Source organism: Xenopus tropicalis, chromosome 1, assembly GCF_000004195.4.
Source record: "Xenopus tropicalis strain Nigerian chromosome 1, UCB_Xtro_10.0, whole genome shotgun sequence".
Lineage (NCBI taxonomy): Eukaryota > Metazoa > Chordata > Amphibia > Anura > Pipidae > Xenopus > Xenopus tropicalis.
Window position 1 is genome coordinate 113,067,655 of NC_030677.2, and position 64,558 is coordinate 113,132,212.

General features: G+C 38.6%; 1 protein-coding gene across 7 annotated transcripts; it reads left to right on the plus strand.

The window, feature by feature from the left end:
* Positions 1 to 7,124: 7,124 nt before the first annotated feature.
* hook3 (hook microtubule-tethering protein 3) lies at positions 7,125 to 59,340 on the plus strand. 7 transcript variants are annotated; one of them, XR_004219465.1, is made up of 25 exons: positions 7,125 to 7,772; positions 22,800 to 22,885; positions 23,451 to 23,523; positions 25,261 to 25,311; positions 27,409 to 27,541; positions 28,522 to 28,589; positions 29,163 to 29,225; positions 29,695 to 29,778; positions 30,199 to 30,261; positions 34,866 to 35,029; positions 36,919 to 37,059; positions 39,042 to 39,243; positions 39,330 to 39,440; positions 40,134 to 40,221; positions 41,578 to 41,647; positions 42,801 to 42,941; positions 43,031 to 43,118; positions 45,079 to 45,084; positions 45,612 to 45,646; positions 46,143 to 46,225; positions 46,832 to 46,932; positions 47,079 to 47,183; positions 49,721 to 49,792; positions 53,270 to 53,472; positions 55,968 to 59,340. XR_004219465.1 is itself a non-coding variant. In XM_031890242.1 (25 exons), the coding sequence occupies exons 1-25, from the start codon at positions 7,716 to 7,718 to the stop codon at positions 55,981 to 55,983; spliced, it is 2,238 nt and encodes a 745-aa protein (XP_031746102.1). In that variant the 5' UTR covers positions 7,125 to 7,715; the 3' UTR covers positions 55,984 to 59,340. The 7 variants fall into 7 exon arrangements, 6 of the variants coding, with proteins under 6 accessions (XP_031746102.1, XP_031746108.1, XP_031746105.1 ...); XM_031890242.1 differs by having other exon boundaries at positions 53,270 to 53,406; XM_031890248.1 differs by having other exon boundaries at positions 7,126 to 7,772; positions 53,270 to 53,349.
* Positions 59,341 to 64,558: the final 5,218 nt, after the last annotated feature.

The following is a 64,558-nucleotide window of genomic DNA, read 5'->3' on the forward strand; positions in this document are numbered from 1 at the left end:
CAGGCAGGGTAGGGCAGGCTGAGTATGGCACACACAGGCAGGGTAGGGCAGGCAGAGTATGGCACACACAGGCAGGGTAGGGCAGGCAGAGTATGGCACACACAGGCAGCATGTCTGGGAGAACTTTTTATGAAACTTTAAAATTAGCCTGCACCCCAAAAGACATGGAGTAATGGGTACTGCACGACTTCCTGAAAAGTCAACCAAATTGCCAAATTTGTATGTGTGTGTGTGTAATATATATATATATATATATATATATATATATATATATAATATATAAATGAAATGCAGCCAAGCATCCTTTGATAAATACTGTATATTCACAGGTAAATAGCTAGGACCACCATATGGGGTTTATCTTGACAACGTGTGGTGACTAGGCAATTTTATAATACAAACAATTAAATTAACACTTTTTTTAAATATATACACTTTCACATAATTTATATAAATAATAATTCATAAAACATGGGGTGAGAGAGGGTGCATTAATCAAACTTTTTTATGTTTATCAGTGGAAACAGCACTCTAGTGACAGTAAATGAAAAGCAATAATAGACACAGTAGAGAAGTCTAGGTCACAGATCATGGAGGCAGCATGATTCACAGGAAAATTAGCTACCGAGAAACACTGGGGCTTTCTATACAAAAGCTAAAGAGAATTGTGACTTGTGGCCACAAAACTGAAATTTGAGGTCATGAACTAGAGACATGGCCGTTATTCAGCATAGAGAAAACTGGAGAGGACAGACACAAAAGCTGTGTTGAGTGGTATATTGTTCTCCTGAATCAGTTCTAGGACTAATGCAGTATGATGCATTCACAACTCTTTATGAATAAAATTACTAAAAGTCCCTGTATGTTTAACTGGGTGGGGTTATTGTTTTCTCATATTTTTAATTTTCAAGGCAGAATGCTAGGCAGAGATAACTGCTATTAATTAATAATGGTAAATGGTGTGCTAAACTGTTACTTTGATAATATAAGAATGTTAATATGATGAAGGAAAATACCCTATTGTTCTATCTGAATGATTGCCCAGTGGGTCTAACAGAAGGACAGTGTACAAGGGATTATATAATATATGATCTATAAATAAAAAAAATAGTTCTGATGTAAGTATATATTTGTGCCTGTACAGTAACCATACTGTTGAACATAATAATTATTACCATTAACAACCAGTAGAGCCCTACATACGTATAACCAAAATTTTAGATTTAAACTTTTTACAGTTCTACAACAGTTCTTGTACTGTGCACTATGTGAACTGTGCTTATCTCTCCTTTTGCCTGGAGGAATGGTCAGGAATCCTCAGCTTGAGGATGGTAGATCCTGGAAGAGCAACAGCAAAAGAAAAAAGGAAAAAAAGTCTGCACTCTTCCTCCAAAGTCAAAAACAGTGTTTACTGGTTCTCTTTTGGAAGAGCACTGATTGCACTTATTTCAGTGCAAGATGCTCTTTACCTGTTGGTGTGCTGGCCTATTGGTGGGTACACTGAGAGGCATAGTCTTCCTGCTTAGGGGCACCTTGGTGCTACCAAGCCATGTCTTTGCACCCAGAAATGTAAAAAAGGGAAAAAGTTCAGTACATTTTTGGCATGTCACCTGCTGTGCCAGCAGAAACTCATTTATTGTGCTAGCTTCCCGCACTGGCTTATGACCAGTGCTGTACACTAAGGGGCAGATTCATCAAAGTATGAGTTTGAATCCCGAAATGGATACATTTTCACGAAAATGCTTACGAAAAAATCATAATAGTGGCGATAATATCGTATTGGCGATCCAAAAGTCACAAAATTTCTGTTTCCGAACGATCGTAAACAGCAGGAAAACCTGACTTTGATCCTTCTGTTCATGTTTTTGGAAGCCTCCCATAGGACTCCATGGCAATCTGCAGCTCCAACCTGGCCAAAGGAAAGTCACGATAACGAAGCTTTAATGAATCCGAAACTTTCGTACTCTTAGTGACAAATACGATTTTGTTGCGTAAAATTTGTCGCAAAGTATGAAAAAGTTGCACAAATTAATGAAAAAAAGGCAGAAAATCCGCACAGTACGAAAATGTAGAAAAAAAACCCAAAAAGATTTAAGCAGCACCAGTCAATTCCATTTGACAGAATAACTGTACAAAAATTGTTCATACCTTCATTTTTGCTTGAATCTTTATTTTTTGTATTGTTTTAATTCACATCATTGTTACATAATGTCATATTACATTTAATTAGTCACATTTTATCCCCAGCAGTTGTGTTTGCAGTTTTCCTTTTAGCAATGTTGACTGACAGCACAAGTTATAAAACAGCATCTTACTTTGCTAAAAGAGGCAGAATAAAACAATAAGCACTTTTTAATTGTTGTTTATTATTGTTCCATGATTCAACAGTCATATCTAGACATCCATGGGTTCCCAGTGCAAATATTGGGACAGGCACTTCACTACAATTACTAGACCTGAGAAAAATTTCTTGAACACTTTACTAGATTAAGGGCCTTTATGTACTTGTAAACAGTGCTTTATATATTTACGGTACAGTAATACTACTAAGAGGGGAACAAATATTGTAATAAAATTAAAAAATGAATTAAAAAAAAGTGTGTATATATATATATTTCTCAGCGGCTACCAATCATGATGAGGTACAATGATACACATGTAGACTTTTTAAAGGCGCAGTATACCCCCTTGTATTCAATTAATAGGGCTTGTGCTGAACATACTTTTCGCCTATTGTATTAATAATGATTTTTTAAATTTTCTTTGTTAATTAAACAAGGCAAACAGGAATACTGAAGCTACTCCATGCTTGGTCCTTGTGAGATATATAATTAGATTACCAGTATACAACAACCCCTTTTCTTTGTAGAAATGTCTAAAAAATGTCCAATTAAATCATTCTGCTTCCTCTTTAATTACACTCCTGGATCTGAAACATTTACCTACTTAGGTCAAGTTCTGCTTAGTAGTCTGAATACTTCAGTAAGCAGCCTAGACCAGTACTTATATTGCACTTGTATCGGACTGTTTGGGCTTTGTGTGCGCCGAATTCCTGGTCCAGAAAATCAGCAGTAAGCAGATAATTTTACTACTGAAGATACTTCTTGAAACATGACTTGTCTGCATTTGTTTGTGAACCAAGTAGATGAAGAAAACCTAGTTAAACAATTTAAGTGAATCCTTAGGATTATCACATCATTTGAAGGTGAAATCAGAGTCTGGTGTTTCAATGGGATGACAATCAGGTGTGAGTGAGAGACCCAGTTTATAACGTGGATCCTCAAAGCCTGATCACATATACAACACACTTGTGGCTGTGTGTCATGGCTCGCTCAAAGGAGGTGTCTGAGGACCTTAGCAAAACGAGTTGTTGATGCCCATAAAGCTGGGAAAGGTTAAAAGACTATCTCTAAAGAGTTTGGACTCTATCAATCAACAGTCAGACAGATTGTGCACAAATGGAGGAAATTCAAGGCCGTTACCCAAACCAGAGGAAGTCAACCATTAGAGATAACTCCAAATGCAAGGCATCTAAAAGTTCGAGAGGTTACAAAGAAACCTAGGGTAACTTCTAAGCAACTGAAGGCCTGTCTCACATTGGCAAATGTTGAGGTTCTTGAGTCCACCATCTGGAGAACACGGAGCAGCCATGGTGTGTTCGGCAGGATAGCAAGGAGAAAGCCACTGTCCTCCCCCAAAAATCTACAGTTTGCTAAAGATCATGTGGACAAACCAGAAGGATACTAGAAGAATGTTTTGTAGACGGATAAGCCAAAATAAAACTTTTTGGCTTAAATGAAGGCCAATTAATTTGGAGAAAGATAAACACTGCAATTCAGCATAACAACCTTATCCTATCTGTGAAACATGGTGGTTGAGTGTTCTGGTTTCTGGTTCTGCTTTGTTGCATCTAGGCCTAGATGGCTTTCAATCGTTGATGGAACAATTCATTTTAAACTACACCAGTGATTTCTAAAGGATTTCAAGACATCTGTGTGTAAAGCTGGGTCAGGCAGCAAGACAACGATCCCAAACACACAAGTCGTTCTACCAAACAATGGTTAAAGAAGAATAAAGTGAATATTCTGGAATAACCAAGTCAAAGTCCTGACCTAATCTAATTGAAATGTTGTGAAAAGACCTAAAGCGAACGGTTCATGTGAGGAAACCCACCAACATCCAAGAGCTGAAGCTGTTCTGTATAGAGAAATGGGCTAAAATTCCTTTGAGTCAATGTGCAGGACTGATCAATAGTTACTGCAACATTTAGTTGCAGTTATTGCTGCACAAGGGGGGGTCACACCAAATACTGAGAGCACGATTCACTTTTGCCACATGCAGATATGTTACTGGATCTTTTTTTTTTAAGTAAATACCTGACCAAATATAATCATTTTTATTTCACTTGTTTAACTCTTCATCTACTTTTAGGACTTAACATTCATAGGAAAATATAGAATATATTAAAGGGTTCACAAACTTTCAAGCATCGCTGTATATGGATTTAATTTTTTTTTTTGTTGCTATTAGTGAATATTTGTTTCATTCTCACCAACAAACTTTTAAAAAGTTTGCTTTGAGCTAAGGTAGATTATGACACAGTGCAATCTTGTGTTTTTGACATTTACCTTTGAGTTTCTTTCCAGGTGAGTAAAGGCAGCAATCTCCTGCACAGTAATTCCTATTCACAACAGGCCAGCAAAAAAGCCTCAAAACCCTCAGACTGACAGTAAAGAGCTGCTTGACTATTTATAAAGAAGATTCCCGCTAAAAAAAGAGATTTATAAAGGGAAGTGTCAAGACATCTGTCTGTGATGTGAATCTAAAGAGACTGGGTAAGGCAGCAAGACAACGATTCTAAACACACAAGTCGTTCTACCAAAGAATGTTTAACGAAAATTAAAGTGAATGTTCCGGAATGGCCAAGTCAAAGTTCTAACCTTAATCCAACTGAAATGTTGTGGAAAGATCTAAAGTGAGTGTTTCATGTGAGGAAACCTAAAAACATCCAAGAGCTGAAGCTGTTTTGTTGCTTTTATTATTAGCTAAAGAATCCTAAAAAAAGATACTTTCTTTGATCCTACAGGAAAAAATAACAAAATAATAAGTGCAAAATGAATGTGAGCTTGGGGAAAACAGACCTTACATACACTGGCCTGTTGTAATTAAATAACTCATAAAATAAGTCAATTCCTGTTAATGTGTGCAATGTTACCCTTTATAACACAGAATTACTTGAAGTTGAGGGACTGCTTGAACCAGTGTAGTATGATCCTCACCAGGAGCCTAAGTACCTCGCCACTGTCTTGACCCAAAGCTCAATTACTACTTTTGTCTTGAGAAAATTGCTGAAGTTATACAACTTATTGTTTGATATTGTTGAATTAATACGATTAATATTGCCGTTTGTATCCAGGTTCAGTCATGCAGAGCACGTTTACTATGGCCACTTAATAATTATAACATTTACTGAAATTTGCAGGCTATTCATGGGACATCCTGATCAGGTTAAGAATTGATTTCTGTGTCTGGAATGCACATCTGTTCTGGATCTTGTTACAGAAGCAATTTGTGTGCTATTAAGGAGGGCAAAGCAGTAGCCAACCTTCCTCTGGAAAATAACAAGAATTTTCTCTCACTGAGTATAATGCTTTCAGCATACCTTTCACTAGTTCTGTTTACACAGGCATTGTTTGCATGTATTAGTAGCAGTGCAAGGTGGGAATTTGAGCAAGGAGAGGTCTTAAGAGCAACTATGAAACCAGGATGCAATAATTCCTGCCTGACTCGACTCTCCCATCTGTAAGTAAGCAAACTTTACACTTGAGTCCACATACCTGAACTAGCAGTACAGGCACATAATGTGGCACTACACAGCAATTTTGGAAATATGTTGAGATTACTTGGTAACCGGAGTGCTTTTTTCAACTTAAAGGTGTCAAAATCCATTCAGAATAAAGGAACATCCACATTTGAGCAGACATTTTTCACTCCATGTACAAGAGAATTCTCAAAGTTTCCTATAAAGTTCTTAGTTGCTTTGTATTTGCCATCCCATGCAGACAAGGAAAGTTTTTTTTTTCAAAAATTTACACTGCCCCCTGAAAAATGTAAAATCAGCCTCTACTGTATTTGAATTCCTTTCGGTTCTATGGTTAGGCATCTTGAAACCATGTAGCAGATGTTAGTTCTTCTATAAAAAGAATTTTGGCACTTTACTGTATTAGGTGTTTTTTGTGTGGTCAATAATGTAAACAATTGCCAATATGTGTATAAACAGGAATAGACTGTACATATTCTGACTATATTTTAGGGAGCAACAATGCAGTCAAATATTTGGGAGTGTGTCAAATGTGCTAAATCGCACAGGTTCAGCTGTCAACTGCAACAAACACCTCTGTATGTAGTTAGCTTTTTTCCCCTAAGTACCTTAGGGTTTTAGGTTTATGGCATTGCCAGGATCTAACTGTTGGTGGCAGGTGTATCAGTGCACAAAAACACCGAAGCAATCATAACAATATCAAAATTAGTGTAATTACTTAACTGCACACTGCACTAGTAAATAAGCACTAATTCCTGCCATTAATCAAGCATTCCCTTTGTGCGCTAACCCAGAGCATATGTAGTACCCATGCAGGCGCAACTAACGTGAGATTAGTAAATGGCACAGGACTGGAGAAGCGCTTGTGTCACTGCCTAACTGCATGAGCCAAATACAGTAGCGGGAACTATTAAACACTTGGAGAAAATACTGCAATATGCCCTGCAATCGATGCCAGTGTTTCCACTTTAACAGTTTCATACAAAAGCTGTGGCAATCTCCGGCAGCAGGCAACCAATGGCCAGCAATATAAAGTTTAAAGCCCAAGGCGGCTAGCGGACTGGGTGACTAACTAGTCACTATCCTTTTAGGTGCTTGTTGCACGGACTTTGTTACAGATATTTTTCGTTCAATACGTACAAAAAAACGCTGCATTTACTCACAATATTACATAAGGCGCAAATCCCCAGAGAAAACAATCAACGCACCAAAGTGCCACAGATCGATATTTCCCCTTTGCAACATGTTCTGCATCAGTGCAATTGACTGCGCTTGCCCCGAATATAAACCCGCTAGCCGTAGTACATACTACTTGTCTGGCAGGCTCGGGGTCGCGCTTTGCAAAATATCCGGCGGATGCTGCGATTCTGCGCACAGAGCGTTGGGTGGCAGCTGCGGCTCAATGTATCACCCTTAGACAAGCACAGTGCGATCGGGGGAAGAGGAGGAGCAGTAGCGGCCGCCGCCGGACACCGACCACCCATTCCCCCCACAAGAGCCGGAGCTGTCGGGCCCAAAGTAACCCAAACTAGCCGCACGGCAGCCTCCCCCGGCGAACCCATCAGGATTAAAAGGGTGGGGGAGAAAGAGAACCATCAGGGTGGGGGTGAAACCGGCTGAACAGGGCGGAGAGCGCCAATAAAGGGAATCAATACTATCTGCTTGTGAGGGGTGTCATCATCGCTTTCTGCTAATTGCACGGCCGCACTGTCATTGTCTCACACCAGCTTTTCTCTCCCTCTGGGGCAACAGCGAACCCCCCCAAAAGAGCAGCGGACACAGCTGACAGTACGCACTATTACAGAAACGCTTCATTTCGGAGGGAGTCAGGATTCACCCTTCAGCAGAGTGTTGTGGAACAGGCGGAGGCGAGCGGATAGCGGGAGCTTAGGGGATGTTACACGCTGAGAGCATGGATCGGGTGGATCTGTGTGAGAGTCTGTTGACGTGGGTAAGTGTGGAAAGGATTTCCCATCCCCCCATTAGCAGCCTGGAGGGATAGGATTGGGCTGCTCCTGGCACAATCATAGCCTAAAAGCAACAACTCCCAAATGTCCTCTCAGCTGAACCTTCATATCGGACTGTTACACAAAGAAAGCTTTACCACCGATGCAAAATCTCCTCTTTTTATCCAATAAATAGTAGTAGTAACACTTAGGGAAAACTCGATTCTAATCATTCTTCTCCCCAACAGTGACATTAATGTTGTACATTTATGAGAGGATTACCTGCTTCCCTTCTATACAGGTTTTTGGCCTCATGACACTCTAATCCTCTAGCTGGATCATAGCACAACCCATTGGAATGTATGTATGTGGCACTACTTGTATATGCAGTGCTGTACATGTTTACAGTGCAGTATCAGGACAAACATTGCTATAAATATACAACTAAGATTAGGTTTCATGTGCTGAGTGAAACAGGCAGAAGCATTTCTGCCCACAGAGCTTACAATCTATGGTCTTGTTTTATCTATTAATGCAGTGTGATGCACATTCTTTGGCAGGTATTAGAGCTTGATGCAATGTCCATGCTGCACTTTTATTTGTGGCACAGATGAAATCCCATTCATCACGATGGTGTCTCAGGTCAGAAACATGCTTGCTATCATTCTTTAATTATCTTCAGCCAACAAAAGCATATTACTCCTTTAGTATCAATAACAATCATTACAGGGGCGTAAGGTTTTTTGTGTAAAACAAAAGTGTAATTTTACATTCTGAGACTTATTTCAGAATATCCATGTATTCATCAAAGTGGCCCTAGGTGTTTATGACTTAATGTTGATGCCAAGGCCACAGCTTTTCAGTTTTTTTTAATCCTACAGTTCCCCTGAATCAGTGTAAATTTATTTTTGGGAGCTGTAGTTTAACAGCTGTAGGGCTGCAAGTTGTATGTCCATAGCCGATTGCCCATATAAGTCAAATTTATAAGTAAAAAAAAAAAAGCCTAAGGCCCTGAAACACAAATGACCAAAGAAAACCAACTGATGCCCGCTGTTGATTTTGTTTCTGTTGAGATATTGTTACTATATCGTAAGGGGGGATCAACCACACATTGTCATTGGTTCTGGAATCCTGACAATGGTTAGTCACACTGAGTACTGGGTGTCACCAGTACATTTTACTGCATACAGAAATAAGCTTTGTTGGTTTGAATGAAAGAGCACATCTTTTACTTGCAGGCCAAGAGTCTGGCACTTGTTTGCCTTATTTAGATAAGAATACAATCCTAAATGACTTGTGTATTAGTTGTCAAGTGCTGCAATCGATGATGTAGGTTGTGTTGTCTTCACTTACTAATACACAATGGGTAATAAGGTTAAGGTGTTTACAGTTGTTGTGGTTATATCTTGGTTATTTGCAGCTTATTGTCACAGGCAGGAATATATGATCACATACATCTTTTTGTCACTGAATTTGTATTTACTGGTTCATGTATGTGGGATGTTTTGTGTGTAGTGCCACATATTCATCTTACTTATTGTCTCTTTTGTCTCAACCAGCAGCTGTCCTCATCTGTTCCTAATGCTCTTCTGTTACATCACCTATGTGTGAGTAAAACATATTATACACATACACGCACTGTCTGTGTATATATATCAGTGTGTGTGTGTGTGTATAATATGTTTTACCTTCATTGTGGTGGTCATTATAATCAGTGTGCTGCAACACTGGTGTGATTAGTGCAAGTAAAGGTACTTGTGAAAATACACTCAGAAGTTATATTTAAAGGAATACGGATTTCTCAAGTGTTCTTACCAATATTTGGTTCCTGGTGTATGCAGTCCTAAGGGCTATCACACCTTTCACCTGTGTTTTCTCCAATGTCGGGAAATGCAGATATGTCCCGCTGTTGACCTATGTGTGCAGTAACTGACATAAATGGCACTTTCCTGTCACTGCACTGTTTTTAGTTCCAAAACCTGTCACCCTTTTGCGTGCATCCATTAGGGCATTTTTCATTCAATAATATGAGGAGCAGTGACAGGTGGACAGGGGTATATTAACCACTGCTGTTGTACGCCAGAGGGCACCGACAGTCAGAATGTACCATTAATCTTAAGACTGCTGTCACCTGATATATGACCGCACGTGCTGCAACAAAGATAAACAAAGATACCCCCTGGAGCTTGTGGAGAACAGTGGCATGATTATTGAAAATGTGTTTCTATTCCTATTAATAGGAATCTGTTCCTATATGGGAATCTGTTCCCATATAAGTTGTCTGATTTTCTGTATATGCAGTTGTTAGAACAAATGCGAGGGAACTGGAGGATTGCATGAGGCCCAAGAAAGATGAGTCCCTGATGTATATATTTTAAAGGAACAGTAATGCCATAAGGTCAAAATATATTTTTATTTTACACTTTATGCTTGTATGTGTTTATCCAACACCTAAAAATAAACAATCTTCCTGTTTACCACCAAAACCATTGCATTCTACACAGTTTATCTTTAATCTGCTGTGTAAATATGTGGGGGTAAACGCAGGCTGAGAATCAGCCCCTATACTGCAATCAGCTTTTGGTGCCCGTACTCTGAGCCACTGCATTGGCCTGGGTGCAGGCACACAAAGTGGATTTCGGCACCGTGAGTATCCATTTTGGTGCCGAAATCCACTACGTGTGTCGAAGCAGAGGCTCTGGGTGTAGGCACATGGAAAGGCTGGTGCGTAGGGGCTGATTCTCAGCCTGCGGATAACTGCAGACCGAGGATCAGCCCTGTGTGGCCATAGCCTTTACTGTGTTAGTGCTTCTGAAGCAAACATACAGTTTTTTGCAAGGTAAAATACATTATATACAGTTTTACACAGAAGCCTTTCTTTTTGTTTGTGTTACTGTTCTTTTAAATACAATATGCGTTACTTTGAACCAGAAGGCCCAATATCTGAACATCAGTAAACCAATAATACCACCAGAATTGGCATTATCAGTTTACTGATGTGCAGATATTTCTTATATTGTGGATATTTAGTTTCCTGTGTCTTTTGGGACAAATAAGGGATCATCACTGTAGTCACTACTGCATCCTTTGTTTCCTTGCACCAGAACATCTAATTATGGCTTCATTAATAAATGGTCCTCCTCCTGGATAATGAAATATGATAGAAATCTCAAAGAAAGTTACCATATTCATTCATTGCAAAAATATTGAGGGGTTTCAAGTTATTTAAAATGTATTATTAACTGAATACAGCATTTGATTATCCCTTTTTGTTCTCTGGGACACTTAATATATTAGGTATCAGTTTTGCTTAGTTAATGCAACATCATTAAGACACTTGCACATGGGAAGAATAATTGCCCACAGTTACATTTTGGTTACTGCAGGCGTCTTATCTCCCCAGAATGCCTTTCCACTGGCAATAATGTGAATTGCTGGTGGTGAGGCATACGCATAACTTCATTTTCCAAAGTTGCTTGAAGTTTGACATGACTTTGGGGTTGGTTATTGGCTTACAGGTTTTTGCCTTTTTGGTGCTTTGAATAAGTAATATTGTATATAGTGTTAATAAAAGCTATAATTTGCTCTAAAACATTAGGAATATTGACACTTTATACTACATTTTAACAAAGTATTGTGTGCATTATATTATTTTAGAGATGTTTAATGATGCTTATATTGTTTTTTATTTTATTTTAATTTTGATATGCTGTAACCGGTGTATAGTTGTAGCTGTATTGCCAATAAAGCCTCTGGAATCTGTACCCTTACAAGAGTCAGAATCAGGAGTGCAGAGAATGTAAATAATAGGGCAAATACTGCTTTTGATAGCAATTACATTTACAAATAACATTTTAATTAATGTTTATTGTAAAGTTGCTTAGAATTCCTTTCACTTTTGGTGTAACATTTGGTGTAAATTATGAAAATGGTGTCCAACCAAAAACTGTTTTGTGGAATACATAAAAATGTATTCCTCAGCAACTTTTCTATGTACATTAATCACAAATAATTTGAAAACCACTGCAATATTTAATAATGATATGATATTAAATATAATTGAATGCATTTTCAGTGTATCCCTTTAGTTCTGACACAAGAAACAATGTAACAGAAAAGAAGCCACATGTGTAAAAGAAGAAGTGGCTGACAAATGTTTTTGGAGACTTTGTAATTAAGAACCAAAACTAGACACTACTGCTTGTGGTTACCAAACAAGTGGAATGCAGCCCCTTTAAACTTGGAAGATTCCATCAGGCTACCTCTTGCTGTTGATATGGTTCTTTTCCTGATGGGTCTGCACAGCCACCCAAATTTGGCCTACCACCTGCATAGTCGTTTGATCATACCTTAGCTTTAGTTGCTTGTAAGCTGACCTTACTGTGTTTTTTATTTCTGTTCAAAATTTGACAGCTTATTTTTAGAGGAAATACAAATTATACTGTGTCTGATGATGGTTATATGTTGATATGCATTCTCTTGGTTTTTCAAAAGTTCAGAAAAATGTTCAATGTCCCATCCAGGCCACAACATGAATAATAGAAGGTGAATTCCGATGGATTTGAGCCCAATAAGATGCAGAAGCTATATCTGTCTGTTTGAACTAATTGCCATATCGGCTTTTCTAAAAAGCAGCAATAATATTTCACTCCTAACAATCTGTTCCAGTGGCTTAACATTAACATAGATTTAGAACCACCCACCCCAACTAAACAATGGGCAAAGGTGTATGTGAGCATCATACTGTGATCATGATTTTATGCTAAATAAATGGGCACACATTTTCATGGGACATAAACATGGTAGGTGCGATAAGTTGTCTGGTAGACCAGTTAAAGGTTACAAAAAGTTTGCAGTGTCATTCCAGCCAAATCAATACATGTGTCTGAAGCTGACCATACACCGGCTGATGTTACTTGCTGATTTGGTCAAGAAAGGGGTTCCTCTCCTCTGAGATACCTGGTGGGATTGGCCAGATATTAATTGGGTGGACTGGGGAACCTCATAGGACCTGAAAAGGATTTTTTGCGAGAACATCAGATGAACAGATCTTAGGGGCAGATTTATCAAAATGTGAGAGCTTAATATATAAAAACTCACCATGTTCTATTCATTCCTATGGGATTTTTAGAAGCGTATTCCTCAAATGGTGAACCCTCACTTTTACCCATTGATAAATACGCTTCTAAAAATCCCATAGGAATGAATACAACGTGGGTGAGTTTTTATATATTAAGCTCTAAACTCACATTTTGCTAAATCTGCCCCATAGAGTATGTGGCCAAATTAAAAGGATATTGTCACCACACAGTTACTACCTTTTTATAATACTATGCTTTATTTTTTTTATTTCATCTTAAAGGCTCATGGCCATAGGGTGCTTCTCCAGCAGTTGAAAAATGCCAGTAGACAATACACTGTGTAGAGACAATACACTGTCACAAGCCTAAAGGTGGCCATACACGGGCCAATTTCAGCTGCCTATATACCCGCCATTTTAATTGGATCGTTTGGCCAAACAAAACGATCGAATTAGCCCAAGATCTTCTGCCCATAGGTGGGCATATCGGGAAAATATCTTAGTGTATGGCCACCTGCCACACTGTGTTTATCCGCATGCCAAGAATCTGCCCCCTTGCTCCTAAAAGCTTCTTTATGTGTCTGCCCCCAGAGCTATTTATTCGCAGGCCAAAAATTGCGAATGTGGCAGTAGCCTAAAGGTATTTAATTTTTTTTTTCCCATTAAGTTCTGATTTTATATATTTATATAAATGGAGTACAATACATCTGTTTGTTTCCTCAAATATGACATCCTATCTGTTTCACTCTCATTGTTAAGCCAGCCCCAGGCATTCTATGTTGTAGTATAAAAAAATAATCATGAGCCATTCAGATTACTTTTATTATTAGCAAGCATTTATAAAGTACCAAAACATGTTCTACAGTGCTCTACAGTAGAAGACTGTGTTCATTAAACATACATTAAATACAAAGACAGATACAGGAGGTAAAACTAAACACTTAATTTTCTGACAACGGTATCCCTTTAAGGCCGTGTCACATGGCCCTCTTAGAGTAAACCATGGCTGTCAAATGTCTTTTCCTGCTTTTAGCTGCTTTTCATTGATTTGCAGTAGCTAGATATACTCCCCCTATATTTATACTACTGGTATGAAGCCTTTGAGGCAAAGGAAAGGTCATTAAACAAAATATAAGTAATGAATTGGGTTGGGGCAGCATGGTGGCTCAGTGGGTAGTACTTATGCCTTGGATCACTAGGGTCCTGAATTTAATTCCAGCTTGGGCATCTGCAAGGAGTTTTCATGTTCTCCCTGTATCTGCGTGAGTTTCCTCCATGTGCTACGATTTCCTCGTTAACTCACTCCTAATAAAAATAACTCTACTATGTTTAAATGTGATCATTAAAGGTGATTTAAATATGAGTTAGACTGTGAGCTTCAGTGGTGCAGGGGCTGATGAAAATTATTTGTAGCTCACTTTAATAGATAATAATAATACTTTCTATTGACCATAATAACAAGGGAGTGACTATAGTTCTGGCTATATTAAATAATTCCCTGAAGAAAATCAGAATGATGCTATCAAGTCTGTATTGGGATACTCAGCATTTCTAAGTCTGCTCTAAAGCATACTTGGCATTCTTGCTTAGATGATGTACTTTCTCTGGAGGTTTAAAAGTTGATGTATATGGCAACATTCTTCTGAGTAAATAAAGCAGAACTTATGCCTACATGCTAATGGAGGAATGTCCTTTTGGAAGTTGTATATAGATATTCTAAAAATGTAGTGATCTAGTTTGTTTTGGGGTATTTAATTGTATTCAGGGGTGCTGCTGTCATAAGGCAAATTGAGATACTCTCCCCAGTTATTATTTGTATCTAATCTGTATGTTTTTCCCAGGCAAAATCTGCTGCTGGTAACTTTAAAAATCAAAACTCCTATGTTTAAATTGAAATTTTAGCTCTTTTAGTGCAAAAAGTACAACCAAGCTCTCTGCACATGTGCTCCCCCTCGACCGACTCCAGCACTATGAAAGTAAGCAAGGGGGGCAGCTCTTCCTGGCCTACCTCTGGATGGTACTAGGTGCATGATTATGGCTGATTGTATTTATAGTTTTTGTGCTTAGTGTTGTAAAGACATTGTCAAATATACATGTCCATTACTGTGTGACAAGTTGTGATCTATTTGATTAAATGAATTCTAAGGCTATGGCCGCACAGGGCTAATGATCTGCCTGCAGACAAATGCACTCTCACGTCAACCCTCTCATGTGTTTGTTCCAGGGTGCAGGCACACCAAGCAAATTTGTCCCCAAAATGCATCATACACGTAGCAAATTCCTACAACAATGGTGCGACATTCCCTTTTAAGGCGTTTTTTTCTTTTGATTTTGGAGCTGCCATAGTTGGAGCAACCAACTAAGTCTATGCATAGACTTCAATGAAAACCTTGGCCTCCAGAGGCCAACTGTTCAAGGTCAATTGTAGATTAGCTTTGTAAGGTGATAACTTTTGAATGCAGTACCAATCAGACCTGAAAGTATTACTGTTTTTACTCCTATATAAAGAGTCACACAATACAGAAAATCCATGGTTTTTATCATTTCTTGATTTCGTGATTGATGCCTTTGCATTGTTTTTGACTAGTGATGGGTGGATCTGTCCCGTTTAGCATTGCTGAAAAATTTAATAAGTGATGTAAATATGCAAGAAAGCCTTTTTTGTGAAACCTGCCAAAAAATGTTGCTCAATGCTGTTTTTGAGGTGTTTGGCCCTTGTGAGGCAGATAATTGGATTACCTATATAGTCCACTCACTTTATCTTCTATTTGTTAGCTGGAGTCCATTAGGGCTCTGGCACATGGGGAGACTAGTTGCCCGCGACTAATCTCACCGAACTACCATCCCACCGGCGAAAATGTATGTCGCCGGTGGGATGGCACACGCTGCGCAGGCGATTTTGGCAAATCGCCGAAGTTGCCTCTGCAATTTGCCGAAATCGCCTGCGCAGCGTGTGCCATCCCACCGGTGACTTACATTTTCGCCGGTGGGATGGTAGTTCGGGGAGATTAGTCGCCCGTGACAAGGGAGATTTGTCGCGGGCGACTAATCTCCCCGTGTGCCAGAGCCCTTATGCAAAGAGTATATGTGTACACTGATAATGTAATTAGCTACCTTGCAGTCCAAACATGGAGTAGCTTGAGGTTACTCCAGAAGGCTAGAGTTGGGATAGACCTCAGATCATCAGAGGTTTTTAAAATGTTTTGTTGGCCTCTTCAAAGGTACATATGTTTTTTTTATTTTTCCCATGAGTTTTTTTCTGCTGTGCTGTAACTGTAAAACGCAGTTCGAGAATCAGCCCCTTCGCTGGCATCATCCTCCATCTTTGCTACCACACGGAACCATTGTGTTGGCCCAGGAGCATGAACACATGACTGATAAAACTGACCTATGCTTCTTGTCCTTGAGATCAGTAATTTCTAGTGAGACACTGAAGTGATGCTGGGCATATAGAGGAAAAGTTATATCCCTATATAGAGCAATGGTGCCCGACTATTCCTAGTGAGTTTTTATAGTAGAATGGAATGTGAATACTGCAATATGCTAATATGTTAGGGCTTTCTATTGAACCAAGTAACCGTGTAGCCTCAAGCAAATTTTCTCACTAGACACATAACTGTATCCTTTCAAAAGGGCCCACCAAAAAATATAAATATTCATTTTATAAGTATGGATTTTATCTTTCTGTCCAGTGTCTACAGTGCAGCCTTTATTGGCACCATCATTCCTATGCAGTATAAGAAAGTTGGCAAAAAGTTTAAAAAAAACCCATGTATCATAAATAGCTAGTTTGTTGTCTTCTGTGGAAAGTGGTCCCTCCAGGAGCTGAATCTCTGTTACTGCAAGTTTTTTTTCTGTGACTTTTTTTTTTTTTTTTTTTAAGTTTATTTGAGCATCATGAGGCCCTTTTATATATTTGCTGTTACTTTATTAAAAGCAAAATATTTAGTAAAGTACTGAAGAAATCTAGAGGAACTCTGTTAGAGAAAGTTATCTAAGAGGACAATCTTTGTTTTATAGTTTCACAAATGTTATGCAAAACTGAATTATTTTTGGTTTTGTCCTTTCTGTGAAAAAAGATGAACATATTAACTTAGCCATTGTTGCCATATAACAGATTCTAGTCAGCCACAGGAAACCAAACCCTTTCATGCTTGTTTACTATTCCTGCAAAGAAGCTGGTGACTGACCTTTATATGGGAAAAATAATACTTGTTCTATCCCACAAACTTGGGTTAAGGTCCTTAAAGAAGAAGTAAACCTTTAAAACAAATGTGGGTATAATACCATTATGGTATATACCATATTTTATATACTGAGCTTACTGCAACAGCTTTTACTCTGGTTTCAGAGCTGCGACGTAATGAGAATTTAAAGTACTTATTAGCTTTGTGTTGTGATTCTGCCAAATGTTTCTGTAGGTATTTTTATTATTCCCCATTGGTCAATCTATGCAAATACAAGGCTTTTACTTTTTGTTACTTCCATTTAGTTTGAAAGCAGCATCTCTGAAATTGTCAAGTCCTGGTTAGATCTAGACTAGATCAAGAATAGTGTTTGTAACCCTTTCTTGGCTGTAACAAGCCAACAGCACGGCTAGATAGGCCTTGAGCATGGGGTACACGTGACTCAATCCTTCAGGATGGGCCTTCGCTATGTGGAAGTAACCAAACGGAGCTATGGTGTAGTGCAACTACAACCCACTGTAGCTGTGTGCAGTGCAGAATAACAAATGGGCGCCAGAAGGTTCTTGCAGTTTAACAGTAGAACTGGTTTATTTTCAGCAACAAGCAACTTGCAGGGTTTTGCAATATACTCACACACATCAGTTAGCATAGCTTTCTGTGAGGACAGCACAGAGAGGGTGCACACCCGCTCCTCCCAACTCCCCTTGAGCCAGGCAGGATCAGTGCCACCGGTTCAGTTGCTCACTCTGTGGAACAGTCAGCTGGATACCACACTCCTCAGGCCCCACGGCAACTTTGGATCAGGGTTCAATCTACCTGCCTCCTAGGTCTAAACCGTGGCCCTACACTAAGGCAACAATGCCTGTCTGGAAGGGTACTCCCACAGCTACTTTCCTCTGAGCCAAACTGCTCGTGCTCTCTTCCCTCACTATCTCACTTTCCTAGAAAGTGCTCCACAAAACTTGCTATCTAACTGGTCCTCATTCACGGGGTCCCTGTCCCCGACTTCACCAGAGTGGATGATAACACTCTGGGGCACATGGCTTTTACTGGGGCCTAGTTCCTTGCCTCCAGCACAGTGCTCCTTCCCCTGTGAACACAGGCAGCCAAAGAGGCAGACCCACCCCCCTGCTAAACACTATATCAGAGTGCCAAGGGAGTGGTCTCCCTGTGAACCAATAATCACACATCTGAACTCAAAACTGATACAGGGGTCTTTGCCCAGTAACAGCACAAAACCAGGAAGCTGCAGGGTTTAAAGCCATAGGGACTAGTTAACCCTATGGATCCCTACATGTTGTTTCTGAGTTCTACTTCATTCATGTATATTATGTTACACCAAAAGTGCCATGAAATCACGCATGAAATTTCTTGTGGTGGCTGCACTGTGCACCTAGGGTGCTACATTAAAACGTGCTATTCGGGTAGCTCTGTACATCTAAACCCTTTTTCACTGGTCAGTGCCAAAATGTTTTGCTTGCCTTTTTTCCAGTGTCTCTACTGCCAATTGCCGCTTGCACTTGGGAAAAAAATGTTACTTTATTGTTCTTAGTTTTCACTAGGGGGCATGTATAATTCTGACATCCCCCAATAAAGAGGGATTTCCTTGCCCTTTAAAAAGATTTAACCAAGGGTTCCTTGCTTGTGTGTGTCTGGATGACGAACAAACTAGGCAATGTCTAAGGGAATTTTTTTTTTTTTAGTGTGTGATTTGTACTGTACCCTGTGCTTCATAAATGAGGGCAGTAGTGTGATTCAGGTTTTTAAAGGGGTCGTTTACCTTTAAATTAACTTTTAGTATGATGTAGAGACTGATATTCTGAGACAATTTGCAGTTGGTTTTCATTTTTTTTTTTATTATTTGGGGGTTTTGAGCCAGAAGAAGAAGGCAAATAACCTAGAAACTAAAACAAATAAAAAATGAAGACCAATTAAAAACTTGTTAAGAATAGACCATTCTATCACTTTCTAAAAGTTAACATGAAGGTGAATAAACAAGGTTTAAGTGACTTGTCTTTACTGCAACTTTGTCTATTCACCAGAGCAGTAGGTGTTGCTCCTGAAAATGTTTAATTTTAATTACCATGTCCCTTTAAAATACTTATTTTGTGTAAGAAGGATGTGAGACAAGTGAACAGAAAGTGCTTATCCTAAATAACCAGCTGTTTGTAGCACAGTGGGAGGAAGTGACTGTGTATCCGCTCCAGGTCTGCTAAGCAGGTCATTTGTACAGTGCAGCATGATTGCAATCCTGCTTTAGCATTGTTTGGGGGAAAATAACTCCATTGACATAATGCTTGTGCTCTAGCTACTACAGGACCAGTCTAAATCACCATATTCCTAATATGAGCATTCTTGTTTCATGCTTGTCAGCTTGTTTAAAGTTTCCTATGGGCTGCTGCTTTCTTGGCCTTTCTGGTTTATCCTAATGGGGTCAGATATAACCCACACAGCTGCTACTACTAGCACTTATACAAGTTTGTAAGCCCACATTGCAAGGGTAACTTAATGTGCTTGGAGCTTTCAATTATGACCCACACTTCTGTGAGGAATGCTTACTGCTTACTTATATTGAAAACTATTTTTCAGTAAACTCTCTGGTTCCTGGATTTGCATTGGCCATAGCATAAGGTCTGTTGAGATTTCTTGCTGTTTTGAAAGTGTTTGCTAAATGTTTAAGCTGATTTTCCACCCGATGCTACTTATCTGCTTTATCTGGTTAAACATGACAACATCTGGAGTTTTGTATTCATTTTCCAACCACAACGTTAATGGGCTGCAGTCATGTGATTATTCAGCCTGAGGAGTCTGTGCTGTTTGACCGCATGTGTGCTTTAGGCTAAAGCCCCATGGGGGGGGGGGGATTAGACGGCAGCGATAAATCTCTGCTACCACAGGCGACTAATCTACCTGAAAAAAGCCTTTCCACTGGCAAAAAACGAATTTTCGGTGGAAAGGCCTATGCAACGCTTTGTTTTTTTGAAGTCGCACAAAGTTGCCTGCAGGAGAAAACTTTGCGCGAATAAAGTGTTGTGTATGCCTTTTCACTGGGACCAAGCAATCGAATTGGCCCAATTTCACCCACCTTAAGGTGGCCATACACGCACCGATATTATCGTACGAAACCTCGTTTCGTACGATAATCGGTGCGTGTATGGCATGTCAGCGAGCCGACCGATATCGCAGGAAGCTGCTGAAATCGGTCGGCTCGCCGATCGGCCAAGTTAGAAAATTTTGATCGGGCGCCATAGAAGGCGCCTGACCAAAATTCTCCCTTCAGAGCTGAATCGGCAGAAGGAGGTAGAAATCCTATTGTTTCTACCTCCTTACCTGCCGATTCAGCCCTGAATGGTGTGTGGCGGATCTGACGATGTTTCGTGCGACCGACGGTCGTACGAAACATCGTGAGATCGCCACGTGTATGGCCAGCTTAAGTTGGGCATTTCATGAGAAGATATGCTTGTTTGGCAACATCGCCAAACAAGCAGATCTTACCGTGTATGGCCATAAAGGATAGAGGTTCCCAAGACTGAGGCCCTCTCACTGCTCTGATAAACATTTTGCCTTTCCTGACCACATCAAACCTTAAAATTAAGGGAGAGCTGCTGCATGTTAAACCCAACAAAAGGTTAAGCTATTTTCATAGACAAAGCATGTTTATAGGACTGAACACGTAATCTGTTTTCTACCTAACTCCCCAGTGATACACAAAGCACGCACATAACACTGATTTCTGGGATGCCCTATCACCGTAGCAATAAGGAGTTTCTATCTGCTGCAAAGACTGGAAGCAGTCATAGTAGAAAAAAAAGTTCCTGATGCAAGAACAGAGGATTTTTACACAAGCCTGCCAGTTATCTGTGCTATGGATTACGTTGTTGAATAATACAACATTTGATTTCACTTTTGGGATTAATACTGTAGATGCCCCAGTTTACAGGCTTTATCATCAAAGTCTGTGCCTTAATTTTTTTCTCACGACATGTTTATTTTATCATTAAAGGAGAAGGAAAGTCTAAATTACTGGGGGGTGCCAAATGTTACCTGGGCTGGTCCACCGGCTCAGTTTATTACTGCAGTAATAAGTTCTTTGGCACTCTCTTTCTTTTCTTTTTATTTTCCCACGGGGGCGCAGGCATGGGCATGCACACTAAAGTGAAAGAGCTGGGTTTTCCTTTCTAAGTTCAGCTTTCACTCTACTGTGCATGCGCCTGCCTGAACCGTAATGAACAGAATACTCTGAAGAAGATGGCTACAAGGATCTTCTGCAGAAATACCCTGGACCAGTGCCGTTTTTATTGAACAGGAGCACTGTCCCAGGGTATCAGGTAAGCGATCTTAATCACCTTAGCATTTTACCACCCCCAAGTGATTTAAACTTTCATTCTCCTATAAACCAATCTCTGCGTGTGGTTGCAATCCATATTTCTTATTGGCAATGTTTTGGGCTTCTGCATATCTCACAGGTATTAGACAATGAGGGCAAGCAGATACCACCACTAATTGCGTTATCACTGTTCTTAAAAATGTATGTTTTAATGTAATCCTAAAGAAATTTGCTAATAATCTTTCCTTTCTACGGCTCTTTCTGCAGCTCTCAGATCTAAACTTTAAACTCCTGTCTGGTTTCTGGAGTTAACTACACCAGGCAGCAGTTTGGAACATAAGATAAATAATTGAGAGTATGGTACAAGAGATAAGGAATTAAGGAAGAGATTTACAATAAAACTAAATCCTCACAGTCAATCTGATTTTTGGTGGCTGGGGTCAGTAACAACCAAATAGCATTTTTGGTTGCAGGCTGAAAATAGGAAGGCTGATCATTCAAAATACATACCAAAGTAATAAAGGCTAAGGGGCAGATTAATGAAATCACGAATTCGAATCCCGAATGGGATAAATTCAGATTGGATACGAAAATTTCTGAAGATCGCAAATATCACGAAATTGCTTACGAAAAAATCGTTTTAGTCACGATAATATCATATTGGAGATCCGAAAGTCACAAAATTTTTGTACCGAGCGATTGTAAACAGTGGCAAAACCTCTCAGATTTTTTCGCGCAAGCATATGAAAGTCACATGGGCGCCGAAAAAGTCGCGCAAGCGACAAAAAATTAGGCGAAAATACGCTCTGAGCTTTCGAATGAACGCTCTGAGCTTTCGAATGAACGCTCTGAGCTTTCGAATGAACGCTCTGAGCTTTCGAATGAACGCTCTGAGCTTTCGAATGAACGCTCTGAGCGTTCATGTCTTAGTAAATCTGCCCCTAAGTGTATACCTTCTTCAAATATATTCAGCCTAAAACCTACTAAAGGTTAATATAAAGGTGAAATAACCCATTAGTACAACATTCCTTTCTGCTTTCCAAAATGCCTTTTAAAACACCATACACTGGGATTCTGCCTCAATTTTAGGACAGTGTGGAAAAAGTGCTTTACATTAGGCAATCCCAATACTTCCAGTTTCCTGTAGGCCACAAAGCGCTACATACGACATGGTATAAATAGGTTGTGCAAACCCCTGTTTAGCTGCCAACACCCATAGTAATGCCCCTGGACTGCTCAACCATGGTTCTTCTGCTTCTTGTATCTTTTCCATAAAGCCTGCCTTGAATAAAAAAATATGTTTTTAGCTCATCAATTTAATCCTAAACCTGCTAGAAACATAGACGAAATCAGGAATTATAAAGATGACGTTTAATTAAACAGACCTGAAAAATTGTTTTTTTTTTCTTTTCTAACCTAATTGTATTGTTTTATTTAGATCCAGACATTCCATGTAGATGCGCCATGCAAAACAGTTGACGATCTGACTAGTGGTGTGGCCATGGCTATGGTCCTCCAGAAAATGTAAGTTAACAAAATATCTTACAGCGCAGCTGTGCTTTGGGTAAAGTTATCTTTATTACTGACAGAAGACTAGTGGCACCCCAGCTCTTTTCAAATTACAACTTCTATTAATTGGCTGGAGGAAATTGGTTGTGCATAGATTATTGCTCAGGTCATCTGGCATTGTAATTATCTATACCAAAATGTAGTATCTATCTGTACCTATCTGTATAATTAGTGTGTGTGTATGTGTGTGTATATAATATATATATATATATATATATATATATATATATATATATATATAATATATAAATTTAAATTATTTATAATTTAAATTATTTATAAGTAGACTTAAAGAGAGGTATAGAGATCCAAATTATGGAAAGATCACTTATTTGGAAAACCCCAAGTCCCAAGCTTTTTGGATAGTAGGTCCCATACCCACAAGACACTGGATATTTTATTTGTTTTTTGAAAAAAAACTTGATTTATTTATAATTACATTTTTAATTGTCTTTGCTAACTCCATAAAAAATTGTTGCTGTTTATGCTGACATAATCATTGCACTGTTTTCCCTTACAGTGACCCAGTATATTTTGATGAAAACTGGTTAAACAGAATAAAAACTGATGTTGGAGACAACTGGAGACTAAAGGTACTTTTTTCCCTGTGTACTTGCTTATTATGGTTTTGATTCTGTCTTCGAAGCCAACAGCACAGCTGTAATATGGAAAATTCATAAAACATTAATGAATCCATTGTAAGGGGAGCCTGTTCAGTTGGTCTGGTGTGGAAAAGTTGCATAAATACACTATCTGTGCTTTTTTAAAAAAAAAAAAAAAAGATATACTTTATAAATGTATACTATCTTTATAATTATATAATTTTATAATAATTAAGTATAATTTATAAAGTATAAAAGTATATTTATTTCTGCTAGTTCAGATATACCTGATTTCCTAACAGTGTTATAGGTTGCCAAACATAGGCAGATTTAAGCTGCTGATTCAGCAGCAGAAGTCAGCAGCTAATCAGCACATGTATGGGGCCCTCCAACGGGCCTGCCTGACTGATGTCTGGCTGAAAATCACCCAGATGTTCTGGGTTTTTCTGATTTTCCTGTCAGATCAAGGACTGCATCTGCATGTTGATATGGCCCTTGATTCAAAGGCCTGCATAGAAAGATCTGATTGTTTGGCGGCCTAGCCACACAAGCAGATCTTATAATGTATGGGCAGTTTAATGCAACCCTCCCATACTTTCACATTGGAACAAAGTGAGAGAAGAGTAGGATCACTCTTCATTTTAGTTTGTCAAATCAGGTATGTCTGTGTAAAAAAAAAAAAAATTAAGTTTAGATTGTTTGTTTATGCACCTTTTTTACAAAAGCCCAACTAAATGAGCTCATGTCAAAAATGTATTTAAATATTTGAAATATTGCTACCATTTACAAATCTGGCAACTGAGCTGATGCAAAAAAACAAAACAAAAAAACTTCTGCTGCTGTCAGTATGGGCTCACATTATCCTTTGAGCTGGAGACCAGTAGATATGCATTGGCTATGTGGCACTATCTAGACTTGTGTTACTGTGAGAAAAGCTGATAAAAGATTTATAGCTACCTATATGTGGCAAGAGCTACTGCTTAGTTCACACTACCGCTTAGTCTTTTTCAAGTGCCTGAACATGATATTCCTATTGTTGTCATTCCAAATTTTTAAGTGACAGCCATTTAAAAATGTTAATAACAGAAATAATTTGAAGGGTTGTGTTTCAGGGAGGTGAGGCCTGGGTGTTTGCTGTGATGAGCATGTGAGACTATTGTAAAACAAAAATCATAACTGCTCTGTTTTCTGTAAATTTATATTGATTTAAAACCGGCAAGTTTCACTGTCCCTGCATGAGCCAGCACTTCATGTTAGCCCAAGGCTGTTCCTTATACAGGCTGTTTCTACAGAGCTTTTTGCCTAAAGCTCACAGGCCAGCATATACTTGTGTTTCAGCTTCTGCCACTGTGACAGGGGCATAACTATAAGCAGACCCTGCGGTTGCAGGGGGCCGTGAAGTGGGCCCAGAATGGCCCTAAATAAATGAGCAGTTTCAAAATATCTTGGTAGAACAGGTCAATTTGCTAATGTCTTGTAATGTTTTGGGGGCCCTGAATTGAATTTTCTGTGGGGCCAAGTAAAATCTAGTTATGCCACTGACATAGCCATTATGAGTATCCAGGGGCTATACAGTGAAAATCCCTTGCAAATTCCTGCAGTTTCCAAGTTATTATTGTTTATATAGCGCAGATATATACAACTGAGCTTTAAGTTTAATCTACTAATTGGTACAATGAAAGGCAGCTTCTAAAACTATTTACATGCCATTTATTTTCCCTTCTTTAGATAAGCAATTTGAAGAAAATTTTAAAAGGTATCCTGGACTATAACCATGAGGTAAATAAAATTTTAATAATCCTTCTCTAATATATTTGTTCTAATCACTATTTGTTCTAACTTCATTGTAAAGCTAAATGATACCTTGTTTCAATTTTGAGTTTGTTTTAGTCTAACTAAGGCTGCATACACACAACAAATTAAAATGCTTTCCCATAGCTTACAGACCTACTGAACAGCAAAGGACCACTTAAAAGGGGTGGTTCACCTTCGAGTTAACTTTTAGTATGATACAGAATGACATATTCTTAGCAACTTTTCAGTTGGTCTTCATTTTTTCTTATTTTGTATAGTTTTTTTTTAATTATTTGCCGCCTTCTTCTGATGCTTTCTAGCTTTCAAATGGAGGTCACTGACCCCAGAAGCCAAAAAACTATTGCTCTTTGAGGCTACAATTTTATTGCTAAAGTTCCTTTTTATTACTTATCTTTTTATTTAGGCCCTCCACTATTCATATTCCTGTCTCTCGTTCAAATTACTGCCTGGTTGCTAGGTTAAATCGGACCCTAGCAACTAGATAGCTGCTGAAATTCCAAACTGGAGAACTGCTGAACAAAAAAGCAAAATCATTTTAAAACTGCAAATAATAAAAGAAACGAAGACCAATTTCAAATTGGATCTGAATAGCATTCTCTACATCATATTAAAAGTTATTGTAAAGATGAACAACCCCATTAAACACGAGTTTGATTATTTGTTTTTATACAAAGTAATAACATCTGTTACCCTTTCTGCCTCTGCCATTTCATGCTCCATAGACTGCATCCCTAGTAATCATTGAGGTGCTGCAGAATAGCCAGGTCAAAATCAAAGGGAAAATACTTAAAGGAGAATATAATATTAACACCCTTCTCTTATAAATATCAAATATAGTTGTAATGTAGTTGTAAGTAATTGGACACTACTTCTAAATGAGGTGTATTTTCCATTTAAAGAAAATATTGACAAAGCATTAAGAGCATTTTGAAAACATGGCATTAAAACCTATTCTAACTTCTTATTTCTTCATTTCTTTTTGTATTTGTAACTAGTTTTGAGTTAAGTATGCATGCTTAAATTATTATATTGTAAAATATGTCTGCTGTGCTGTTCTTATGGATAGCAACCCTATGCCAGTAGAAAAAAGATATTCAGCACAAAAGGGGCAGGGACTCAGTGTATTCTTAGCATTTTATACCACCAAGTGAGTATGCTGTGTCTTTGCCAAGTTCTTGGTATAGAGTAGAATATACCTATATGCCTGAAAAGCTCAAGAAGACAAGCAAAGCTGTTTAGGAGGCTAACTTTTATATGGCACGACCATATAACTATTGACTATTGACCGGGGATGCAATAAAGGGGGGTTGAGGCATCATTGCTTCATTGAGGCTTTATTCCTGATGTTAAATTGCAGGTTGTCAAAATTGCTCATAGCCTGTACAGAAAAGCATAAATCTATAGAGTGTGCTTTCCTTGGTATTAAAAGCAAAAGTCATATTTGAGGATGTAGAGCTTTTAAAAGGTAGTTCTGCTTAAAGGGAACTTGTGTTATGTTGTAGACACTACTATTTTAATGGTGATCCTATTGGCCATATACAGGGATGACCAAATGCAATGTTTACAATTATTGGGGCAGATGGCTCAAATGTTCAGATTTCGCAGGAAGTGAAGATTAGAGGCAGCTCCTTTTAACAAATGTACCATGCATACAAGGCATAAGATCATGTTTTCTATTTGGACAGATCGCAATACATAACTGTACTGGTTCAGTTTGGAGCCTTGTTTGTATGGAGTAGAATAGTGCTGTCCAATACTTTTCAAGTAGTGAGCCAGGTTTCTGACATAGAACATGTCCTTGGGCCAGAATATATCAAAATAATAATGTAATTCACAGCAGTCTGCAAATCCTATAGACCGGTAGAGGGCCATAAATATACCCCCATAAATATACAATGGTTCTCCAGATTGACAATTCTGGAGTAAATGATGTCAGGGATTTTCATTGACTGTGTTGTATTAATTGTAAAGCACATATATATATATATATATATAGTTAAGAGGTCATATTTCAGAACATAATACTAATTGATGATACTGATTGATATGCGCTGTTTTCAGATTTTGGGACATCAGATAAATGATTTTACACTTCCAGATGTTAATTTGGTTGGAGAACATTCAGATGCATCAGAACTGGGACGAATGCTCCAGCTTATTTTGGGATGTGCTGTCAAATGCGAACAAAAACAAGGTGATCTTGACTAAAGTTTTCTGTTGCTTGTTTTGTGTAATAAGATGTTATACACAGCTAAACATATGTCAAATGCCTCTGAAGTTATAGCCCCTGTTTAAGTTAGAATTACAGTTACAAATGCTGCCACTTCATTCTGTTGCATGAAAAGTATTGTTGCTTTTTTTTTGGGGGGGGGGGGGGGGTAAATCACACAGTACATTTACCATTACTGTCTTGAAAGTTACCTACAATAGCTCACAGTTCAGTGAATACCAGTCTGCTTCCTTATGGTGCCCTATGTGACTTCACAGGTAAAACCCCCAAAGGCTGTTTATGCTTATAGAAATGGGTCAATCTAGTCTCCATTCTACCCCCTGTTCAAGCAGAAATTACTTTCTGGGACACTAATATGTCCTATCTCCCAGTTTCAGAAAATAGCGTATGTGCAGTGTGCTATATCCTGCGGGTCTAGTGTATAATTGTTAATAAACATTAAGTCCCTCACCTTGGGGGGGCTGCAGTGTGCCCCAAAATAGTTAGAGGAGAAGGACCGTGCTGGTGGATTCCAGAATGTTGAAGGAACAGTAACACCAATTTTTTTCAATACTTAAAAAAAAACAGCTATAATGATAGGTAAGGCTTACTTACCCTTGGATTTTTTTTTTTTTTTAAAAACTTTTGCTTGAATTTGACTTGCATAGTGCCCCATAGAAGAAAGGTGAAAAGGCGATGGCAGCTTGAATTCCTGTGCACTGAACCGGAAGTCCACCTTACGCTGCGTCTGCAGCTTAAATTTATGTTTCTCTTTCTTCTTGGGAGTAATGATGTGAGCATATTTTTAAGCTGCAGATGCTGAAAAAACCTAGGTACTTCCAGTTTAGCGCACAGGCAAATTCAAGCTGCCTTTGCCTTTTTTTTATGGGGCTTTAAGTATTTTATGTATTTTATGTATTTCTAAATGTGGAGAAACCTGCTATTGTTTTTGTTTTATTTTACAGAGTATATACAAACAATCATGATGATGGAAGAGTCTGTGCAACATATGGTCATGACAGCCATCCAAGAGGTATGTATGTGCTTTGTTACTGGTTGCTTTAAGAAGTTATTTTACTTTAGTTTTATTACTAGGACAAATTTATTGAACTGCCATGCCACTTGCTTGAGCTTGGGTGTCCTGTCTAGACAGCAATAACAAGCAATGGACAATCAGGACAGCACAAGACGATCTCTAGGGCATTGGGAAAGATGGTGGCACGGCAGGAATTGTACCTCAATCCAGTGTACTTTTCAGTGGACAGGAGCACCAGCCTGTGGTCTAAGATTAGTGATTATATCCAATGGCAATGTTATAGGCATCCCCCCAGTAAATTTCACTTTACTTTTTCATCTTTACAAAGGTATATAATTATATAATTCCTGAAGAGGCAAAATAAATCCTCACTTTTACTAACAGTACATTATCCCTTTATGCTATGCCTGCTTGCTTTGGAATAATATATCAAGTGCTTACCAGCAAATCTGCGGATCACTGTGGTTTGCAGATTTAGCTTGGAGAACACTTCCACTTAAACTGTTGTAATATAATTCGCATACATTTTTCTGGACATGTATATCTAATCTAGTTTGTGCTTAAATGCAGTTAATGAGTAAAGAAACTCCAGTTTCCATTGGCACAGATGCCTATGCTGAACTCGATCGGCAGGTAAAGGTTTATTTACACTTTTATTTATATTAAAGTATAAATCCTGGTAGACAAGTTGACTAAATGATTGATTATTGCAGATTTTAGTCCCTGCTTAAGACATTTAAAATGTAAGATAGCTATCCAAATTATGGAAAGACCCCTTATCCGGAATACCCTTGGTCCCGAGCATTCTGGATAACGGGTCCTATACCTGTACTACAAGAAGAATAAGTTTATGTTCTAATTATGGGTTTTGCTGAGCAATAACCATGGAACAAGGCACCTCAAAGGTGCTGCATTTGTAAAAGTTATTGAGACCTAAGTCAAAATGAATGACTGCTGCTTTTTTACCCTTATTTTTTTTACCCTAAATATAAATTCATTCATTGCATGCTCTGATTTAGGTTTAACCTGCTTCTTTTTCCTCAAGTGATTTAATATTTGTTAATGTTATATAGAAATGTATTTTCTATTGTAATCTGAATAGCTAAAAAAGGCAAATGAAGAACTGAACGATGCATTGGCAGCAAAAGAAGAAATTGCCCAAAGATGCCATGAATTGGATATGCAGGTTGGTGCTTTATTTTACAAGTTTTCTCTTGTTATACAAGGTACAATGTGTAAGAGAGTAGTGGAGGTGAGGGCAGGGGTATAAAGTGATTGAGTGTTTATAGCTAAATCAGTGGTAGTAGGGAGTATGGAGTTAAAGGAGGGACAATGAGGAAAAATCTGGATCCAACCTCATTGCCCCCCCCCCCCCTTTTTTTTTTTTTTTAAGCTGGGAAATGACAAGAACAGTGGTAAATTTAGTTTTTCAAAAGTCTGGAATGGCAGAAGTGTACTAAGCTTGCCTGTGAGGTCAATCACCACCATGCTGGCCAATCAAAATCATCCATGATTTTTTTTTTTTAATTTTTTTTTCCCCCTTTGTTTTTGCACTTTAATTCTGTTTCCTAACCGCCCTTTTATTTTGCTTTTTATGGAAATGAAGGCGTACTATATCCAAGAGGAGCGTGATAAACTGAGATTTGAATGTAATGAGCTAGAAGAAAGGGTAAATTGTGAATGCTGTATTGTCACTTCAGCATCAGCACCCACTAACACATTGCTGCTTTTGGTTTGCATTACTTTTATTTATGTGCTGAGGAAAAAGAATACTAATAGCCACTAGGCAGAATGCAACATTTTATCACTAATGCAATGTTTAATATTACCTGGTGCCTGTCTGAGAGATACTTATCCACAAAATTTACCAAAATCTTAAATCTATTAATTTCATGAAGTTGGTGTGCAATAATGCATGCTTTTGACACTATCATATATAATATGTATATGGAAAGTAATGACAGGATGTGCTATTAAACGTATTCGCAAAGGGCTTCACAGCAGTTCCCAATGTAATGTTCTAATATATTTTAGAAATTGTCTAACTGCCTTACATCTGTTTGACCTATTATCTTTATTGTTTTATCTTTTATTCATTTGATTTTGTAAGCTTGATCCTACTATATTGATGATATTGTAAAAAAAAAAGTTCAGAGATCTAGAGAATGCTGTAAGGCCATTACATTTTTTGAGATCAACATCTGGTCAGAAGCTACACAGCAATACTGTTGAGATTATTGACTCACAAAAGGTAGTAACTTGCCCTTGTGGTAACATATTATTTTTATAGACAAAGCCATATCCCTTGTATATTAATAGGTATGAGATAAGAGCATTTGTAGTAATGCAACTCAGCCACCATTATATGTGCATTAAGCCATAAAGCATATGCAAATCTGTAAATTGCAATACTATAAAGCGAAAAGTGTGTCTGGACTCCCCTTCTTATTAGTGGAAATGGCAATTAAGGCTACACTGCTTACTGACAAAATATGTATAATCAAGAATACAGATATGTAATCTTCAGCAACATACATTTTAAATTTTAAAACATACATTTTAAATAAGTCAATTTCTCCATATTCAACTGTAAGCAAAGAATAGGCCAACCAATATCATGTCCTCAGAACTATTTTAGGGAGCTTGACAACATTGGAAACACTGGGAGAGCAGGCAACCGCAAACATTACTATGTGCCATGCTAGTTGACATGATGCTGAACTTTAAAGTTTGGTAGAGGACTAATGGTTCGGGGCTGTTGACCATAGTATGGTCTAGGGCTTTCTGTTACATTGAAAGCAAATTTTAACACTTCAGAATGCAATGATTTTATCCTGGTTGGGTCTTTAGTGAAAAGCCTTCCAGTAAGGGTAGAGACGGTTATAGCAGCAAAGTCAGGAACAACGTCAACAGTTCTTCATCATAAAATTGTACAGAGCAGCATGTCTTTGTAGCACTTTATAAGTAAAGTTATTCAGACGTACAGAATACAGAGATGTTGGGCAGAAAGGTGTCCAGGGGCGCTGCTACCATGAGGCACCGCTCCTGGTTACTCTAAGAGCTGAATTTCCAGTTTCTAAAATGGAAATTTTGGCTCTGCTAATGCAGAGAGTGCAATTGCGCTCTCCACACTAGCGATGTGGCCCATCGGAGGAGCCGCCTCGGGCGGCCCAGGGGCCAAATACGCCCCTGAAGGTGTTGTAATGCTTTTGGCCATACAATGTAACTAATGCAGTCCTACCACTTCAAGTGCATTTGTACTTTGTAAACAAAAGTTTGAATTTTTTTTAGAATTTTAATAAAAAGGAGTTAACATATTATAAAATGCCTTGTATTGCCCATAGCTCATGTTTCTGTAGATGAAGGTATTAAAAGTTAAAAAATGTATTTCATAAGGCTTATATCCTTGATAGACTATTTCAGCATGAAAATATCAAAATTAGTACATACAAATGCTTACTGGGTATTTATAACCAAAATATTTTATTCTATGCAAAAATAGTTTACTTTTTTCTTTGCAAAGCCTGACATTTTAGAATTTTTTTTTTTTTGCACTTGGAAGTTATGGTGTTTGTTCTAGAATGGCTTTGCTGTAGGAGACCATGCATTGTTTGCTGAATGTGAAGTGATCAGTACAAAGGACACCAAAACTTTGTTTCCTAAGAAGCAACAAATATTTTGTGGCTGCCTTATGAATGTAGTGTTCATTATTCTACTGACAGATTCTGACATGTGATATATGCACATACTATACTTTGTTGTTTATAGTGGTATTAGGGGTGTTTCAAAGCTATTCCATTCATTCTTTTCTCATGCTTCTGATATTGTGCATCAGCCTGGAACTGCTTCGGGGTGCAAGCGGAATCCCTGGCTCACTTTGCTGAGCAAGTAGTTAAATACTGCTTAGTGCATGCAGGGGAAAATAGGCAAAATATGTTCAACTGATTAAACATATTTTGCTCTAAGCGTTTGGTAACTTTCCCTTAAAAGGAGCATGCACTGGTTTATCATGCCCCTTAGCTTGTGATCATGATTAGGTTCTCTTAATTTATAAAGAGAGATTTACATTGTCATATGTGTCTGCCTTCCATGACCTATAAATAGTTTAATAATTCCTAGCACTAGTTCAGAAAAGTCATTGTTGCATTTCGAGTCCAAAGAGATATAAGGATATAAGGAATATTGGCAGTAGGAAGATTTTGTGTATTTTAGCCATTGTTTCTAAAAAGCTGAATTGCCCGGTACAAAACTGGGGTATACTCTTAGGGCCATCATTAAAGACCTATTTGGTCCTCTGGTGTTTTGTAAAAGAACAGTACTGGATATTATTATTCAGACCAGGTAATGTATGATCTCCCTACAAGTGGCAACCTTCCCTATTTATTTCATTCGTTACTCTGCTCTGTGCATTGCATTATTGAAACCAGCGTTTGTAGTTCACAAATGTGTAAAGCGTACAAGTTGTCATCACATGTAAACATCCTGCAGGTGCAGCAGCCATACATGTTAAGATTTGCCTGAACACATTATAATTCCTTAGCACTATCGCATTGTGTATAACCCCATAGAGAAACATTTTCAGCTGTCAGATCAAAAACCAAAGATTGGATTGGAGTATTTAAAAGTAGTGCCTGAACAGTGTTATTCCTGGTCTCATGCAAGGGCACTCCATTTACAAAAAAGACAAAAAACACAAACCTGTAACCTACCTTGGAAAAAACACAGTACTCTTGTATATTACTAACTTTACTAATTGGTTTTCCTGTGTTATTTAGTGCAGTAATGCCAAAATACAACTTGCTATGATGTAAAATGATTTTGAAACAACAGCTGTTTTACCATTTTATTTTTCCCAGATTAACTGTGCCCAGCACATGAGGCTGCAACGCCTAGGGGCACATTTACTAATCCACGAACGTCCGAATGCGTTTTTTCATAATGATCGGTATTTTGCGATTTTTCGTAAATTATTGCGACTTTTTCGTAGCCGTTACGACTTTTTTCGTAAATTGTTGCGACTTTTTCGTAGCGTTATGACTTGCGTGAATTGTCGCAACTTTTTCGTAGCCATCGCGCCGAGTACGAAAGTTTCGGATTCATTCAAGCTTCAGTATCGTGACTTTCCTTGGGCCAGGTTGGAGCTGCAGAGTGCCATTGAGTCCTATGGGAGGCTTCCAAAAGTTTTTCCCCCCGTTTACGAGCGCTCAATACGAAAAAGTTGCGACAATATACAAGCAAATCGTAACGGCTACGAAAAAGTCGTGACAATTCACGCAAGTCGTAACGGCTACGAAAAAGTCGCGACAATTTATGAAAAAGTAGTAACAGCGACGAAAAAAATCGCAAAAAATACGAAAAAGTCGCGAAATGTTCGTTTCCAATCCAAATTTTTCCCATTCGGATTAGTGGATTAGTAAATCGGCCCCCTAGAGTTAGTTCCTAATAACCAATTAGTCATAACTGGGTAATGTGATGCTCCATCAAGTCCGCATCCCCACTAGGAAGTCATGACACCTATAATTAACAAAGGTTATTCAGAAGTGTTTATAGTGAGCCATTGTTTTCTGCAGTGCAGTACTATGGGAGAAGGAACTTTATATCAAAACATTTAATTTGCAAATGACAGAGTGGAGGAACTCATTGGAACCAACAGCTGCAGTATACCAGTGCTGTCAACCTATAGGGGTATCCCAGAAGGGGACAAGGTTGGGGCACAAGGTTACCCAGGCTTCTGCCTAAGGGCCTTTTCAGTTCTATAAAACCTTACCAATTTTGAAAGATCTTGTTCTGAACATACATACTGATCCAGCTCCCAGGCAGTTTATCAGGTTTCACTTGGGCACATATGTTAAACTTGATGGAGCTGCCTTTTTTCCAACCACAACACTTATATTTAAGATTTAGTGAAGGAATTTGTTCTTACATGGTGCTGCAGTTCTAATGATGCCATGGCAAGGCATTTTGTCATTTATTGGCAATGGCACCTACGCTTTAACAACATCTTTTATTAATGTTTATGTAGGTGCAGAAGCAAATATGAGCATGTATTCCTTTTTTCGGCATGCTGGAAAACCACTTATTTTAAACCAGGACTTACAAGCCATTACATTTTGTCCTGTTATGTAAGCCAACTTGTATTTTAGCTTTACTGCCTCTTTAAAATATTTACATTATGTTTCAAGAATTACTTAAGTGTATCTCTTGCCTTGCAGACTTGAAAAATGTACTCCTCACTTGACAATAAGTTTTTAAGCATATTCTGCACTGTTCCAGGTTGCTGGACTCCAAGAAGAAAAGAGCAGTTTGCTTGCTGAGAACCAGATTCTTATGGAACGAATGAACCAATCAGATTCACTGGAAGATCCCAACAGTCCAGCAGGTCGTAGGCATCTACAGCTACAAACTCAGCTAGAACAATTGCAAGAGGAAACATTCAGGTAAAAGCTCATTCTGTTTTCTTTTGCAGTTTTTCCATTTCTTGGAAAATTTTAAAAATATATCTTTTATAAGTATACTTATATTTCCCAGTCCCTGGGCTTGTTGCTACAAATGTAATGGCATAACCTGCATTGTAGTTAGCAAACTATACAGTTTTTATTTCAGAATGTATACTTGCCACATGTTGCATTAATTCTTATTGCATCAAACAGCAGCTATAGCCTAGAGAGTAAAAATCGCCCAGAGTATGATAGCATGGTTAAAAATAAACCTGAACACACTATGCTTCTTTGTTTTAATAAAAATTAAAATGAAGGAACATTTTTTTTTTGAAAAATAACAACAAAAACAAAAAAGTGTTATAATGGCAAACTATACTCTGGTTTTCTGGCTTTAATTTGCACAGCCTGATATCATATTATAAACATATATGGTGCAGGGGTCTATCACCGATGCCGACTGGCTCTTTTAAACTAGCCAGGATTATTATGCAATTTTTAATTTTCTTGGTGTGTTTGTCTTTACAGCTTAAGGTATGGTTCTTATTCAAATAAAATCATACTTGTTGTAGTTATGAAAATTATTTAGTATTTAAAATGATTAAATCTCTTTATCTTTCCTGAGATTTATAGCCGTGCAAATTGATTTTCTGTCATCTCTTGGAAAACAAATCATCTATAACAGTGCTGTCCAACTGGCGGCCCACGGGCCGCATGCGGCCCGCGACCCCTCTCTGTGTGGCCCCCCACCTGTCTGACTGCTTAAATGGCTTACCTTTGTGTAAGCTTTAAATAGTATCAGTACTGAGATTAACTGGCCCCCTGCATGGTTCTCACCTCAGATTCAGGCTGTTATTCCCCTGTATTGTTTAAATGTGTAATCCCCTGTGTTTTTCACACCTTTTAGTTTCTGCATTGTTCACCCCCTGCAGTGTTCACACCTCAGGCTCTAATCACCCCCATTGTTCAACTGTTCACACCTCAGACATTGTATGTAGTGCCTGGACTATGCTGCCGATAGCATAGGGGAGGCAAAGTATGGCACATAGGCAGTATAGGGCAGGGGAGGTTGAAACACACAGTCAGCATAGGGTAGGCAGAGTATGGCACACACAGGCAGCATAGGGCAGGTAGAGTATGGCACACACAGGCAGCATAGGGGAGGCAAAGTATGGCACATAGGCAGTATAGGGCAGGGAAGGTATGGAACACACAGTCAGCATAGGGAAGGCAGAGTATGGCACACACAGGCAGCATAGGGCAGGTAGAGTATGGCACACATAGGCAGAATAAGGGAGGCAGAGTGCTGCCTGTGTGTGCCATACTCTGCCTGCCCTATGCTGCCTGTGAGAGGTGAACCTGGCAGGGGTGTGTTTTCGGAGTTTGTTAGTAGTTGGAAACAGCCATTAAATGGTCCCTAAGGTGTGTAGTTATGTTGCTGGGGGTTGCTGTGCTATCCACAGGGGAGGAGGAGGCATTTGGATTTAAGGGTGTGTCTTAATATGACTTAATAGAATTCTTTCATATATGAATAACTGATATCCCCGCAGTGAGGACAAAGCATTTGGGTTTTTGCTGCACTACCACCATTGTGATAAAATGGGTGTGGTTTGAATTGGGTGTGGTTCAAAAAAGGGGAGTGGCCAAAACTGGCTTCCATTAGCGGCCCTCCACCATGTATGCTAGAGAAATTCCGGCCCTCGGCACCGCACAAGTTGGACAGCACTGATCTATAACATTTCTCAAGTAACCAGGTTGTATTATGTATAACTATGTAAATCAGCCCCAAAGTCATATTATATTTTTTCTTCCTGCTTGATAAATACAGGACCATGTTTCCATAGATACAGTTGCTTGCATAATGGCTCATTTGATCATATGCTTCACAGGCTCGAGGCATCTAAAGATGATTACAGAATTCGCTGTGAAGAGCTGGAGAAGGAGATCACAGAGTTACGGCAACAAAACGAAGATTTAACCACACTTGCAGATGAAGCTCAGTCACTCAAAGATGAAATGGATGTTCTCAGGTATGTAACGCACCTATAAACCCATTTTGATAAATCTTTAGCTACTGACATAAGGTAGGCAGTGTCATCTGATTCTTGCGCTTATTCTTTATTAAAGGAGAAGGAAAGCTTTATTCCCTGGTAATTGTAATCGCTTTCCTGATCCTGGGCCAGCAATCCTTTTGTCAGAAAACTGCACCGGGGACTGGGCTACTTGCAAGGAGCAATTCTCTTCCTGCTTCTTCTGTCCTTGTGCTGACTGAGCATGTGCAGTAAAAGCTGAACAAACAGTAACACCAAGTGTTTTACAGTAATTAAAATATAATGTTTTGTTGCCCTGCCTTGGTAAAACTGGTTTGTTTGCTACAGAAAGACTACTATAGTTTATATAAATACAGCTGCTGTATAGCCATGGGGGCAGCCATTTAAGCTGGAATAAAGCAGAAAAGGCACAGGTTACTTGGCAGATAACAGTTAAAACCCGTTTATATTCTACAGAGCTTATCGGCTATCTGCTAAGTAACCTGTGCTTTTTCTCCTGTGAATGGCTGCCCCCATGGCTACACAGCAGCTTTGTTAATATAAACTGTAGTAGTCCCCCCCCCCACACACAATAATTGTATGCATCACAAATCTGCACCTTTACAAACTCTTGTCTTAAAGGAACAGTAACACCAAAAAATGAAAGTGTTTTAAAGTAATTAAAATATAATGTACAGTTGCCCTGTGCTGGTAAAACTGGTAAGTTTGAAACAGAAACGCTACTATAGTTTATATAAATGAGCTGCTATGTCAACACGGGGGCAGCCATTGAAGCTGGGAAAAAGGAGAAAAGGCACAGGCACATAGCAGATAACAGATAAGCTTTGTAGAATATAATGGGGTTTTATCTGTTATCTGCTAAGTAACCTGTGCCTTTTCTCCTGTAAATGGCTGCCCCCATGGCTACACAGAAGCTTTATTATATAAACTATAGTAGTCTTTCTAAGGAAAACACACCAGTTGTACCAGTGCAGGGCAGCATTACATTATATAGTAATTACGTTTATACACTTTCATTTTTTGGTGTTACTGTCCCTTTAAATGCATTGCAAGTCTGTCACTTCTGTCGTAGGAGATCCTTAGCGTTTGTCTGGAATTGTAAGATATGCTTGTCTGTAACTGGTGTTACAGTATTACTATATAGTATTAGTAAACCGTATAAATAATTTCTTCTTATATATTACATATTTGAGAACGAAACACTTCTCTGTTGGCATTTATTCTGTCTTCCCTACAGATTACATGTGATGCAATCTTGTTTGTGGAAAAGTCATGGTACATATTTGTTTAACCTAACACCTGAGTTTCTTGTTTGCTCTACTTTAGCTATGCGTTATCTTCCCCTGCTGAATCTTCTAAAATGTATCAGATCCTCTCCTTGCTGTAATCTCTCTGGATAAAGACCCACCATCCAGTCGGCATTAGGCTAATGTCCCACGGGGAAATATAGTCACTGCAATTTTTAAAAAGCGAGTTCCAGCGACAAGTCGCTCGTTTTGTCTCTACTTAGAGAGGAGCAGAAATCACCAGCGCCTAAACAGACGATACTACTTCAAATTGATTATCGCTCCAAATTGCTTTGAGACCTTTTCTCCAGCGATTTTACAAAGAAACATAGTCGTTCAAAACTAATGGAATCGCTGAAAGCAAATCCCACTGAGTGGGAAGTTGCTGCAATTTCCCCCATTGCACTGGATGTTATTTCTAATTGTGGGCAGGGAATATGACACCTGGACTTGTGGGAAATAAAATCGCTCCGTTTTTGAAATCTCTAGTTATCACTTGTTAGGAAAAGATGAGCGACTTGTCGCTGGAACGCACTTTTTGAAAATTGCAGCGACTAAATCTTCCCCTGGGACATTAGCCTTACAAATGATTTTCAGTCACAATTATACCTTTTTAATTTGATGACCATATTCAAAAAGGCAAAATTGTTCGTTTACAGTGTTTTCTTTTTATAGGCATTCATCTGACAAAGTATCCAAGTTAGAGAGTCAGGTGGAGTCATACAAGAAAAAACTAGAAGATCTGGGGGATTTACGAAGACAAGTAAAGCTTTTAGAAGAGAAAAACACTATGTACATGCAGAATACAGTGAGCCTAGAAGAGGAACTCCGGAAAGCCAATGCTGCCCGCAGTCAGCTTGAGACTTACAAGAGACAGGTATGCCACCCTGTGTCCTTTGATACTCTCTTAACTACTGACAGATTTTATTCTTCATAACATAGTGAGTTTTATTGTTCCAACAGGTAGTTGAATTGCAAAACAGACTCTCGGAGGAGTCAAAGAAAGCAGACAAACTGGAATTTGAATATAAGAGATTGAAAGAAAAAATTGACAGTTTACAGAAAGAAAAAGATGTAAGTCATGTTTTTGCACTTTGTAAGATATTCTATAGTGTAAACGTTCCTTATAATCTGTATATAGAGGCTGAACAATTGCTTGCTCTTCAGACAACTAAGATACAGCTACCAGTATCCCCAAGCAAGGTGTTTGGAAATGCAAACATTCTTCACTGCTCCATGCTTAGATGCAGAAAGATCTAATTGGTCCAATCTGGTAATTGGCATGTGACCAGATCACATACGATCTTGCTTAGTAGTACAGGTATGGGATCCCTTATCTGGAAACCCGTTATCCAGAAAGTTCCGAATTACGGAAAGGCCGTCTCCCATAGACTGTTATAAGCAAATAATTCTAATTTTTAAAAATGATTTCCTTTTTCTCTGCAATAATAAACCAGAACCTTGTACTTGATCCCAACTAAGAAATAATTAATCCTTATTGGAGGCAAAACAATTCTATTGGGTTTATTCAATATTTAAATGATTTTTAGCAGACTTAAGTTATGGAGATCCAAATTATGGAAAGATCCCTTATCTGGAAAACACCAGGTCCCAAGCATTCTGGATAACAGGTCCCATACCTGTACTGATTAAACCTAAATTCCTTCCATCTGTTAGTGTCAGTGGGCTTTCTGTGGTTTTCATTGCTTCCTATTTCCAGTGTAAAGAGATTAATATTATGCTTCTATCCTCTCTGTGCCTAATTAGAGATTAAGGTCAGAAAGAGACTCGCTTAAGGAAACCATCGAGGAGCTGAGATGTGTTCAAGCTCAGGAGGGGCAACTAACCTCAGCAGGTAAAACAACTTTTCCTGTAGAATAAAGATGTTCATCCTCAAACTGCTGCATGTATCAATAACTAGCTGTACAGTCAGTGAGTCACCAAACATTTGTGAATTTAATAAAAACTGGTAGCATAGTGGAGGTGATCCAAACGATCCAATTAACAGGTCATCCTTTTAATATGATAAGTCAGATACATGTTTCTGTGTAGGGTATATTTACTGGGCTATCACAGTAGTTTTCCAGCACTCTTACCCACTTTAGGCTTTTTTTTGTTTTGTTTTTTTTAGGAGCACACAACATGATATGTTCACCTTTAAATACCTTCCTTAGGCATTCTAGAAAAGTATCAGAGTCCTCTCTACCAAGCGCATTTAAGAAAAATGTCAGTATTTTGGGTCTATTTAATATATTACAAGGATTACAGCACTCCCATTCCAAAATAGTAAAACTGCACTAATTTTAAATATGGCACATTAACAGCAATGTTTTTAGACTGTACAGGTCTTTTCTCAAGCTGAGAAAGTATACTGAAACATTGCTGTTATGGTACATCAACTTTTCATGTACCATGTTAAAAAGAGGTGGTGTTACTGCTTTGGAATGGGAGTGCTGCAATTCTTGTAATATATTCCCTGGACCCTAAATGCTGACATATTCCCTAAATGGGCTTGAAATAGAAGATTAAGGGACTTTTCTGTTCTGGATATGAGCAAATTTAGGTGGTTTTAGTTGCATCTATACCTCTCTTCATTTTCTGGCTGGTAATGCATCCAGTAATGACAAGCTGCAGCCTCTTGTCTAATAGGTTACTATAGTGGCTTCTTGTATTGGGATTTTGACAGTACAGAAGAGCTATGGAAGGTGTGAGGAAAATTTGGCTATTGAATAAAAGAATAATGATTTAATGGGGTAGTTCATCTGGTTGCTAGGGTTTTGTTTACCCTGGCAACTAGGCAGTGGTTTAAATGAGAGCCTGAAATATGAAAAGGAGAGGAACTTAATAGAAAGACAAAAAATAAAAAGTAACAATAACGATAAAATTGTAAGTTCACAGAGCAATAGATTTTACGCTGCTGGGGTCAGTGACCCCCCCATTTCAAAGCTAGAACGCTCCAGAATTTTCGCTACGCAAATTAGTCACCATGACTTTTTAAAAAGTCGGGCCGACTAATCACCCTGTGTGTCTTCACCCTTAGAGCTACCACATGGGGATTTTTGAGCAAACACTAACTGCTTGCAGTATTTTGCTTTCCATTAACTGAAGCGAGCAGTTTATTTAGCCACTCGTATACAGAAATGCTATTACTTATTGCCACAATTAGACTGTAGTTAATGTTTGCATTTCAAGATCTGTTTTTATTTGCCAGGTTTGATGCCATTAGGTAACCAGGAGCCAACTGACAGTTTAGCAGCAGAGATTGTTACACCAGAAATTAAGTAAGTGTTGTCATTCTTAAAGTATTGTCAAAGAATTTTTGATAAAAAGGCCACCAAAGGCTAAATAAATGATAATATATGCTTTATTTCAAATAAATAACCCTTCAACTAGGTCAATGTAATAGTTACTGTGTGGTCAGCATTACTTAAAAATATGGGGAGAAAATACAAACTATGCAAATCGTGAGATTATACATCATTCACATAAATCCCTGTCCCAGTAGCATTTACAGCCCCTATCATATAAATCTCTTGTAGACTGTGCCCTTGTTTGAAATTGATGGTAGGATCCCAGGCAGCAGTGCTTACCATTGTACCTTCGTTTTTCCACCCCAGTATAAATATTTGCTAAAGAGAAGCCATCTTATTTTTAAAACACATGACTTGTGTTGGTAGTTTTACCTACCAAAGATAAGGTGGATACGGCAGCTTTTTTGTAAGTCAAAAATACAGACTTATGAGAAGCAGTCAGCCACACAGAATGAAATGTATCACTGAAGGCTTCAAATGTGACTTTGCAAGTCACAGCTTTTAATAGGCTGCTTCTTTATATTAAGTTTGCAAATAGCATGAAATGCACAAAATTACTAATACAAATTCTTTAGGTTAAAAGTAACCCACCCAAAAATCCAATTGGTCAAAGCCAACCCTCACAAAGATGCATGAACAGCATTTTACATCATGGCTTGTTAGCTGCCAAAACTGCAGGGTAGAGATAAAGGTGATTAAGGGGTGTTCTGTACACCTCTTGCTATAACATAGAATGGTTTGTGTATCTGTATTATGACCTATCTGTATTATTTAATATACCTGTATATGTAACATCCCAGCTCACCTGCTTTGGGTTGTCTCTGAGGTGACACCTGTGGGGTTCTAAGGCCAGTCCAGACTGACAGCAAAGGGGCTATTGTAAGATGCCATAGACAGTCACTATTTATTAGACTTGTGTAGGCCGTTTGGGATACTGTATACTTATAATAGAAAGCCTATTTTAAATCTGGACCTGGACTCAGATGCCCCTTAAGAATGTACCCATCATCAGTGTCCCCAACATTTGTCACACTTGTGACTTTTATTAATTGGATTTGATATTCAATGTAAATCATTTGCTGTAACTGAAGGATGCTTTTAGATGTTTTTGTAATTTCTTCAGAGAGAAGCTCATACGGCTACAACATGAAAACAAGATGTTAAAAATTAATCAAGAAGGATCTGACAATGAAAAAATATCCCTTTTACAAAGTCTGCTTGATGACGCCAACATGAGGAAAAATGAGCTGGAGACAGAAAACAGGTACAGAAAAGGCAATGTGTTATGTTATTTTGGATACAAAGAAGGAAGGTTTAATAGATGAACATTTATGTGGTTTTTTTTTTCACTAGACTAGTAAATCAACGTTTGATAGAAATGCAGTCCCAGGTAGAAGAACTCCAGAAATCTTTACAAGAGCAAGGAGCAAAAGCTGAAGATGTAAGTACAATATGTTTTTTCACTTTATACATGTGAACACCTCCTCTGCTATCTAATTGTTTGTTGAAGTGATTGATGAGGAAATGCCACTGTCATTACTGGTATACTGTACATCCCTTCAATAACCTGGATTCAGAATTATACAGAGTCATATCTCCATGTAGGAACTTGAGGCCCATACCTAAGGCAACCCTCACTTCTTGTCAGGTGGCAGGGAGCAGCCAGTTACCAGGGTAGGCAGAAAGCCACCTCTAGTAGCTTTAAGAGCTTTCATTTTTTAAAATGAAAATTCAGCTCTACTAGTTCAAAAAGCGCAATAGCGCTCTCTGCACTAGCTATGTGGCCCCCTCTGGGCCCGTTCTGATGCTAAAGTTGTAAGCATGGAGCGGGAGAGAGGGGACGGCATCGGGCCCTCCGGCAGCAGAAGCCCCAGAATCACTGCTGGCCCTCTGGCACCTATGTAGCAAAAAAATTCCCCATATGCCACCTGTTCTGCATAAGTGCCAATCGCTGATAGAAAAGGGCGAGCTGAAATCTGGTGCCTAGGGCAGCACCAAACCTATATGTGTATTATTTATGTTCTATCATTAACAAGCCAACCTGCAAAATACACACATAGCCATTACTATATATATTTTATAAATAGCTCATTTGGGTGCACTAGTTTCTTAGCAGTGTTTTTTTAAAAAAATGCTGTTTGTTATTTGACTTCATATGTAAGCAGATTGCCTTATTTAGAGTGTTTTGTCACTCAGAAATGCCCCTCCATTTACCGTATATACTCGAGTATAAGCCGATCCGAATATAAGCCGAGGTACCTAATTTTACCTAAGAACACTGGAAAAACTTATTGACTCGAGTATAAGCCGACTCCCCCAGCTACATGGGAGTTGGAGAAACAATAGGTTACCTCAAAGCAGTTCTAATGTGTAGCACTTGCTCCTTCTGAAAGCTCAGAGCATACTGTGGCATCTCTTAATGGTACAACGATGCGTCGCTTACGATGCCGTGCTCACGCATATAATATATACAGACTGTTATAACTCTACAACATAGCAGGACAGCCCAATACAAAAGAGAATGAACTACTACTCCCACATCCCCACACTAACAGCAGTCCAAGGGTGCTGGGAGTCACTAGCATATGTATAAAGCCTACCCCCCCTTCAGTTTGTGTATTGTGCCCCCCCTGCCTGTGCTCTACACACTGCCTGCTCGGTCTGCACAGGCAACAGGTCGCTCTCCCACACTCGTCCAGGGGCCCCTGTATGAGCGACTCCCAGGCCAGTTGCCCCTGCCTGCTCCCTCCCCCACTAAGTATAGTCCTACTGAGCCCCGGACATAACTGTACAACCGCAAAAACAGTGCCATGGAGAGGCATTGGCAGCGGGCACCTCTCTCTCTGTATCCCCGGGCACCCAGCACACTTACTTTGTCTGTAGCGCAGCTGTGGGAGAGCAGCTGGCTTTGCCCCAGGATCCAGTCCACTTAGTTTTGAAAGTTACCCATATCTTCCGTGAATGCGCGCGATATCGTAAGCAGCGGTGCGTCGCTTACGATGCCGCGCGCACGCACACCGGCACATACGTTCGGCCAGCCACCGGTGCGCGCAACGAACGAATCGATTTACCATATATATGCTAGTATATGCGCGAGTATAAGCCGAGGGTTACTTTTTCAGCTCATTTTTTGGGCTGAAAAACTCTGCTTATACTCGAGTATATACGGTACTTGAATTGCAGTCATCTGGACTTGAGCAGGGCCTACACTTACAGGTCCTGTTATTCCTTATTTTGAAATGTGGCAGATAGAAAAACAGAAATAATACAACATTTAATTTAAATATACTTTAAAGATTGTGACTGAAATCTGAAATATTTTTTTATATGACTTTTCCTATCTTGACATTTATTTACTTGCTCTTTTTTTTATTAATGCATCCATTTGCTTTTTATATCAGGCTATTGTGAGTATGACTTTTTTAAAATAACATCTTAAACTTTTTTATGTGTTGGTGCTAGTAAGCTATGTAGTACAATATGGGTTTTTCTTTTAGTAAATACAGATATGAAACCTATAACTCAGAACCTGGGGACCTAGGGTTTTCGAGATAAGGATTTTTTTCATAATTTGGGTCTCCATACCTTAAATCTATTAAAATCATTAAAACATTAAATAATCCCTGTAGAATCTGTTTAAAATAATTTAAATATTAAATAATTCCAGTAGAATTAAATGGACTCTATAGGAGATGGCCTTCTTGAAATTCTGAGCTTTCTGGATATTGGGTTTCTGGATAGGGGATACCATACCTGTATATAGATAATGGGCTGCACAAATGGTATAGTTCTGGAAAAATACATGGACACCATTTTTGTTTGTTTGGGCAAATGCATGTTTTGTCTCTCATGTGACTGCATCATTAATTTACGGTGGATTCTAGATGTGCATTTAGAGAATATTCACTAATCATGGGATTTTTCTTTTATTTAGTCACTGCTTTTGAAAAAGAAACTTGAAGAACACTTGTAAGTGCTTTCTTTTTTTTTTTTTTTTTAGACCAGCCCTACATCATAAACATTTCTGATAACTTTGTACCCATTTTAATAAATCGTTGACTCTTATTTTTAACCATATAATAATAATGAAGGAACAGTGTATTTATGATATGTTTCTCTGCTTCTATAGAGAGAGAGAAGTAATAAAATACTCCCTTTTGTAAAATATAAGGATTTTATCTGTCACAGTGTAGTTCCATAAACAGGTTTATTGAATTTAAAATAGCTTCTCCTATTCCAAAAAAGTCAAACTCAAATTGCACAAACTTTTGTGCAAGTTACATCTGCCATGGATCGATCGGGCAGGTTTGATTTTCCCATCAGAATGGGGGCTGCATCGGCTTGCTGATGTTTCCTCGGTCCGATGGCCCATATACCTGCCGTTTAATTTGAATTATCCCGATATCACTCGTGTATGGCCACCTTTAGAAGTGAACCTCCGCCTTTGTTTGTTTTCTCCACACAGAGAAAAGCTGCATGAAGCAAATAATGAACTACAGAAGAAACGGGCTATTATTGAAGATTTGGAGCCTCGTTACAACAATAGCTGTAGGTTTATCCCTGTTCCTGTATTTTAATTTCATTATTTCTTTCTGTTTTGATAGTCTTTGGTAGAATGTAAAAATATAGTCCCAATAGCAAGGTTTGTTTCTTATAAGATTTAATCTAGCTGTTGCACCTGTATATAATATGTATTTATAGCGCGATTTACATGATAGATAGACCAGTCAATCCTAAAAAGTTAATTCTTGAAGTTTTAATCTGATCCTGTGAAAATTTTGGGGCCATCATATTACAGAAAAAGCAAATTGCACATTGGTTCCAGTAAGGAAAGTCTGCTTTGCCTGTGTATGCCCTTTTTCAATAACAAATGCCTGTTGTGACCAGGAGTATATACTAGGGTGGTATCCAATTTGAGTTGATTTGTATTGAAATTTATAAAAGCTTTACTTAAGATTTTAGTAGTTCTCCAGATAAGTGTTAAGTAAAGCTGAGGTTGTAGTAGGATACTATATCAGGTTTTTGTAGGTCTCTGTATCTAAACATGAATCTGATTTGCGTATGAAGTATTCATAGACTTATCTCAAGGTTTTAATTTGAAGGAATTATTCACCATAACATCACAATTACAATGTCAATTCTTTTAAATTGCAGCAATGAAAATTGAAGAATTACAAGATGCCCTGCGGAAAAAAGAAGATGATATGAAACAAATGGAAGAGCGTTACAAAAAATATCTAGAAAAAGCAAAAAGTGTAAGTGGGAGAAGTCACTCATTAGCTAAATGTGTGACAGGTTGTGTAATTCAGGCAATTGTCTGGGGTTTGTTAACATACAAAATTAGCTATAGATTTAAGTTTTCTCTTCTCTTCTGATTCGTTTTTGTGTTTTTATTTTATAGGTTATTCGCACATTAGATCCAAAACAGAATCAGGGAACTGGCCCAGAAATACAAGCCTTAAAAAATCAGTTGCAGGAAAGGGACAAAATGTTCGTGTCTTTGGAGGTAAAATAATTTTATTTTCTTGTTTCTCCAGTGGTTTTCCAGATATTGCAGTGAAATATTTTATATTGCATGACCCTATATTATCTGATCAATAACACATTTGTACTTTCTGTAACCATATTCCAGTCATCCTGATTCAGCTCTATAGTATAGCTTTGTCATCCAGTAAGATAGGGTCCCACAGGCCAGACCCTGGCTGTCCAGTAACTTTGTTCCAAATATCCAGTGCAATATAGTCTACTATCAGTATAAGTGATTTTATCTGGGATGTTATTCTAGAATAAGGCAGAGTAGTTGCCCTATTGGCTGTACAAAAAGTGTATTGGAGTGGAGGTAAGCTGGCATCAATATTAAACTGGGGAATCCTACTGGCTTACCAGCAGTTTGAATTTTAGCCTATTTACAAAACACTTTTCTGTCTATTAACAGGAATGGTTAACAATGAAAACTTTTTTCATTTTTTAAACAAGCAATACTTAGGGGCTGATTTACTAATCCACGAACGGTCCGAAGGCATCCGAATGCATTTTTTTCATAATGATCGGTATTTTGCGTTTTTTTTTCGTAAATTGTTGCGACTTTTTCGTAGCCGTTATGACTGTTTCGCAAAATGTCGCGACTTTTTCGTAGTGTTACGACTTGCGCGAATTGTTGCCACTTTTTCGTAGCCTTCGCGCCGAGTACGAAAGTTTCGGATTCATTCAAGCTTCAGTATCGTGACTTTTCTTGGGCCAGGTTGGAGCTGCAGAGTGCCATTGAGTCCTATGGGAGGCTTCCAAAATCATGCTAAGTCTACAAGTTTTGCCCGCAGTTTACGAGCGCTCAATACGAAAAAGTCGCGACAAGATACGAGCAAATCGTAACGGCTACAAAACGGCCGCGACAATTTACGAAAAGTCGTAACGGCGACAAAAAAATCGCAAAAAATATGAAAAAGTTGCAACATGTTCGTTTTCCAATCTGAATTTTTCCCATTCGGATTCGTGGGTTAGTAAATCAGCCCCTTAGCGTCAGTACCATTCTATGAAAAAAAAATTGAACATTATTAATATGGCCCCTTTACCTCTTGGAATGAGTAGTGGAAAGAGGTTGTTCTTTTTGTCTAGACTATATTGAAAAGGAGTGAAAAGAGGTGTTTTTTACACCTACTAGGGACTTTACTATAGTATATTAGTATACATAGTAAAACTGTCCAGCTAGATAGTAGTAGTGTAGCTATAGCCTGGAAGAGATTAAACCTCCTCGTATGGAGTGTTAATTTTCATTGTTTACCATTTTTGTCTTGCACCTTTTCACTTAGTTAAGCTAATATTGACACTTTTTGGAAAACTGCCCATGGTATCTCCTGGTACTTTATGTTTTCATTTGTTCTCTGCTATTAATGTTTTGGTTTGCCATTCAAAAACCTTCCTAGGTTTTAGGTTACACAGAACCTCAGGAACTGGGTCACAATGAATAGATTTTAAATTGAAACCTTGAGGAATAAATTGTTAAATAGTTCAAAACTAAAAAAAATGAAGGAGCATTGGCTTAAAATTAAAGATCACCATCTTCCCAGCTTCTTAAAGGAGATTTTCTTCAACATAAGCTTGAATAAGGCTGATCATGTGAGTTTGTTCTGCACAAAAGCAAATAGGAAGTGAAGCTGAATAAACCTGCAAAGAGCAGTCTCTTGTTGTTGTTTACCATGTAAATTGGTATTTAAGACCTAGCTTCCTTGAACCTTTGTTCCCCAAAGTTGGTGAACTACAAATTCCAGCATCCTCCAACATATATTCAGTTGTTAAGGTATGCTGGAAATTGTAGTTCTGCAATATATGGGGGATAAGAGAGCAAGGTTACCAAACAGGCACTTAAAGAGATACTGACACCAGAAAGTAAATCTTTTTTTTTACATCTATTATAACATTGTCTTTGCAAGAACTTTGTAATTTTGCCATTAAAATATATGCCTGATGCGTTTACATTACCTGTCTGATCCCCTGTGTTCCTCTATAAGGGGGCGGCCATATTTGTCCGTTAGCATTAGAAGCTATAACTGACAGGCTGGGAAGGGACAGTCAGGTTGGCAAAACAGTCAGGTTTAGGAACTTCAAGTAACAATTATTTACAAAACCAAACATGTCAGTGAAAAACCATCAACACGACCTATAGGTAGCTTTTTATGTATATTCATATTTTGAAAAGTAGTTTTTTTGTGTCAGTATCACTTTGAACTAGCCAGCAATCATGTCCCCGGTCAGTGGCATATTTTGAAAATAAATTTTAGAGGGCTAACAAATAGCAAGTTTGTCCTTTTTAATATATTTTAGCAAAGTTATTGACTGGAGCTAGCTTGCTTGTGTTATGCCTCATACCCTAAGAACTATTAGAGTAACCATAAGGCTCTGTTGTACTTGCACAAAACGAAACATAGCCTTGACCATATGACTTCTAACAGTGCATTCATGTGTGTTGTATCTGTGTATTTTACAGGGCTTTTTTTTGAGATTGGTTCTTTCCTATTTTAGCTTTTTTGCTTCACCCTCTATTTACAGAAAGAATTTGAGAAAACAAAGACGCAGAGAGATCAAGAAGAGAAATTAATTGTGAGCGCGTGGTACAACATGGTAAGTGCTTCCCAGGCTTTCATGTTTGTTCTGTACAGTCCTTTACAGTGGATGACTGTAAGGCAAAGAACCAAATACATATTTGGCAGCTGAGCAGTGGAGCAGACTGAAGAACTTGGAGGGAATGAGTGTGGAATATAGAGCTTTTATGGCTAGCAATAATTATTGGCATTCTGAGCTGCACAGAGCCTGCCTTCAGACTTATACTGAAATGCTAATCATTGCTTCATAAGTCAATGGAGGTTACAGATTTCAGCCACATCCTGTTAGCTCCAGCACCACCTTTTATAACTATTCCAGTTCCAGTGTTGAATTTGGTTACTAAGATGGCATTAAAGGGCATGTAAGCTTGTTAGAAGATGCTTGGAGGGCATCTTTTCACTAGTTTTGCCTGTTTCAGTTATTTATGTACATAGAATGGGATCATCTACTCCCTATTTAAATCAGATGGAAAGGGGCTATTTTGTGAGTGCCCTTCTTTATATGACACTCTATATTATTTTTTTGCGGTGTGCATCCAGGCATTTTCTTGAGTGCAGCTACTTTTTGCATTTTATATATGCATATATTTTTTTCTACAGATTATTTTATTTTATTACATTTGAAAATTAGAATTTTGTTTTCTTGCTTAATGTATGGTTACTTTTTATGATAATTGTTATAATATGTGATGTGGAGGTAATTGCTTGATATGCTTACTGTTAGTTAATGTGGAATTGAGAACCCACATTCATTGTATGTATACATGTAGGTTAAAATATTTTCCCTTTATCTGCACTGTGTCATTTGCAAAGTGATTTTTGATAATGTTCTTTTTAATACAGGCGCCTGAAGCGGAAGCCCCTATGCTATTTTCATATAGCAATGTAGATGCATCTAGAATAGCTGCACCTTTTTTGGGGAAAGGGGATTTCTTGTCAGTGGAACTATGCAAAACCATTCCCCAAAGGCTAGAAAGGATTCACAAAAGGAAGGCTGAGCTGGAGTTACATGCAATAACCTTGGCAGAATACTTCAGGATTAAACACATCCCCAGAGGACTGAGAAGTCCACTGAAGCCTAAATTATTTAATGATAACAGGGAATTTTGTGACAAATGGGAGGGTATTTGTAACAAATACTCCCTTGATCTAATTATACTCAACATAGAACAAATCCAGAAAGAGTTAATTTATTTATACACTGAGATGTTGAAAGTGGAACAGAGTGCGGCAAAAATACCCCATTTTGATTTAAGTTCTTTCAAAGCAGATCTGGAAAAGAGCCTGAAAGAGTTTACTAGGGAGTTGGAGGAGAGGAAACGTTGTACATTTATGAGGGATAACCAGGATTATATACAAAAGAGGGTATATGGATGGAGGTGTCCAGCAGACCCCAATTCAGATACAAAGAACACTTTAAACAGCACCAACATAAAAGGAGAGGCATCTGGATGCACATTCACTGAGAGTGTTCCATCAGTAGGGTTTTTTGGGTATCCTGGACATTCCTCAAGTGCAGGACTTAGATGGGGCTCAAAAGGTTTAAGACGACCACAGGCAACATGGTGGAGACCAAGGGGTCAGCCTCCTCGCCGCAGTAGGTGGTGAATTTATTTCAACTTTCAGCACTAAATTAGAAGGGTCTCTCCTAACACCCTGATTGGTTTGCAATGACAAGGAGATATACTAACTATTCCTGTTTCATTGAGCTCAAGTGTGCATATTCATGTTCATATATTGTACATGTGCCAGCTGCTTCAAGTCAAATGCAGGCACCGCAGTTGGGGACATTTGTTCTGCTGGTTTGGGGTTTTAGCCCCAATAATGAGCAAGAAACTAAGAGACCATTGGATAATGTTTTCTCAGAATATGAGCGCTGGCATGTCTTTGGTATTCCTCCATGGCGTACATACCAATTGCACTGCTTAATGGTTATAAATAACTTATACTCTTGGCATCGTTGGAGAATGCATCAGCACAGGAAGAGTGGGAAATAAGCTCTCACCCATACGTGGAATTGGCAGTAGACATAAAATGAGTGTTGTGTGTATGCAATAAGAAATGCTCTCATGCGTTTGTGGTTATTTAAAAATATATAATCTATACATACAGGGAATAATGTGTTTTTAAAGAATTCTGGTAGAGAGGGAGATTTTTGACCAAAGAAAAGGTTGAAAACAAAAACACAGATGTTTAAACCTTTATATTTTTTGATGTTTGGTCAACACATTTACTTTTTCTGATCTTAGGGCTGTGAAGAGTACCACGATTCACATTGCAATGTGTTAATAGATGGAACACAAAGATGGAAATTAAGTTTCCTGTTAAGAAAATGTGGGGTAGATAGAGAATGGTGTTTGGGAAGGCTAACAAGAGAAGGCTATCCATTGTAGAATGTATACATTTTTTTTTATAAATATATAGAAGTTAACCTCTCCCTAAAACTTTATTACTTGCCCCTACATGGGTGGTGACTGGATCATAACTGTACTGCCTGTACTTGGCACACTCGGCACAAGATGGGTCTAATACTTTAGGGAAATGGTATTGCACTTGTCTTTCCTGATCAGCACATATTTATGAAACCAACTGCAAAATTAGCCTGGATGCAAACTCTTGTATGTATATTCCCAGATTACATTTTGTATATTTATACATGCCGTTGTCTTGAATACAAATGTTTGTGGTGTGTAAGGCATTATTTATGTAATTTTTTGGAATTCATAGTCTGCACCCAAATACAGAGGCACTTATTCCAGTTTGATTATTTTTCCATTTATATTATTTATGTTGAGAGGTGAATAAAGTACTGTATAGCGTTTAACCTGTTGCATGTGTGGTTAATAAGTTCTAAAGGGGAGAACAATTCCTCACACAGTTCACAGTTTACAAACATGTTTCTTGTCTGCATCTTAAAAGACATACGATCTAAATTAAATAGCTGTCATATAGAATACACCATAATCTCTGAAGTCAAAAAAGTAAATAACAATAAAGTGGCAGCAGTGATTTTATAGTTTCTTAGACGTTCCCTTGTGATTTCATGTCTGACCAGAACTTACATTCAATCTCTCCTACAGCTAATCAGACTGATACAGTATAGGGGAATTTTACTTTGTCAGGGCAATCATATAGGTTCTGCCAGATGAGGGCCGACTCCAAAAGTCTTTCTAGCATCAGAATTTAGAGGGAGTGTATTGGCCTTGCATCTCCCGTATTCCCAAAATCACTCTGACTGACTTTGATGGAGAGAAAATGGATATATAAAAGTCATATTGGCATGATCTGCCAACACTTATACATTATGTTGAGATGGGGCTGACTTGTAGGCAACATTGTATATATTTTGATTAGGGGATCTTGAAAGCAGAGCATTGGGTTCTTAAGCTGACTTGAAGGATGAATAATGAAACATTTAAGATTACCAGGTAACAGCATTTGTTTAAGACTTAACATAATAATATTATCACACAGTTGTTGTTTTCTTCATTTGCAGGGAATGACTTTACACAAAAAAGCAGCAGAAGACAGACTTGCTAGCACGGGCTCAGGACAGTCGTTTCTGGCACGACAAAGGCAAGCAACAAGCTCTAGAAGGTCCTACCCTGGTCATGTTCAACCCGCTACAGCGAGGTAGAAGAGACTCATGGGAAATCTTCATCTTGACCTTGTATTGCACATGACAGCATTTCAGGAAATGTAACCAGTGTGCTTTTATTTGTTCCTTATATTTTTACTACAAATCCTAATCACACATAAGTCTTTTCTATGATGTTTATGTTTTAATTTTTTATGTGCCAGAAATGTTTTATTTACCCTAAATTAGATGTAAGAATTTCTGTTTGGTTAATCTCCACTGGAGTTCTAAATACAGAAGGGGTGATGTACCTTGACCCCAGACAGAAGTGCAAGAGCACAAAGGGGCAACAAGCACACCCTACATGCTGTTCTTCTCTGCAGGGCAGAAAGTGCAAAAAACATGGCAACTGCACTTTTGTTTTGCTCCCTGCTCTGCACATAATAAATGACCCCTCTAAAGCCAAGATTGCACACTCCTGCTCTCCATCTCTTTGGTGGCTGGGTTTTACATCATAGCAACTGGAATGCTGTGACTTGCACACCGCTAATTTAAAGCTGTCTGCATAGATTGATCAGATCTACCCTGCAAGGGGAAAGGAATTGCCTCTTTAAAATACCAAACACTCTGATGCGATTGTATGTACATATCAGCATGTGGGCAGGTTTTTCATATTATTGGTATGTTATGGAAAATGAAAAGCCTTGCTCCAGAAATATCTTGTTTTTATGCACAGAATGTAATCAAGGACTTCAGGTATTTAAATACATCCAGCCAAGTTGTTTTTACACTTTGTTGCCACTCTTCATGACAGAGGTTGCTTTATAGCAATTTGTTACACAAGCAGAACCCTCTAATGGTCAGATTCCAGCAGAACCAATCACGTCTTGCATGAACAAAATTCCTACTGAATGTGTGTAAAAGCATATTATAAGCAGTAGTTTGACTGAAAGCAGGAAAATGTACATAACACCAAATGCTTGGTTCCTGGTCAGCTTTATTTGCTGCAAAACTTTGGTGACCCTAGTAAGCAAATGCAGCTTAAAAAAGAGAAACTATTTAATTTTTCGCTCATTCCTGTAAGGAAGGGTTGCACAGTTCAACACGCAGCGTGCTTCCTCTGGTTCTCAATCACTCCAGCAAAGAGTATGCTCAGCACTGGTTACCCATGTAGGCTGCATAAATAATAAAATGAAATAATTGCTCTGAGGAAATGAATATTAAGTTATTATTTTAATTGTTCCTTCTAATTTGTGAAACTTTGCTGGTTTTGTAGATAAAAACCCATGCATGAGTAATGGTCACTTTCCTTTTGCTTAATCTGGGTATGTGTTATCGGTGCCTCTAGGGTTAAGATGGAGTTACACTGACCATCTACTTGATAACATTTAGAACCCACTGGATTTTGTTGTTGCAGTAGCAGCTGCATACGTGCAATAGAGCCCGACATGTAAGTGAATGAATGCTCAGAGTATAGAGAAGTGCAGGGAATACCGCACATTTGCTGAGATTTTGTAGCCTGAAAGTCGTTTCAGTTTGTTGCTTCTGAACAGTTCCTCTGTCTGCCGTTGTTACAGAACTTAATTGCAACAGAGCTGGTAGAATCTTAAAGCTATACTGACTTATGACTGTATGAATTCACTGTGAGGTGAAAAACTGCCATGGTTTTGCTGACCGTTTAACATTTTAAGAATTCCTCTAATTTTGGGAGAGAAAGGTAATCTGCTATCAGAACATCTCCTGGGAAAATACTGAGTGCCAGGTCAGGCAAGATGAGATATATTTTCTACTACATTAACCTGTCCATGGAAAGAATCGTATAGATATATAATGTTTCTAAGAATGTGGAATACTGAAAGTATTCCATGGGCAAGAGGAACCTGGAGTCATTAATAGATAGTTCCATGGCTCTTGGGGAATTTTCAGATTTACTTTAGCCAAGGAAAACTCCTTTTCAGGCAAAATAAAATGTGTGTGTGTGTGTGTGTTTGTTTGTGTGAGTTAAGGGGAAATGTATCTAAAGATGATGCCTTGGTAAATGTGTTCTACTTTTAAAATGAACAGTAAGGACAGAAGATATAAATTAATCTTTACTCTAGAGCTTTAGTGTTTAAGAGCTGATAAAGAAATCCACATGTGTTCATGTCCCTTTCTAACCCTGCTTCACTTGTATTTCCTTTGTACCATCAACAACACCAAGAATTCACCTAACCCATGTAGCATTTTCGTTTTAATCCAAATTCCTGGCTTGTGTTGCTAGTTGCTTATAGGGAACCAACAAGCCAAGTATTTGTATTGCCACCATTCTCCCAGGAAAAGCTGTGGCTAGGGCTAGCAGATCACTTGAAAAATGAAGGGAAATGCCTCAGTTCAGCCCTGTTACATGGATTTATTAGACTTGTTCTTGTGTTTCAAGTGCTCTGGTACCCCTAGTTGTGCCAATAAAAGAACTGCAGTGGTGGGCAGTACGTTCTAGACATTCATGTTTTGTTTTCCATCTAACAAACCTATTGTGCATTACTATTACAAGCCACATGCTTGCAGCCTCATTCATTTTTTTAAATGCATGCTTATGTACTCATGCCATTAACACATTTCCTTTACTTTTCATTTACAGCGATGTGGTTGCATGATCGCAGGCAGGGGCAGCTCGTTGCATGACTTAGCTTATTCCTTTGCTCGGGATGGCATTACCTGCAGGCTAACCAGCTTTTGAGGCGCAGATCTAACATATATTTTGGATATTTTTTCTTTTTTGTGCTTTCATTCCTCATTGCCTCAAGAACCTCCCAGTTGTGGCAAATAATGGCTTAGTTTTATAAACTAACATATTATTTAACAATTTCTGTAATTATCGCCTCTTCTTCCTTGGAAAATTTCTATTTCAATGTTGTACTATAAATCTCTTTTCCTTTAGTAAAAAATGCCCCTATTCACTGATCTGGATAAAGAATAAAATATGAAGATTTGAATACCCCACACATTTATGTTCATTGTGTGCAATATAAGTTTTTGTACTGTTTTCCTTCCATGTTTTGTGTTTAAATTTGTCCACTTAATGGAATGTACATGGAACCACTAGAGCCAAATCAAACCGTACCCTATGGGGTATGGCGTTCATTGTCAGTGCAACTATTTGCGCTTTGTACAACTGAAATACTTACACTTCCCACGCATTTTGAGCATCACAGAGCTATTTGTTTACATGTTCTCGCTCTCTTTTTTTTTTTTTGCTCTACATATGTAATAAGATTTTATCCTAAATTATATATATTGCTGCCTATTGTATGTTAATAATAATTTTCTAATTATACTTGTAATTAATTTGCATATATTTGGCGTCTTAGCTTTTATTTAAACTGGTGCTTATGCTTTAATTTCTTTTGTTTTTCTTAAATATCCTGTATTTATACAAATGTATATGAACTTAGACACAAAGAGCCAATGGCTCAGGTTTGGGTTGTTTTCTGTTTACTGGATAATGAAAGTGGACAGAAAAGCAAAGAGACAACTTCAGTATTATATTGTATCATAAAGCAGATCATTCATATATAATTTTAATGTAAAAAATCTGATCCATTTTTAATGTAAGTTTTTATGTTTTCATAAAATTCATTTCAGTGCGGCCCGATTTTGGTTGACAAAGGTTCAGTCATATCTGTCAGTGACGTTCATGCAAGGGACACACAACTACATTCTGTAAAACCAACCTGTCTTATCTGTGATCATAGGTCTCAGGGTGTGTGGGTAATTATCCAAACATGTGATTATACTAGAATTCAAATCTCATGTAGTATGGGCACCTATGGAGAAACCAACATTGACATTCTCTCAGTTTTAAGATGCGTAAAGACATTTAAAAAGCTACTGGCCTCTTGAGTTTTAATGCCACTATGGCCTCAGTTGGGTCCAAATGATTGTATCATCCCTATTTTTTCCACCACCAGCGCAGTAAACCCCATTTCTTTTTTACCATCTCGCCAAATAAGCAGATTATGGTTACTTTGAAGGAGAACTAAAGCTTAACAAAAAAGTACGGTAGAACTTCAGCACATAATGTTTTGGGCTTCTGTAGCAGGGAATATCTGGGTCTATGCTCCCAGTAGCTCCCTATCTTTTTTCTATTATTCAAAGTGCATGCTCTGTGCAAAAGTTAGTTACTGAGCTTAGGGACCGACTCGCAATATCTTAAATATATAGAATATAAATGTCATAATACAAGGCTGATTAGTAATTAATTACATTACAGCTCAGTAACCAGTGTCATCCTGGTCTAGCCTAATCTCTGTGAGGCTAGAGTTTTATTGTTATTGTAACCTTTTATTACTTAGCTTATCTATTTAGGCCCTCCTCTATTCATATTCCTTTCTATTTCAAACCACTACCTGGTTGCTAAGTTAAATTGGACCTTACCAACCAGATAGCTGCTGAAATTCCAAACTGAAGAGCTGCTAGACAAAAAAGGCAAATAATTCAAAAACTGCAAATAATAAAAACTGAAGACCAACTGCAAATTGTTTCACAATAGCATTTTCTGTATCATACTATGTGTTGATTTAAAGCTGAACAACCTCTTTGAGCTTAGCTTCTCTACAGCTGCCCAGACCACTCTAGCCATTCGTGTCACTGACACTTTTATAACAGGCTTCAAGATGGTGAGGTCCTGTGACAACACTAAAAGCCTGAATCATTACTGTTATAGAGATACAGAAACTTCTGGTGCAGTAAGATCAGTATAGAAAATATGGCATATCTAGCCATATTTGTTTTTATGGTTTAGTTCTCCTTTAGGAGACATGCTTTGCATGGGGAATTGCATGATCAATGTAAACTTTCCCACAGTTTTCATGTGTAGTTAACAGAGAGCGCAGGGCTTGGTGCTGACTGAATTTTGTGTATAACTGTGATCCAGTTGAACACTTAGAAGGGTACAGTTAGTCAGATTATGGTCACACCCGGTTATATTTGTAAAATGATGATCAATTATGGTGCTGGGCATCACCTTCTGACTGCAGGTTGGCCCCAATTCTTATAGATATCATTATGGATAAGACAGTTTGGGCTGACCATTTATTTTGTCAAACAGAATCCGTTGCTATTCATGAAAATAAGGCACAGATTGGCACATTTTTATTTTACTACAAACTATTTTTAAAAGAAAGCTCTGTGTGCCTCCTATTACTATACAAGTAATTGTATCCACGTGTTGTCCGGCAATGGAAAACATTTAGCACCTTCAGTCATTCAGGCATGTGAATCGCCTTCTCTCCATGAAAGGCAAACACCAATTACCCCTAAAGAACAGCAAATAACATATCAGATATCAGAAGTTTGCAGTCTTTTGGCTTTCTTTTCATTGTGTTAAAATGTTTTGTTTTAATTTAGAAGAACATGATATAAATTGGAGGGGAGCCATTTCTTGCCGTTGCCAATCGCATATATACATTGGGTAATAAGTACAGAGATTACGCGCCATTTTGCTTTACTCTCTTTAGGTGAATGTGTTTTTCTTTTGACTTCAGTGACAATTTTTATAAATAGAAAGACAGCCTTAGAAAATACAGTTTGAGTGCAAAGAAAAAATGAGGCAAATCATCTGCTGCCCACTCTAGGATGCCAGGAGCCCTGTTCCAGGCATATCGTGGCACAATGGGGCATATTTCCCAGACATCTCCATGCTCCTTATCTGTTTGTTGGCTCTCGATGACCTAAGTGGCAGCTGAACTTATTTGTAGTACGTCTTAAAAATAAAAAGGCACATAAATTCCAAACCTCCATGTAATAACCACGTCACTGTGCTCAGAGTATCAACAACTTCTCTGTAGGCAATGTTTTTAAGACTGAATTTGTATATAGAAGGGAAATGTACATTTTTCCATTCATGGCTAATGAATTGGGAGACCTGTCTGACACACAGGGTTTAAAGCTTCCAGTGATACCAGAAGTGTACTTTTGTTAAGTAACATGTAAATAAACATTTCTTTAAAAAAGAGCTGTGTGTCTGTTGGTTAATATCCGCTAATAATGTGCAGATACAGCCCACGCGGTTCCGCCAAGATGTCATATGTGGCACTTCAATCCAAGAGCGATGTCTTTGGATGTCACCAGATGCTCTTAATCCTGAATCCTTACAGTTCACATTGAAATCCATGAAGGAACTGGGAAACCCAGGGGAATGACATATTGTGACAGGTAACATAGTAGTAGTAGTAGTAGTAGTAGTAGTAGTAGTAGTAGTAGTAGTAGTAGTAGTAGTAGTAGTAGTAGTAGTAGTAGTAGTAGTAGTAGTAGTAGTAGTAGTAGTAGTAGTAGTAGTAGTAGTAGTAAGCCTAACTTCTAGTTGATCAAAAAACCCCATCCAAAGCCTCTCTAATAAGCCGCAGAGGGGAAAAAATTCCTGACTCCAAGATGGCAATTGGACTAGTCCCTGGATCAACTTGTACTAAGAGCTATCTCCCATAACCCTGTATTCCCTCACTTGTACTGAGAGCTATCTCCCATAACCCTGTATTCCCTCACTTGTACTGAGAGCTATCTCCCCTACCCCTGTATTTCCTCACTTGTACTGAGAGCTATCTCCCCTACCCCTGTATTCCTTCACTTGTACTGAGAGCTATCTCCCATAACCCTGTATTCCCTCACTTGTACTGAGAGCTATCTCCCCTACCCCTGTATTCCCTCACTTGTACTGAGAGCTATCTCCCCTACCCCTGTATTCCCTCACTTGTACTGAGAGCTATCTACCATACCCCTGTATTCCCTCACTTGTACTAAGAGCTATCTCCCATAACCCTGTATTCCCTCACTTGTACTGAGAGCTACAGTATCTCCCCTACCCCTGTATTCCCTCACTTGTACTAAGAGCTATCTCCCATACCCCTGTATTCCCCCACTTGTACTGAGAGCTATCTCCCCTACCCCTGTATTCCCTCACTTGTACTGAGAGCTATCTCCCCTACCCCTGTATTCCCTCACTTGTACTGAGAGCTATCTCCCATAACCCTGTATTCCCTCACTTGTACTGAGAGCTACAGTATCTCCCCTACCCCTGTATTCCCTCACTTGTACTGAGAGCTATCTCCCATACCCCTGTATTCCCTCACTTGTACTGAGAGCTATCTCCCCTACCCCTGTATTCCCTCACTTGTACTGAGAGCTATCTCCCATAACCCTGTATTCCCTCACTTGTACTGAGAGCTATCTCCCATAACCCTGTATTCCCTCACTTGTACTGAGAGCTATCTCCCATAACCCTGTATTCCCTCACTTGTACTGAGAGCTATCTCCCATAACCCTGTATTCCCCCACTTGTACTGAGAGCTATCTCCCATACCCCTGTATTCCCCCACTTGTACTGAGAGCTATCTCCCCTACCCCTGTATTCCCTCACTTGTACTGAGAGCTATCTCCCCTACCCCTGTATTCCCTCACTTGTACTGAGAGCTATCTCCCATACCCCTGTATTCCCCCACTTGTACTGAGAGCTATCTCCCATACCCCTGTATTCCCTCACTTGTACTGAGAGCTATCTCCCATACCCCTGTATTCCCTCACTTGCTTAAAAGCCATCCAGCCCCTTCTTAAAGTTATATAATGTATCAGCCAGTACAACTGATTCTGGGAGGGAATTCCACAACTTCACAGCTCTCACAGTAAAACATCCTTTCTGAATATTTAAACGGAACCTCCCTTCTTCTAAACGAAGTGGGTGCCCTCGTGTCTGTTGGAAGGACCTACTGGTAAATAAAACATTAGAAAGGTTATTATATGATCCCCTTATATATTTATACATAGCTATCATGTCACCTCTTAAGCGCCTCTTCTCCAGTGTAAACAGACCCAACTTGGCCAGTCTTTCTTCATAACTGAGACTTTCCATACCCTTTACCAACTTAGTTGCCCTTTTCTGGACCCTCTCTAATTCAATAATGTAGGGGAAAGGTATATAATCAAGGTAACTGGTGGTAGAATTTGGGGGACCCACAATATGTTAATGGGCATATTTAGTGCTGGATAGTAAAGGGGTTGTTCCCCTTTGAGTTAACTTTTAGTATGATATAGATATTAATATTCTGAGACAATTTGCAGTTGTTCCTTACAACTACTATAATCAACAGTGCTGCCTGATGTTTAGTACAGTTGACCAGCCAGTCAGCAAACAATTAAGTAAGTGAGCAGTCAAAAGTCTTGTGTTATTGCTCTTCTATTTAAAAAACAAAGAAAGATATGCTTATGTCTGCTTGCAATTCACATTACAGAGGATCAGTATTAGTAGGGTAGTTAACCCTATAAAATATTTGCAAATAGTACAAAGGCAACATATTGGATGTTGAAACTTAGAAATGTTGAAATCTATGCTTGTGTTTGTGTGGAAGTGAACCCCCTTGCACCTACCTCCTGTATCCCTCGCTAGGGAACACTCTTTTCTTATTTGTTGGAAACTTACCGTAGATTCCACTCTCTTACAGGAATAAGGGGATATAAAAGGATTAGGAAAGGTAAAATGACTAGGACGCCAAGTTGTTTAGCACCCCCCCCTTGAGTTTTTTATTGAAAGGAGATTAACAAGGAGGTTTTAGGCACCCAGAACATTCCCAGTCGTTAGAGAAGCTGTGATTTAATGATAACCCTGGCCATTAATGCGCAACCTTCTGAGTGGGGCCCACAAGCCATGACTCAGTACTCCATAGCTGCCAGGAGATCCTCCCTATCACAGGTCCCTATATCTGTAGATATGGAACATTTATTTGAACCTTGGGAATAAACTTTGCACTGTTTGCTCAGGGCTGAACAAGGTGTCTCTAGCAGAAAGGATCATTCCGTGGATTACCAGACACTCTGTGCAGCAAAGTACCATGTACAATGATAATGTTTTATCAATGTCAAAGTAATTTACAGCAATCTTCAATTATTCTTCTATTATAGCTCAGCAGGGTCATTTAAAATAGCCTCCTGGTTTGTTTCTGATGTGTCTTTCTGTAATGGCTGAAACAACACTTGTTTATTCTTTAGGGCTCTGGCACACGGAGTGTCTTTTTCGGCGATTTCGGGAAATCGCGCCGCCGCGTGTGCCATCCCGCCGGCGACTTACATGTTCGCCGGCGGGATGGCGGGTCATGGCAACTCGGGGAGATTAGTCGCCCGCGAACAGGGAGTTTTGTCGCGGGCGACTAATCTCCCCGTGTGCCAGAGCCCTTAGAAAGTACTTAGGCATTGCAATTACTAGTAATCAAGGTTCTCTATATGCAGCTTTCTTTCCTTTGTGTCTTGTTTGTACCCTTCATTTACTTTGCTGAAGAAGGGGCATACTAATGTAACCCCTATTTGGCTATGAAATAGTTAAAACCCAGGCTTGTATGGTTTAGAGCATGGGGTACATGCGACTTTCTTAGACAGGATGGGCCTTTGCTATATGGAAGAGATTATGCGGAGCAAGGGTGTAGTGGAACTACAACTCACTGTAGCTGTGTGCAGTGCAATATAGCAAAGATAGACGCCAGAAGGTTCTTGCAGTTGAACTATAGTACAAGTTTATTGTCCAAAACAATTGAAATGCAGGGTTATACTCACAATACATGCAGATATAGATGTTAAATGATAGTAGTACTCTGAGGACAACAAGAGAGGATGCACACCGGTTTATCCCACCTCTTTTGGGAGTCTGGGCAGGGTAAATGCACCTGTCAGCTTGGTACCCCTTTAGTCTGAACAGATACCTCAGTCCTCAGGTTGATAACCCCTAGCTTGAGAGTCCTCCAGGTGACTAGGGATCAGGGTTTGATCTTGCCTGTCTCCTATGTCTTAAACATGGCCCTACGCTGAGGCAACATTGCCGGATGGAAGGGTACTTCCAGAGATATTTTCCTTGTTGGAGCTGAGCTGCTCTTGCTAGCTAAGTCTCGCTATCTGACTCTCCTAAAGAGTGCTCTTACAATTTCTGCTGATCTTGCTTTTGCTCATTCACGGGGCCCTGTACCCGACTTCACCAGAGCAGATGATAACAAAATGGGGCAAAATGGCTCAGTGGACCTTCACCAGAGATACAGAGGCAGCCAAAGATGGAAGCCACACCTCCTTGCCAGACACTATATGAGACTGTAAGGGGTGGGGACAACCACATAAACCAATAAAGTGTAAAGTATAGTGTAAACTAGATACATGGGACTTTGCCCAGTAACAGTAAAACCAGGAAGAAATAGGGTTTAAAGCCATAGAGGAGCTTAACCCTATGGGTCCCTACACTAAGGTACCTGGACAGCAAAGATGCCAAGGATACACATGCCAGGGACAGAAAGCTGGCTTGGCACATGTGCAGCTTGTATTTACTTTGAACAGAGCTGCTGTATGACAAAGTGTACACAGGTCTACACTATGCATAGAATCCATAGAGGGATCACTTGAAACATTAATTTTCTCTTTGACTATAACATTTATATTCCTTTAAAAGGTAAACTAATTTGGCATTAACTTTGTATGGCATGAACACTGATATTCTGAGAATTCTGAGAAACTTATCTTTTTTCTCCTAACTTCAAAAAGGTGAGCAACTAGATGCATACTAATGTTAAAATGATTGTTTACCTTTTGCAGTCCTACCAACTACAAATACATTGTCATATAAAAAAAGATGAGTTTTAAAGTAATAATTAAAGTTGGTGCATACCACTATGTGCCTCATGGCTCACCCCTGTAGAGGATGGTGTCACCTACCCCCTCCAGCTTGTGTAACTGTAAAGATCAGCAGCGGGCAGGAACCTTCTGTAAGCATAACACTGTGCTGTGCTTTACAGAAGATTCTTAGCTGCTGCCAATGTCTGCATCTTGTGTGTGGGTAAGAGCCAATTTAGCTATTCATTTTAAAGCAATCCATTTTTTGAACAATAATGTATGTAGGAAACTATTGCTTCAGTGAACAATCCCTTTAAGGCTGGTTTTTAAAACTGGTATTTTTTTATTACTTCTCTTTCTCTACAATTTATGTTTCAGTGCCATTAACTATTTTTATTCTCTTTCTGTACGACTTATGTTCAACTACTTGGTTGCTTAAGGTCAATGCTTTAAGTAAGTTTACATCAGTCATTTTGACACATTTATAAAAATAACAACTCAGTTAATACAGATGGCTTATTGATAACTTATCTACTTAACCTATGTATTTGGGCCATAGCTTGTAGTGCAATATGATGGGATATCAGGCGAGTTACATCA

Coding starts and splice junctions, on each gene's coding strand:
- hook3 (XM_031890242.1), top strand. CDS start 7,716: ATGTTACACGCTGAGAGCATGGATCGGGTGGATCTGTGTGAGAGTCTG. Junction 23,524..25,260: donor GAGACAACTGGAGACTAAAG/GTACTTTTTTCC, acceptor TCCCTTCTTTAG/ATAAGCAATTTGAAGAAAAT. Junction 47,184..49,720: donor AAATGTTCGTGTCTTTGGAG/GTAAAATAATTT, acceptor CTCTATTTACAG/AAAGAATTTGAGAAAACAAA.